This window comes from Nicotiana tabacum, chromosome 8 (assembly GCF_000715075.1).
Source record: "Nicotiana tabacum cultivar K326 chromosome 8, ASM71507v2, whole genome shotgun sequence".
NCBI lineage: Eukaryota > Viridiplantae > Streptophyta > Magnoliopsida > Solanales > Solanaceae > Nicotiana > Nicotiana tabacum.
The window spans coordinates 90113117-90185205 of record NC_134087.1 but is presented as its reverse complement, the minus strand read 5'-3'; the positions used below and the strand labels follow the sequence as shown (position 1 = coordinate 90185205).

At 35.9% G+C, this 72089-nt stretch overlaps 1 protein-coding gene and 3 long non-coding RNA genes across 5 annotated transcripts; 2 read left to right on the top strand and 2 right to left on the bottom strand.

Annotated features, from left to right (window-relative positions):
• Nucleotides 1-12338: 12338 nt before the first annotated feature.
• On the bottom strand, nucleotides 12339-13827 carry LOC107832617 (uncharacterized). 2 transcript variants are annotated; one of them, XR_012694530.1, is made up of 3 exons: nucleotides 13295-13827; nucleotides 13045-13165; nucleotides 12339-12940 (listed from the first exon to the last, which is right to left on the bottom strand). It is a non-coding gene; the product is annotated as an uncharacterized LOC107832617 (long non-coding RNA). The 2 variants fall into 2 exon arrangements; XR_001658612.2 differs by having other exon boundaries at nucleotides 13045-13827.
• A 15325-nt stretch (nucleotides 13828-29152) lies between these two features.
• On the bottom strand, nucleotides 29153-30135 carry LOC107798194 (uncharacterized). Its single transcript, XR_001650846.2, has 2 exons — nucleotides 29845-30135; nucleotides 29153-29427 (listed from the first exon to the last, which is right to left on the bottom strand). It is a non-coding gene; the product is annotated as an uncharacterized LOC107798194 (long non-coding RNA).
• Nucleotides 30136-44117: 13982 nt separating this feature from the next.
• On the top strand, nucleotides 44118-45181 carry LOC142163209 (uncharacterized). Its single transcript, XM_075220470.1, has 3 exons — nucleotides 44118-44469; nucleotides 44557-44675; nucleotides 44765-45181. Exons 1-3 carry the CDS (start codon nucleotides 44118-44120, stop codon nucleotides 45179-45181), a joined length of 888 nt encoding a protein of 295 aa, XP_075076571.1.
• Nucleotides 45182-46197: 1016 nt separating this feature from the next.
• Nucleotides 46198-47974, top strand: LOC107798195 (uncharacterized). Its single transcript, XR_001650847.2, has 4 exons — nucleotides 46198-46280; nucleotides 46372-46441; nucleotides 46580-46690; nucleotides 47507-47974. It is a non-coding gene; the product is annotated as an uncharacterized LOC107798195 (long non-coding RNA).
• Nucleotides 47975-72089: the final 24115 nt, after the last annotated feature.

The following is a 72089-nucleotide window of genomic DNA, read 5'->3' as shown; positions in this document are numbered from 1 at the left end:
CACTATGGAACAGAATTTGGAACTTAGAAGATTACCAACAATTGAAGAGGTAAGGATAGTAGTTTTTGAGCTTATTGGGGAGAGTTCTAGTGGTCCAGATGGATTCATTGGCCTGTTTTATCAAACAAGTTGGGATGTTATTGGTGTTGATATACACAACAGGGTGCTACACTTCTATGAAGGAGCTGCACTGCCTAAATCCATCACTCATACCAATCTAGTGTTGCTGCCTAAGAAACCTAGAGTTGAGACCTTTTTTTACTTAAGACCTATTAGCTTGAGCAGCTTCATTAACAAGGTCTTGTCTAGGGTGTGACATGATAGATTGGAAAATTTTTTTCCTTTTCTAATATCTCATAATCAATCCGGATTTGTGAAGGGTAGGATTATATTTGAGAACATCTTATTGACTCAAGAAATTGTCACTGACATAAGGTTAAGGGGAAAGCCAGCTAATGTGGTGATCATGCTTAATATGGCTAAGGCCTATGATAGGGTTTCATGGAAGTACTTATTGCATGTACTAAGGAAGATGGGATTTTCTGAGCACTTCATCAACATGGTGTGAAACTTGGTGTCAAATAACTGGTACTGATTATTGGTGAATGGGTAGTCCTCGGGGTTCTTTAAGTCTACAAGGGTGTCAAGCAAAGGGATCCTCTATCACCAGTATTGTTCATTCTGTTAGCTGAAGTACTTTCCAGGTCTTTGAATAAGCTATTTGAAGATAGGTCATTTGTAGGATTTGGAATGCCTAAGTGGTCTAATCTTTTGAACCACTTGGCATATGCTGATGATATTATAGCGCATCCTCCATCCTTGAGCAAGATTATGGCAGTGTTAGGTAACTATGAGAAGATATCAGGCCAGATGATCAACAAAGATAAGAGTTCATACTACACGTATTCAAAGGTGCCTAATGGATTGTGTCAGGCGGTTGGAGCTATTACAAGATTTGCAAGAGGTAAATTCCCCTTCACATATCTAGGGTGTCCTATTTTCTACACTAGAAGAAGGAAGGAATATTATGAGGATCTTATCAAGAAAATAAAGGCTAAATTTCATTCATGGAAAGGAAAGCTGTTGTCATTTGGAGGAAAGGCAACACTAATTTCTAGTGTGTTACAAAGTATGCCAGTCCACATGTTATTAGTCCTGCATCCACCAAAAAGATGTCCTGGAGCATCTTAATAATATTTTTGCTACGTTCTTTTGGAGCACAAAGGAAGAAGGGAGAAGCAGACATTAGGCCTCATGGCAAAATCTTTGCCTTCCTAAAGAGGAAGGGGGCCTAGGTTTTAGGTCCTTACATGATGTGTCGAGGGCATTGTCTGCTAAACTATGGTGGACGTTTAGGACCACAAAATCTTTGTGGTCTAATTTCATGTGGATTAAGTATTGCAAGAAGGAGATACCAACAATAGTGCAGTTTAGATGGGGGTCTCATGTTTGGAGACAAATGTTGAATGCTAGGGAAGAAGTAGAACATGAGATCCTGTGGGAATTGAAGAGTGGAACAACTAATATTTGGCATGAAAATTGGACCGGATTGGGTGCACTTTATCACGTATTACCTGAAGATTTTCCAATCAATGAAGATCTTCAGGATGTGGCAGAATTATGGCAAGGTGAAACATGGGATGATCAGCTGCTAGATCAAACCTTCAATGAGGAAATTGCAGAACATGTAAAGCTACATGCGCATTATGAAGACATTGAGGGATATTGGAAAGGCCATACTGGATGCCAACTCCTTTAGGCAAGTTCAGTGTTAGTAGTGCTTGGAAAATATCAAGGCATAGGACTTATCCTAATTAGGAATTCAAGTTAATGTGGATTAAAGGTTTACCATTCAAGATATCCTTCTTCTTGTGGATATTATGGAGGAGGAAAATAGCCACTGATAACATATGGAGGAGGCAAGGGCAAATGGTGATGTCTAGGTGTTGGTGTTGTCAGCAGCCCCAAGAGGAATCTATTGAGCATATATTTGTCACAAGTCCTACTGCCTCTAAAGTATGGAACTTGTTCATGGGGGCTGCTGGAATTACTGTGTCATTGATTCAATTGAAGCAGGTTATAAGGCATTGGTGGTATGCTCAATGTTGTCCAAAGTTAAAGCCATTGTTTCAAGCAGTACCATCTATTATCACTTGGGAACTTTGGAAGAGAAGAAATGCAGTAAACATGGGGGTTCAGTGTCCACAAATAGGATGATTCATGAGATCAATAGGACATTGCATCAACTAGGAAGGGTGAGGTATGCTTGGATGCCTAATATTCCTTTGTTATGGCCAGACATAATTCAATTTTTTGAAGGATATAAACCTATATTGATCACTACAAGAGTAACATGGCAGCTTCGTTTCCATGGTTGGTACAAATGCAATACTGATGGAGCTTCAAAAGGAAATCATGGTCCTAGCTCATTAGGCTTTTGTGTGAAGGATGATGAAGGTGATGTGGTGTATGCAAGGGCAGTAGACCTGGGGTGACAACTAATGAGGTGGCTGAAGCTAAGGCTATTCTTCAAGGTTTGGAATACTGTGTGAAGCATGATCTTTACCCTCTCATATTGGAGACTGACTCATTAGTAATAAAGAAAGTGATAGAAGGGGAATGGGATCTTCCTTGGGTAATTGCAAATGATATGAAGAAAATTATAGAGATGAAGGGAAACTTCAATGTGATCTTTCAACATGTGTTCAGAGAAGGCAACTCAGTGGCGGATTTTATAGCTAACATTGTGTTTTCTTTTGCAGGTACATCTGAGTTTCACTCATTTTCTGAACTACCTAGTGCAGGGAGTAGGTTAATTAATTTAGGGTCTCAAACTCCTAACCTTAGGGTTAGAATAGTAAAGAGAAGAGCCCTAGACTGATGGCTTCACAGGATTGGAATCTGCACATACCTGCGTGTTTCTTTTATGTCTCATTCTGTATGCTATTAAGGTACTTTCCAATGGTATTAGCATGGTCACATGCTCATTATGGGGGTGCTTTGATAGTGTATAGGACCAATGTGATAAGCAGGTATTGGATAGTGCAATTTATTCTACTTCTGATATGTTCAAATGTTAAGGAAAAAGTTGAATCTATTATGTGGAATTTCTGGAGAGTGTTGAATCATTTCTCAGTGGTATTAGCATGTCATCATGCTCAATCTGAGGATGATTTAACAATGTTTAGAATGAGTTCTACATTAACGGTTCGGGAAGATAAGGATATAAGCTTACAAGGTCAAAATATCACCTAGCTCCACATGCCTGGCGTGGCCAGCTTAAAGCCAGCCCTGGCCTGGCTTTTGCCTTGCAAAGCCAGCCCCAGCCTGGCTTTTGCCTTGTAAAGCCTGCCTATAGCCAGCCCTAGCCTGGATTTTGCCTTACAATGCCTTCCTAAAGCCAGCCCCAGCCTGGCTTTTGCCTTAAAAATCCTGCCTAAAGCCAGCCCCAGCCAGGCTTTTGCCTTACAAAGCCTGCCTAAAGCCAGCCCTAGCCTGGCTTTCGCCTTGCAAAGCCTGCCTAAAGCCAGCCTCAAGATAGGTGTATCCAGGCTCTTTTACACGATAATATTGATGATCGACAACATGATTTATACTTGGATAGAGCCAGTACACTGCTTATGGAGATCATATTGTAGCAACTCTAATGATTGGACGACTATGCTAGCTTCAATTCTGTAGTAGAGAAGTTTGGAATTCATTTTAGCCTATGGACTACATACCCTGGCGCCTGGTGAGAGCTTGATAGGTGTTGCTTGGTATTTAGCATTGGCAATTGGATTCACATACACTGACAGGAGAAGGAAGCATTCATTGGACAATGTTATAATAGCTAGTTCATTAGACTTTAGCTTTTCTATCTTTTTAATAACTAGTAGCTTCATGCAACTTTTATTTTGGTTTGGACATCTTGTAAGCTTTGGACCTATTTTGGGATTTTATTTATATATTAGCCACTAGGCAAGTGCTGCCGAGTGGTATAGTTACTATAAAAAAATATTAATCATGGTATGCCAATATATATATATATATATCAAGAATATTGGGTATACTATCTAATATACTCAAACAAAGTATACAATAATTCAACACTAATCATAATATGCTAATGTGTAATATACCATGAATATTAGCTATGCACTTTAACATACTCTGTAAAGTATAGCATGATATTCAACATTAGTCATAGTATACTAGTGTGTATCAGGTATACCATACAGTATACCATAATTTCAACTATTGGTACACCACAAACTACACAATGATTCAATTATAATAATTGTATATGTATTGTGGTATCAGAGCCAGCCCATCCTTTCGGAGGGATGAACAATTTACTAAATATGTCTGAGTCATTTCCATCATTCTCTTTCCTTGCAAAAATAAATATGTCCCTTATTCTATATAAAACCTTCTCCAAAAAATATGATTACCTCTATGAAGTAGATATCCTACCCGACAAACAGAAAATAACCTCTACTGAACTACCCCTCATAAACCCTAACTCGGCTTTTGCCAAAAAATTATTTGCACCATGGACCCAAATTCGTTCCTCAGTCCAACACAGACCAAAAGGAGTTAAAGAATATGTTGCTGCCTCAAAACTTGACTAGCATCTTATTTTTGTCATTCAAGAGGAACAATTTATTACCCTCAAATCTAGATGCTTTTTCTAGACAATTAAGAAATCATGGTTTTACCCATATCCGTTTTGGTGCTATCCGAATCGCTTTAACATATCACGGAAGAAAAGGTCAGCATGTTGTTACTCGACTTTCTCTTCTAGATACAAGATACTATGAGTTCCACAACATTCCAATATGGGTACTGCAGAAGTTATCTTGAATGTTGGGACTGTCTTCATAACTATCTTTCCAAATTTCAACATGTCCCTTCATGACACATACCTAATCGAAGCATTAAAAATCCAAGTCCAAATCAAGGGAGCCCTACAAGCCAAAGATGCTATTCAAGCCACTCTTCATCACCAAATGGCATGACATGTCCAAAATCATGCCATGGATCTATGCCTTCCCGGAGGAGAAAATACTTTACTCTTGAATATTGATGCTACCAAATGAAACTCCATGTGCACCCAAATACCTAAACAAATTCCCAGAGATTAGCTCGTCAAAATCCTTCCCGATTCCTGGATCACAAATTATGAAAAGTTAAGGGAACTAGAGGAATCTTTGCAATCTGGTGAGCCAACTTTTACCAAAAGAAATGACAAAACCGTTTCCATAAGATTTGATCATTCCTATTTCAAAAAACCCGATAAAACCATCTTTTATTGCCAATTGATCCAACCCAAAGATACATACCCTGACCCTGAAAGCGAACCCTTCTGGAATATACAAATTATCATGGAAGAACATGACTGGTGTCAGCACTTCGATAAAGAGGGCAAAAGAGTTTGGTGGTTCAAATGCCCCTTTATGGGACACTGCCCTTGGGATCTTGGTTGCGACTGCCAAGATTGTTTGTTAGATGCAATTGGAGAATATTATGAACACCACCTGTATCAACGAAACCAAACCACAATCCGAGAAAAAAGGGAAAACCACTGAAAAGCAATTCCGAGCCAAATATAAAAATAAAGATCCTTCAGTTGGCTCATTAAGTCGTCCTGGTAAATATGAATTTCCTATCAGTTACAAACCCCACGAATGGCCAAAATTTCTAGAAAAATTCACTCCAAGCTGAGAAGATAGTGAAGTAACACCCCCCCCCCCCAAACCACCATCAGCTCATACCTCAGAATCCAAAAATCCATATGAACCTAAAACTTCACCAACTCAAAAAAACTCCAAAGCCCACATAACCACAAATATTCATGCTAAGCCCTTCAAGCTCCAGATTTTTCTTCACTTCAACCTTTTGAAAAATAGGGTATAAGCCATGCTCCAAAAATCCCCAAGAAAAATATAGTGCTAACTACTGGAGAAAAACCCCCCAACGAGTGATATCGAGGCAACAATGAATTGGCAATCAAAAAATTCCATCTGCTAAAATAAAGTACTGAACAACATTGGCAACACCATCAAAAATGTGGCTCACACACAAAACAAAATGATGAGCAAAGTGGAAACAATTGAGAAAAAGGTGGAGCAAATATCGTCTCACCATGCAGGACTAATCAAAGGCTTGGAATTAAGATTGGCAAATTTACAATATGAAATTTGTCCGCCGGGAACTTCACTTTTTCAATTCTTCCAACCACAATAAAAGGAGACGATTTCCATCAAAGAACAAATCCAACTTTTTGATAAATGGCCACTTTGAGTCACAAAAGACCCCAATCTTCCCTTCAAAACTTGTCTTCTTCCCTATGTCGCCACAAGCATATTCCACATCTAAATTGGACTACACATTTTCTACTTTTCCTACTACCTCACAAAATCCTATTTCTTTCAACCAACCCTTAAAAGAAGAACATGATTTTGATATTTAAAATAAGGTTTGGGAAAGGAAAGATGCTCTTGCGACCCAAAAACAAACCAAGAAAAAGCGAGATCATGGAGAAAGTTCAAAAGGGTCCAACCCCGAAAACCTGATGATTTCTGATCAAAAAGCTCCAGACCTCTATATCTTGCAACCAAGAAACATGTCAGAAGGAGATACCACATGGTCGGAATCTCTAAATTCATCAGATAATCATTCAATGGAAGATAGCTCTCAAAGTATTGAATCCACAACAAACTCTTCCGAAGAAGATAATCCCCCAATATTTGTGAACTAGCCAAGAGACCTAGAAATATCTGAAGTAAATGAGGATCAAGATGACATCATAGATGAACCAATCCTAGAAAGAAGATATGATCCCATGGTGTCAAAACCAGTTGGAACTGGCTTCCACACTTTCACCTTAGATGACGTTAAGGTTTCAAAATGGCCTCAAAGGATCCAAGACTTCTATACTTGGATGGTGACCGAAAATTTGGTGGAACGAGAAAAGTATATCACCCTGTCAGAACTTACTTCATGGTTCTGAGGAATCCTCAGAGATTGGTGGAACTCACTTGGGATTCAAGACAAAAATACTTTTCTTACTTCCCAGGACTTTGCCTTTAACATCAGAATCCTACATGAAGTTTTCTGTGGAGATACTGGCCAAAGAGAAGAAATAATTAGGAGACAACTTTTCGAGATGAAGTGTATGTCATTCGACAGAAATGACATTGACAAGCATTTTCAAAAAATGGCGAAGGTATACTTTGAGATCGGTGGAGACATCAACCTGAAGCAAGCTTTTGCCTCTTCCCTTCCAAAGTTGTTGGCAAGTCGAACCATGACCATCATTGAAGAAAATATTTAGTCAATAACAATCCCACAAGTCAACTACATCAGGCAAGCTATTTTCGTCGCATTGGAAGACATTTGTACAAAGCGCTCTACCCTAAAACAAATTATCCAACACAATACAGTGCTTGACAAAGCATGTCGCAGATCTGATCTAATCACCAGATCAGGATGTTCCTACCACAGATATAGGCGACGCAAAGGATTTAGGAGGTTCAGATGGCCAAGAATTCCATATAGGAGATCGAGGTCAAGGAGACATACAAAATATTTCAAATGAAGGAGGCCAGGAAATTTCACAAAAAGAATAGATGCTTTGTTTGCCACAAGATCGGACATTTCCCAAGAAACTGTCCCCAATTGAGGAAATTTGTCAAAATCCTATAAGAGATTGAATATTACACTGGCATACATCTCGAAAAGGAAGAAGACCTCGAGTCCATATTCTTCATGGACGATAAACCCACTGAAGAAACTTTATTCTTTATTGATACATAAAATATCATGGTGATGACCACTACCAAATTTCAGAACCAGCAGCTAAAGCCCAGGAAGAGATCAACGCTCTCATAGTCATCCCTCAAGTGGACCTCAAGGTTTATTCATCCAAATGGGATAAACCAACTCGAGTCATTGCATTCATTGACACTGGAGATGCTTGTTCACTCATGAATCATGTTGTTCTCCCTGAAGATCAATGGGTGCCACGCTTTAAGGATTTCAACACTGCATCAAATGGAATCTTGACTACCACTGTCATCACAAAGCACCCAGTTACAATTGAGTTCTTTCCAGGATTGAAGTACAAAACCAAGCTAATAAGGTCCGATGTACCAGGAAAAGATCTTATTGTTGGATTCGACATTTTCAGACAACTAAAATATCAACTCCAGATCAGGGCTAACCGGATAACCTTTAAAAAACAGTTCAAATCTTATTATGAAATTTCAAGGCTATTCTAAATCACCAACGATGAAGAAATCAAGGATATTGAACAAGATCTCATTAAGCGTTCATGTGCTAAATCCCATAAGGATTTTGTGAAGAAAGAGAAAAGTCCATTATGGAAGAACAAAGAGTGTTTTATCAAGCTCCCTTTAAAGAAGAATGAAAACATCAATCCAACAAAATCCAGTCTTTCAGGCATGAATCCAGATCATCTTCAACTTGCAAAGAAAGAATGTGAAGAACTATTGGAATTTGATCTAATAGAGTCATCGGATTCACAATGGGCATGCGAAGCATTTTATGTCAACAAAAGAGCTGAGCAAACAAGAGGAAAACTCAGGTTAATTATTAACTACCAACCACTTAACCATTTCCTCCAAGATGATAAATTCTCTATCCCAAATAAACTCACTCTTTGCTCCCACTTAGCCAAGGTCAAATCTTTTTCCAACTTTGATCTTAAATCTGGATTTTGCCAATTGGGAATCCACCCTGAAGAAAGAGCCAAAACGGCAATTTGCATCCCCAATCATCACTTCCAATGAAAAGTCATGCCCTTCGGATTAAAAATTGCACCCTACTTGTTCCAAAAAGGCAAGATAAAAATATTCCAGCCCATCCTCCATACCTCATTAGTTTACATTGATGACATATTGTTATTTAATAATACATTGGAGGAACATATCAACTTGCTTCATCAATTAGAGGCATTGGTAACATAGTACGGGATCATGCTTTTAGCAAAAAAGACGGTTCTTACTCACAAAGAGATTGATTTTCTCGGAATGCATTTTTTCCAAGGTGCATACAGTCCAGGACCATATATATGTCAGGAACTACTCAAATTTCCTGATACCAGCCTCACAACAAAGCAGATCCAACAGTTTTTGGGTGTAGTAAATTATGTAAAAGATTCCATCCCAAATATCTCTACATATATTTCTCTGCTCACAAAGATGCTCAAGAAAAATGCTCTATCATGGGGAAAGAAACAAGATGAAGCAGTCAGGGAAATAAAGGAGATATCTAAAGATGTCAAGTCCCTTTACATCCCTTTATAAGGTAAGAAGATACTGCAAACTGATGCAAGGAATGAATATTGGAGTATTGTTCTATTTGAAGAAAAGATGGCTAGAGGAAAATATGTGGATATGCTAGCGGAAAGTTCAATGATATCGAGCAACATTATCACTCAACTTTCAAGGAAATTCTTGCAGTGAAGAATGGAATCAAAAAATTCAATATTTTCCTGATTCATAACAAATTTCTAATAGAAATGGATATGAAGGCCTTCTCAAAGATGATCTAGATAAATGCAAAAATTATTCCCAATCCTCATATTCTCAGATAGGCCCAATGGTTCTCTCCATACAAGTTCCAAGTCAAGCACCTGTAAGGAAAGGATAACATTCTTGCAGATTTTCTTCAAAAAGATTTTCCCGAGCGAAAATGAAATCAAAACAAAAGTTAATCAGTCATATCTTTATGTTTTCAAATATACCAGGAACAAGTTCATTAAATCCAACGGATCATCCACCTGAGTTGTTCAACCTCATAGATCCTTTTGATCCATCAATTATAATGGAAAGAAGAACTTATTATGAGCTCCAGGTTTTCTGGCAACATGGAGGATCCATTCTCAAGCCATGTAGGTCAATCCAGAATATCCATTCTGCCACATATCCATAGCACAAGCCAAGGATTTTCTACATGAACTATTATGATTTTTCTGGTACTTATGCCATTAGTATTATATTTTTATGGAATTCAAGTGCAACGTCTTCAAGGAATTTGATAACATTAAACATACTCTTAAAATATTTCTATTATGGTTCAAGTCTCGAAGATATTGGATAAAATATTTCAATGATTCCTACAAAGCAAAGTTATTCATGTTCCATAAGCCAGTGAAAATTATTAATGGAAAAGTCCAGGCGCAAGCAGAGGTATCATTCTGGTGGAAATTTCCCGTGTCCACTTTATCCATTGAAGAAGAATATAGTGAAGCACAAAGAATTATCTTCCAGCAAAATAAGCGCATCCCAAGAGAAATATGGCCAAAATACTGGGTGATCTGGAATTATACCAACACTCATCCTCACTAGGAAAGGGTCCGAGAAGCAGCAAAGGAATATCAAACCCCGTACGAAGTCATCCGAGAAAAGATCACTCAAGACATATCCAGATTAAGTTTGCGGATTACATCCCTCAATCCAAAGAAGAAGGAACACAACGAAGAAAGACCGTCAAGTTCCAGGCGTTACTACACAAGATCTTTGAAAAGATGCCTAGAAGACAACCCCAAAGAATCAATGGAAGATAATTATCTAAATACCTGCTAATCCCATAATAATCCCACATTACCTACCAAACAATCCTTAAAAAATCATCTACCCATGCCAAGATAAAATTTCACATCTTTCCATACTTTTCGGCCCCATTTTCACATGCCTCCACATGCTTCGTCACATGCAGCACCCTACTTTTACATGCTTTCACATGCTCCCACATACTTTCACATGCTATACCATATATATTTCACCTCTTTTACATGTTTTCATGAGTTTTTTTAGTTGCTTTGCCTCAGTTCTTTCACATGTAAAAAGGAACCCACTTGTAGATAGGTTTGCCATGTAAGATAGGTTTGTTTTATAATATAAGTTTGTCTTGTAATAACCTCCTAGTCCTATATAAAGGAGGCCACATAGTAGTTGTAAGATCATCTGGTAACCTTTGTAAATCTTCATGATATATTACATATGAGTTCTTTCTAAATTTCCCTCTTGTTCTTTCTTTCGAATGGATGAAAAGGTCGGTCCATGTATACTCTATGAAAGTTAGCTTATTATAGTACGAAATTTTTTTGAGTTATAACACCTAAAGTTGGTTATAGTACAAAATTTTTCTGAGTTGTGTAGCTTGACAAGCTATCCCTTATGGGTTGTTGAAGCTATCCCCTTTGTAGTAAAACTTTTGCGACTATAAGCAAATTTACTGTTTGTGTAGCTTGGCAAGCCGTCCCTTATAGATTGTTGAAGCCAGCCCATTTGTAGGGAAACTTTCATATTTATGATTTAGTTTGCTTTCTTGGAGTCTCTTGCTTTGTTCTTTGTATTGTGGTATACCAAAGAGTATACCAAGAATATTGAGAATATCCTTAGTTGCGCTATAAGGATGGAACTCCTTCCCCCTAAGGCTTTTACTTTTTAACATGTGTAACTTTTGCGAATACCACCTTTTTTAATCAATAATCACATTTTTTAAATGTTTTATCTCTTCTTCTCCACCCCCGATCACGTCCAATTCACGCCCAAATAACGAGTATGAAACGGTCATTGTAATTATAAAATTCAACATAAATCGGAGTCAAATCCACATAGAGTTTAGTTCGATGCTAAGGTAAACACTTAAGAAAAAAACCTTGAAATAACTAGATTTATCTTTTAAACAGCAGTGAGAAGTTATCTAAATTAACTTCTATGAAATTAAACAAACTAGTAAGCAATAAGTGAATGAAATATTTTTGGTGTTTATATCAAATAAGGGAAAATCCTAGGGATGTAACTTTCACCTAGGTGTAACCATAATGGGTAGAGTAAATCCATACTTGTTGGGTAGATTGGAGTGTGTTATGACTCTCAATTCTCAAGTACCCACTCAATACCTCTCGGTCAAAGAGTGATTATGTCCAAATTAGCTTTTTCAAGACCAAATGGGTAGCAATCTAAACAATTAATATGAGTCCATGTGGGATTATCCATATCTCTAGTTCAATCCTTTAATCAAACTAGCCAAAATTTCAACAAGCTCAATTTCTTGTTAGCCAAGTTTTTCTAGACTAGGTTCTGCTTTCTCAAGTAAGATCTAAGTCAAATAGACATGAATCAATGTTTGCAACCATTAATTTTAGATATACATTATAAACAAGGCTAAATAACAAACATCCAATCAATAACAAGTATTAATATTAAATACCCATAAGTTTTACACACTAGGGTTGGGTGACAACCCTAGATAAAACCTAGCTATTCGTACTCAAAGTCATGAATAATTGAAAAGAAGAAGTAATTGAAGATATAAAACTAAAATTAAAAGGTAAAAGTAATGGATCTTCTCTTATTATAGTCACCGATTTCCCAAAATAGCTAACTCTAACTGCTACCATCTGCTATAGTTTAAAAATTACCCTAAAAAGTATGTCATCTATTTATAGTGCTCTGAAATTTGCTGACAAAAATACCCTTCGGGAGTTTCTGCGGCCGCACAATTTGGCTGCGGACCGCACTTTCTTCTGTTGCTCTTACAGTAGGATGGATTCTGCGTCCACATAATAACTTCTACGGCCGCACTTTAGCTTCTGTGGCCACACAATTTGACTGTGAATGCACTTTAAGGAGGCTTTGAATTTGGTCCTTTGCAACGTCTATGATCTTTCCAAGCTTGTCAGTGCAAACAGCTTCTGCGCACGCACAATTTAGTATGTGGACCGCGCTGTTGCTAAACTCTTCTGAAGCTTCAAGGGTAAATTTGTGGCCGCACTTGTATTTCTGCGGGCTGTATCTTCATCTATGACTGCAGAATAAGTTTGCATACCGCACAATCCTTTGCACTGCTCCTCTTTGACTAGTTGAGCTGGAACATCTCCTTCTTGAGTTATATTTCTTCATTGAGCTCACATCCTCTAGTATGCCTGCAATTCACATAATTTTATTAAATTCAAAAACCAAAATTACTATTTTCGGACTAAAAACTAAAGTAAAAAGGTGCTAATAAGTGGTTAAAATCCACACTTACCCCCTCCCCTCACTAAACCGTCCAAGAACCAAACCACAACTATGGCCACCAATTTCATCCATCAAAATCACAAAGCTCCAGTAATTGAGATTATTTTAATGCCTTTTTATTCCTACAATGACTAAATTTTAAAATCATAAAGTAATCCTATATAACTTTTATAAGGCAGTGAAAGAGTTAATCGAAAAAATGATCAAAAAAGGTATTTAGATATTGCCGAAAAAATATTTTCGGCGACTGCAAACCTTACCCATTCTTCACCTTTATCGTTCACTCTCTTCTAACTTTTAAAGTAAGAACCATCCGTGCATTACTATCTTCAAACCAGCAGAAAAAATTCTCTAACAACCCATTTATCTCTTATCTCCTCTCATCTCTTTTGTTCCTTCCTCAAAATATAACTCATGTTAAATTAGCCATACCCTCTTCTCTTTATTTAATTTCCCAATAAGGATTGGTGAAGAGGTGATGTATACTGACATGAATAAATTGGAGGAGGAAAAAAGCAGAGGCGAGAGACGAGAAAGATAGGAAACGATAGAGAGAATTATACAAAAGGGATGGGGAGGGGAAAATTAAGGGATGAGATTTTCTAGATGAGCTTTGAATTGGGGGAAAGATTCGGATGAGAAGTGGAGCAATGGAAAGAGGGAGGCCTTGGGGTTCCATTTTCGTCTGATGCTTTCATAGATTATGGTGCAACGGGTGAAATTGATATTTTAGGAGCAGATCGGGTCATTATTTTGTTCCATTGTGATAGTTCTGCCCTTTGCCCTAAAAATAACTTTGAATCAAAGCCAAACCATGAAATAACAACTTTGAATTGAACCCAACAAAAGTACAATATCTAGAAATAATTTGTCTAGAAAAATACTCTAATGAAATAAAACAATAAAAGAAGAAGAACAATATTGCAGAGAAAGAAAGAGTAATTCTTATTGAATTTTGGGATGATTTACAATGGGGTAAGACCCCTCTATTTATGCGGGAAAAATGACTTAGCCACAAAGTAAAACTCTCTCAAAGATAGACATTCACTCTAATTACAATTTCATTCATAACACTTCCCTTGAATGTCTACTCAATAAGTAATGTGCCTCGTTAAAACCTTAACTAAAATAAAATCCAATGGGCAAAAAATTCTAGAAAAGGAAAAAGAGTACACATATCTAATAATACATCTTTTGGTTGCCTCGTTAAAAACCTTGCAAGGAAAATCCAGTAGGACAAAACCTTGTAAGGGAAAAAGAATACAACGCATATTAAACTCCCCTTGATGAGAGCATCATTTTACATCCTTGAGCCTTCGCATCCCAATCTTGTGTACTAGCTTCTTGAAGGTTGACGACGGTAGAGATTTTGTGAACAAATCAACCATATTATCACTTGAACGAATCTGTTGCACATTGATATCACCACTCTTTTGAAGATCATGTGTGAAAAATAACTTTGGTGAAATATGTTTTGTCATATCTCCTTTTATGAATCCTCCCTTCAATTGGGCTATGCATGTTGCATTATCTTCATACAAAATCGTGGGTAGTTTGTCACACTTCAAACCACATTTGTCTCGAATAAGATGTATTATAGACCTCAACCACACACATTTTCTACTTACTTTATGAATAGCAATTATCTCAGCATGATTAGATGAAGTAGCTATAATTGATTGCTTAGTTGATCGCCAAGATATGGCAGTGCCACCACAGGTAAACACATAGCCTGTTTGAGATCGAGCCTTGTATGGTTCAGATAAATACCCAGCATCAGCATAACCAACAAGATCAGGACTGCAATTATTTCCATAAAATAAGCTCATATCGGTAGTTCCTTTTAGATATAGTAATATGTGTTTGATTCCATTCCAATGTCCCATTGTAAGTGCAGAGCTATATCTTGCTAAGACATTAACTAAAAAAGCTATGTTAGTCCTTGTAGTGTTAGCAAGATACATTAGTGCACCAATTGCACTAAGATATGGTACTTTAGGACCAAGTAGCTCTTCATTCTCTTCTTGAGGTTGGAATGGATCCTTATTCACATAAGTGATCGAACAACCATCGGAGTACTTAATGGATATGCTCTATCCATATAAAACCATTTTAGTACCTTTTCTATGTAGGTAGAATGATGAACAAAATTTTCGTTTGCCAAATGTTCAATTTGCAAACCAAGACATAATTTTGTCTTTCCGAGATCTTTCATCTTGAATTCCTTCTTTAAATAATCAATTACCTTTTGGAGTTCTATAGGAGTTCCAATAAGGTTTATGTCATCAACATACACGGCAAGTACAATAAATTCCAATGTTGTTTTCTTTATAAAAACACATAGACAAGGAATCATTTATATAGCCTTCCTTTAATAAATACTCACTAAGACGATTATACCACATACGTCCTGATTGCTTTAGACCATACAAAGATCTTTGCAATTTAATTGAAAACATTTCCTAGGACTTTGAATTATGTGCGTTGGGCATTTTAAATCCCTCGGGAATTTTCATGTATATCTCATTATCAAGTGAGCCATAAATGTAGGCAGTAACCACATCCATTAAATGCATGTCAAGCTTTTCATGGATAGCAAAACTAATGAGATAATGGAATGTTATAGCATCCAAAACGGGTGAATATGTCTCTTCATAATCAACACCAGACCTTTGTGAAAATCCTTATGCAACAAGGCGTGCCTTATATCTTCGTACCTCATTTTTCTCATTCCTCTTGCGTACAAAGACCCATTTATAGCCAACAGGCTTAACACCATTAGGTGTTTCGACTACAGGCCCAAACACTTCACATTTTGCAAGTGAATTGAACTCTAATTGGATTGTTTCTTGCCATTTTGGACAATCACGTCTTTTTCGACATTCTCCAACAAATTAAGGTTCAAGATCCTCATTATCTTGCATAATGCTAGATGCAACATTATATGCAAAGACGTAATCTACTACTATATCAAATCGATTCAAATTTGTCTCAATATCGATTGGATTTATTGATAATTCCTTATTTTCTTGAGTCTCAGGCTCAGTGGTTTCCTCATGAATCTCAAAATTTATTAAATCGTAAATTTCTTCACGAGATTCTTTCGTAGTGTCATTTTGATCATTTGTTTTCCTTTTTCTAGGATTTCGAACTTTAGAACCCAATGGTTTGCCACGTTTTAGGCGTGCTTTTGACTTATTAGCTATGACATTAGAAGATTGTTGTAACGACCCGACCGGTCATTTTGAACTTTTGCACTTCGTTCATCAGTTCTCGGGCATGACTAGCCTCATGTGGTGTATTATGACTTATGTAAATCATCGGTTTTGTTTTTCAGGGTAATCGAAAAGAATTTGGAAGAACAGTTCTCAGTTTGAAGTTTAAAATTTGAAAGGTTTGCCCAAGTTTTGACTTGTTAGTATATGATCTCGGATTGAAATTTTTATGATTTAGTTAGCTCCATTAGGTAATTTAGGGACTTAGGAGCGTGATCAGAACATGTTTTGGAAGTCCGTGGAAGGTTTAGGCTTGAATTGGCAAAATTGGAATTTTAGCGTTTTCTGATTGATAGGTGAGATTTTGATATAGGGGTCGGAATGGAATTCCAGAAGTTGGAGTAGGTCTGTTGTGTCACTTTTGACATGTGTGCAAAATTTCCGGTCATTCGCACAAGGTTTGATAGACTTTTTGATCGAAAGCGGAATTTAGAAGTTTTTGGAATTCTTAGGCTTGAATCCGGTGTGAGTTTGGTGTTTTGATGTTGTCTTGAGCATTTTGAAGGTTGGAACAAGTTTGAATGATATTATGGGATATGTTGGCATGTTTGGTTGAGGTCCCGAGGGCCTCAAGTGAGTTTCGGGTGGTTGAACGGATCATTTCATGTTGGAAAAAGTTGCAGAAAAATTAATGTTGGTATTGCATGCTTTTGACCTTTGCATTCGCGATGGATGTCTCGCGTTCGCGAAAGGTAAGGATGTGAGGCCGTGGAGTTGGCCTTCGCATTCGCGAAGGTGGTCCCGCATTCGCGAAGGGCTGAGGTTTGTGGTCATCGTGTTCTCGAGGGTTTTGTCGTATTCGCGTAGAGGAAGTGGAATAGCTGGGACACCAAGCCATTTGTTCTATGCGTTCGCGTAGTAGAGGTCGTGTTCGCGAAGAGGTGAGTCAGATGTGCATTGCGTTCGCGAGAGGGTCCTCGTGTTCGCATAGAAGGAATTTTGGTTAGTGAAGCTTTGTGCTTCGTGAATGTTAGGGAGCTACTGCGTTCGCGATGAAGAAAATATCTGGGCAGACAAATTATATTTGGAAATCGAGGGTTTAAGTCCAATATCACAAAAACCATTGGAGAGCTCAGGAGAAGGTTAAATTGGAGAAGATTTTCAGTGGAGCAATTGGGGTAAGTATTCTTCACTAATATTTGATTTAATTCCATGATTTAGTCTTGAATTTCATCATTTAATTTGAAGAATTAGAGTGGAAATTGGGGAAAATGGAAGAAAAGTTTTAGAATTCTTTTGGGGATTTGAATGGGCATTTGATGTCGGATTTTGATGTATTTGATAGGTGCGAACTCGTGAGAGTGTAAGAATTCTATTGATGTAATTTCTAATGGATTCTGAGATGTGGGCTCGGGGGCCGAGTTTGGCCAATTTCGGGATTTTTTTGTGAAAATCGAATATTTTCGAGCGGGCTTTGTTCCCTTGGCATATTTTGATGGTGTGAACCTATTTTGGCTAGATTTGGAGCATTCAGAGGCCGAGTCGAGCGGCAAAGGCATCGAGAGTTAGAATTTGGACCGGATTGAGGTAAGTAATGATTGTAAATGTTTGTCCTGAGGGTATGAAACCCCGGATTTCACATTGTTGTGCTACTTTGAGGTGACGCACACGCTAGATGACAAGCGTGGGGTCGTGCACCATTGGGGATTGTGACTTAGTCCATCCCGTATGATTGTTAAATCGCGTATTTGATTGAAAATTATTTGATATCATTATGTTTTGGAAAGTATTATCATGTTTTGGGTTGAATGTCATATTTGGGCCTTGTGCCAACTGTTTTGGACCCTTAGGGGATTTTTACTACTATTCCTCACTGTTTTGACTTCATATTTGTACTCAGTCATGATGTTTTCTACTATTTTCATAACTCAACCATATTTACTCCGTTTTGATATTTTAAATGATATTTTGGGGCTGAGCATCATGTTTCACTGTTGCTCGAGTGGCATGAGAGATTTCTAACTGAGTGAGGCCGAGGGCCTGTGTTGTGAGGATATTATGGGATCGGGTTGTGTGCCGTAGCAGTGTGGTACTGATTTATGATTACGAGGCTGAGGGCCTGATTTGTTATGACATGAAGTGGCTTGATATGAGGCCGAGAGCCTATTTGATTATGCCACGAGATGGCTTATTATTGTGTTGGGCCGTAAGGGGCCCCTCCCAAAGTTTATACACCCCAGTGAGCACGGGTACCCTGAGTGAGTGATATATTGATTATGCCACGAGATGGCTTGTTATTGTGCTTGGGCCGTAAGGGGCCCCTCCCGGAGTCTGTACACCCCCAGTGAGCGAGGGTACCCAGTGTGATTGATGTGATGTAGCCCGAGGGGCTGTTGTTGATTCATATTGTTTCCCGAGGGGCTATTGTTGATTCATATTGTTTCCCGAAGGGCGGTTCTTGATTCAGGTTATGCCCGAGGGCTGATGATGAGTTATTGTGAGGTAGCCGAGGGGTTGTTCTGTTGATATTATGTCGAGGGGCGGTTTATGATACATGTTTTGCCCGAGGGGCTGTTTACATTTTCTATCATTTATACTCACTATTTTATCACCCGTTTGAAACCATTGAAAGTTGTTTTAAAAGATTTTTACTGAAACTGAGCTTATTTACGAAGTAAATAATTTGTGTACTGTTTTGGAAAAGATCTACATGTGTTGTAGTGTTATGACGTGGTTTATGTGTTTTCTTACTGCTCAGCTTTCATTTACTTTTATTACTTAATGAGTTGGCGTACTCACATTACTCTCTGCACCGGTAGTGGGTGTTGATTGCTCAGTGGCAGAGTCATCAGAGTTAGCAAGGTAGCTGCCCCACGTTCACAGCACTGCTTTTCTCCCTCTTGTCATCCTTAGACTATATTTAGTACGTTTTTTGACTCTTTGTTGTATTCATACCTTAGTAGATGCTCGTGACTTATGACACCCTGATGTCAGGCTTGTGTATTTATTCCGCACTATTCATTTAGACTTACATTATGAGATATCTAATTAATTAAAGGCTTAAAAATGATTGTTATTGATTAAATCGTTAATTTGGGAGTTGTGTCGGCTGGCCTAGTTTCACGATAGATGCCATCACGACCAGGTCAGTTTTAGGGTCATGACAAGTTGGTATCAGACCCTAGATTACATAGGTCTCACGAGTCATGATCAGGTTTAGTAGAGTCTCACGGATCGATACGAAGACGTCTGTACTTATCCTCGGGAGGCTGCAGAACCTTTAGGAAAAACTTCACATTCTTCAATTCTTATTGTGCGTCCTTGATTCAGCTTGAAATGTAACTCTTTGAATTCCTTCCACATGTTCGCATGCGCACATGAGCGCTCATTATCAGTTGTGCATTGTTGGCTTATGATTCCCTGATCGAGGGGCAAGGTGTAATCTTTGTGTGTTGATGTTGGTCCAGTTTGGAGGACTTGAGGCCGGGTTTTGCCTATAGCTTGAGCATTGAGGCATTGATTGTGTGAGCACGTGCTTTTGGATTTGTATGTCCGATAGTGTCCCTATTAGTAGGAGTGATGACTGGATAGCTACGTGATAGTATGATGTGACTGCGAGATGTGTGCATATGACTTAAACGAGACAAGAAGGGTCTGCTTGAGGATAGAAAAAACTATTTGGGTGTGTGAAGAATCTTTTCATGTTTTCTAGTTGGGGAGTGAAGTAAATTTCATGTTGCAATATGAGTACAGACTCGGAAAGATTAAGTTATTGCGTAATGCTTATGACGGTGGAAGGGTATGAAGAGCTATTAGTTTGAGGCAAAGCAGGTAGGTTATCTCCTTCGGAGTGTTCTAAAGTTCGTATGAGCCTTACCTTGTTTGTTGGAAGATCTCTTTTACCAGTGAAATATATGTATGCAATTTGAATTTGGGGTCGCTTAAGAGAGTGGGCTTGACTGTTACGAGGGTGAATGCGATATTTGCAGAAGATTTGAAGTACTAGATGGTCTGTGTTGCATGAGCTTTATGAAGGATTGAGTTTAATCTCACTATGGTATTATGGCAGTAATGGATTTTATGCATTATGAGTTATTGTGTGTTTTGACCTATGGTTTTGAGCCAAGTGGGGGAGTCTTCTATTGATTAGTTGATTACACGGTTATGTGCTATGTTGATTCAAGTTTGAGTCATATTGGTGAATCAGTTACGGCTTACGGAGGTTGAGACCGAGGATGGCTCGAGTAAAGGAAATTTCAATAAAGGTTATGTTATGTTTTATGGGTGTATGAGAATCATGGAATGACTTGAGTTGTTATTTGTGACGACCCATCCGGTCGTCTTAAGAATTAACGCCCTGATCCCCTATTAACTGCTCTCCTCATGTTTATTTTCTGCAATTTTGATTTGTCGGGATGTTCGGTTTTACGTTTCGAAAAGTTTTGGGACACTTAGTCCCTAAATGAGAGCTTAAGTGTTGGAAATTCGACCGTAGTCAGAACAGTGTGAAAACGTCCTTGGAATGGAATTCCGATGGTTCTGTTAACTCCGTTGGGTGATTTCGGGCTTAGAGGCGTGTTCGGATTGTGTTTTGGAGGTCCATAGCTAATTTAGGATTGAAATGCCGAAAGGTCGAATTTTGAAGTTTTCGGTTCGATAGTGAGAGTTTGATCTGAGGGTCAAAATGGAATTCCAGAAGTTGGAGTAGCTCCGTAGTGTTGAATGTGACGTGTGTGCAAAATTTCAGGTCATTCGGACGAGGTTTCATAGACTTTTTGATCGAAAGCGTATTTCTAGAGTTTTGTAGTTCTTAGGCTTGAATCCGTGGTTGATTCGTCGTTTCAATGTTGTTTTAGGTGTTTTAAGGATTAGTATAAGTTTGGACAGTGATATTAGACTTTTTTGTGACTTTGGTTGAGGTATAGGGGGCCTCGAGATGATTTCAAATGGTTGTCGGAAGAATTGGAAGTGGTTTGAAGCAGTTGAAGTTGCTGATATTTGTCATAACCGTACATGTGATTGGGTCCCGCAGGTGCGAAGCCACAGAAGTGGTGGAGCATCGCAAAAGCGGAATTGGGGAGGTCCAGCAGGAGCCGCAGGTGCGAGAAGGGTATCGCACCTACGAGACCGCAGGTGCAGAAGGTCTATCGTAGAAGCGGAAAAGGGAATAAATGAGAAGTCGTAGATGCGACCTTGGCTCCGCAAAAGCAATACCGTAGGTGCGGTCCCAGGGCCGCAGATGCGGTTTAACTGGGCAGAACATATATAAACGTGCCTTCGCGAATTTGAGTTATTTTCACTTCTTTTCAAATGGGAAGAAACCTTAGGGAGCATTTTCAAGGGAGATTTTCAGAGGAGTTCATCGGGGTAATATCTTTTGTCCCTAAACTTGTTATTTGGGTGATTTTTATCATTATAAACATGAAAATTTAAGGAAAATCAGTGGTAATTTGGGGGTTAGGGCTTGACTAATTAGAGACCTTTAAGTGATGATTTGAGGGACCATTTGGGGTACGATTTTGGTACTTTTGGTATGACTGAACTCGTGAGAGTGTGAGGATTCTGGAAATATAAATTTTACCTAATTCCAAGATGTGGGCCCGAGGGGCGTTTTGGTCATTTTACCTAATTTCGCGTATTAGCTTATAATTTAATTATAGAATCAGCTACTTGAAGTGTTATTTACATTATGCAATTGAATTGAATAGATTTGGGCCATTTGGAGTCGAGTACTCGTGGCAAGAACGTGGTTTCAAGTTGATTTTGAGTCGGTTCAAGGTAAGTGGCTTGCCTAACCTTGTGTGGGGGACCTTCCCCTTAGGATTTGGTATTACTGTTAATTGAAATGCCTTGTACGTGAGGTGACGAGTTCTTACTTGTGCTAATTGTTGAAAATCCGGCTTTCATTAAGTAATTACTAGCATGTTTCTTTTCCTGTTTATATTACCTGCACTTAAAGCCTGTTGTTAGCTTAGGAAAGCATGTCTAAGTGTTTTAATTGCCTTATTTGCTCAAACTGATTTACCTAAATTCTGTGCAGCATGTTATACTAGAATTACTTATTTGCCTTAATATGAAATTGACATTTTCTGAATGTTTTCCTAATGCTGATGTGTAATTACATTTGGGACTACGGATGTGGGATTCCGGTAGATCCCCCCCCATTGTTATATGGAACTACGGGACTGCACCCAGTAGATTGCCCCAGTACTGGGTATTTACATTTGGGACTACAGAATAGGATTTCGGTAGATCCCCGCGCACTATGAGTTGGACTACGGGACGGGATCCCGGGAGATCCATTGGATATGTATATTTGGGACTACATGACGGTATCCTGAGAGATCCCTGATTGTTATTTTTGGTGTTGAGCCGTATTTCTTTCTATGTTTACCTTGCCTCTGTAATAGTTGTTGTTGCCCTTTATATCTTGTGTTACTTTTGTTGCTATATTTATTTATACTATTATGTTCTACACTATTGAACTTTATATTTTATTTAACCTTGGTAGGGCCCTGACCTTCCTCGTCACTACCCGATCGAGGTTAGGCTTGGCACTTATTGAGTACCGCTATGGTGTACTCATACCCTTTCTACGCATGTTTTTAATGTGCAGATCCAGGTACTTCGACTCAGCCCTACTACCCTTGAGGCGAGGCGATTCTCTAGAGACTTCGAGGTATATCTGCCGCATCCGCAGACCGAGGAGTCCCTTTCTACTCTCCCTTATAATATCAGCCCTTATGTATTTACCTTTGTTTAGATATTCTGGAGTTAGACACTTGTAGTTATTCAATAGCCTTGTGGTTTCATGAGATTCCGGGTTTTAGGAAAAGTATTAGTTTTGAAAGTTGATATTGTGTATGCCGAGTGGCACTATTAAACACTGTTTTATTCACTATTTCGGTTTTTATTTGTTTTCTTCCGCAAATTCATTTATTTTTTGCATTTTTAGGCTTACGTAGTCGTAGAGACTAGGTGCCACCATGATGGTTCACGGAGGACGAGCCGGGGTTGTGACAAGTTGGTATCAGAGCTCTAGATTCATAGGAGTTGCCACACCCCTTTTTAACCAAACTCTACTTAATCCTCTTAAAATAATAAAAAGATTAGTAAAGCTCAAAAGGGTTTTTAATTAAAAAGTGACAAAATATTGTGTGTCCAAAAGGATTAACTCAGAGTCGCCACCTGACATTGATTTCTTTTTTTTTTGGCAATCCGCTAGGCAAGCGCCTAGGGCTAATTTTTTATTAACAAGAGAAAAGAAAAATACAACAATTAGGAAGAGTACAAATAAGGGGGACAATAGCACCGGTATTGTTACCCATATGCCTTGGCTATATAATCACTCCTCTGCGCCTCACATTGCCTTATGATGGCAGTCTCATGTAGAGGATTCATGGGGTAGCTGCTGGCAAAGTCTCACGAGGGCATATAATCTCATAGCCTTGAGGATATTTTCCAAAGGCATAGGACCAAGGCAACACTAACCGGGCTAAACCTTACCTTACTATTCCTATTGAGGCTTTAAGTAGCCTCACCTACTAGCATGCATGTAAAAAATAAGAGCTGGAAATTACCAAATATTCAATGATCATCACAGAGTTTATAACATACTCTGTGATGATATTACAAATGAGAATACTAATATAATGGTAGAACAAAATGATGAAGGAATTAAAATGTTGTCCCTTCTTGTCCGAACTTGTAATTTCTTCAATTTGTAACTCTTTTTCATCACAATCCCAATTCTTCAAGATGTATTCAAAATTCATGATTTCGTTTTTGAACGATTGGAGTTTGTAGATGTGGTTGGGGCGGCCTTCTTTTGTTTGGCAACTCTCATTGGGAGTCGCCTAACATTTAAAAAATCACTAACCTTGTCGTCCCAACTATTTTTCCTTGTATGAGATTTCCTATTTTTTCCGTTATGCATAGGTGACAAATCACCTTTTCTTGCTGCCTCTGCCCTGCATTGATTTAGAATATCATCTTCTTCACCTTCTTCATATGTATCTCTGCCCACAAGCACCTGATTTTGCAAGTCTTGAACATGTTCTTGAATTACCACACTGTTTCCATCCTGTTTATTAACCAACGCTGCCTTGTTTTTGTGTTGTAATATGCTTTGCATTTTGTTCCTGCTATTATTCACTCGACCAGTGCTTAAAGTAGTACGATTTAATGAGCTAGCAGGCTTTGAGCTTACCATTGCATCCAATAGCTTTCTTTCTGCTGGTGTAATAGTAGGAGTTGTTGTCACAATTTGTTGTTGCCCAGAAATTGTTGTTACGGTTGATGTGCGATCAGCAGTAGGTTTAATAACAGGATCATTTTGATTAAGCTGCTACTCCATTGCATCGAAGATTGGATTATCTGTTACAATATGCTGCTGCCTAGATTTTATTGTAGCAGCTGTTTGATCAGTTTCAGCTGGGACTAATTGCTTTGTATGTGTTGTTGCAGTTCGCTTCAAGCATCCATTTGGAGAATTTCTGGGCAAAAATATTGGAGCTTGATGTTCAATTTGCTCCTATGACTTGCTGTTGGTCCCTCATCATATTTTGCCATTGCTAGACAGTCAAGATCTTCACCTGCACTCTCTTGATCGACCTCCTGATCAGCTTCTTCAGATGAAAACCCTGCATGACCATCACCCCAATCCTCGTATTCGTCATCCTCTTCACGTTGTTTTAACCAAAGTTTAGATTTGATCACTTTTGCTTGGATAAATTCATCATTGTTTCCAGTTGACAGAAAACGCTGCCCAGCTTCACCTTCAAAGTCGTTGTAGGTTTCAACTAATTGTGATGGAACATCTAATACAGAGGTATTTAATGTGACCAAAGGTTGTTTAACCATTGTGGAGTTTTTCATCATTTCATTCTGAGCATTCTTGATGATTTGTTCTACTTGAGGATTAGAAAAATGCAATGTAGGTGCATTTGAACTGTGAGCTTGGATGTCCACAATTTCATTCCTCAAGTTGTTGTTGGAGTCATTTCGTCGAAATCCCAAATTTTCAACTAAATCGTGACTGCCTTGCCCTCCTCGTTCATTACTGGGCGTTGGAACTAAATGTTTGGACATTCCACTATCAAGTAAGCCTTTTGCATCTACTTCAGGGTCCCCAGCAGCAGCAAGAACCTCGAAATTATTTGAGCTGGAACCAACAGTGAAATCATTTTGACGAACAGTGCTATTATGTTGCGTTGGTGAGACCTGCTTCTTTGTGGGTGATTTTTTATGTGTTACCAAGCTCCAATCCCCTTCCTTTTTGTTCATGTCATCTTCCTTATCAACCCCTATCAACTTCCCATATTTGTTTTCTATCATTAAACTCTTAATCCCAACGTTTTCATTCCCAGAAATCTGGGCAGAAACTGTTTTGTCAGCGATTTGCTCTGCAATTTTCTGCTGCTCAGTTGCAAGTGTATGTGCAACAGCTTGTTGCCCATTCCTATGACCTTTTTGATGCACCTCACCTGTTGGTTTTTCAATTAAATCATCAACTGTAGCACCAGATTTTGGATCCCCAGCAGTAAGTCGATCAGCAGTTGCAGTCAATGCAACAGTAGCATCCAAAGCTGAAAATACAGTATCTGATTCCATTCCAGATTTGTCACGTCCTACTATCACATTAGTTGCATGGTTCTTGGCATTGGTTGCTCGAGCATCAGGACGTTTAGCATTAGCTGCAGCTTGCAAAGCACCAGTACCAACCTTGTCCTTGCCAAATTGTGCAGATACCTCACCTCGATCAACAGCATCCTTTGGGCCTGATACTTGCGGAACATTAGACTGTTTCTGCTGTGTATTAACCTGTCCAGTAATTGAAGGGGACTTAGAAGCAGTCCTAAATTGACCAACACCTTCAGCACATTCTACTGCTGCTTTGTCCACTGGTTTAACAGGTGCAACAGCAGTTCCCTGAGCCAGAGTCCCCTGCTCAAATCCCTGCTCTCTTTCAGCTTGAGCATTTGGAAATTTAGCCTCTACATTGACAGTCTGCTTTTCATGATCAGTAGCATCTTGCAATGCCCCTGTTACAGTTTCCATTATGTTAGCTTGACCATTAACAACCTTTGATCCTGTTCGATTATCATCAGAAATTCCTTCAGCAGATCTCTGTTGGCCAGCATTAGCCTTATTTAATTCTCCATTAGCTGTTTCAGTCACATTACAGTTGCCAACTTCTTTTGCAATATCGTCCACTGACTGGCCAGATCTTTTAGCATTAAGGAAGTCCCTAGCATCTCCTTTTAATTTATCAACACTGGACATGTCATCGACCAAATTTTCGGCGGCGGCGATCTTATTCTTTAAAAGCAGTCGACACATCTCCTCTATGCGGCCTTGCCGTTTACAATAGATACAATAACCCGAGAGGTTATCATATATTACTTCTTGAAATACCTCGACAATCTTTCCAGATGCATTATCAAAATGCTGCAAACGTATACGCGTTGGCAGTTTGTCTAAAAGATCGAGAATAACCTTAACTCTAGCAGTGCTAGGTCGAGATTTCACCTGTGTTGCTTTGTCGATAGCAATTGGTTTACCCACTGCATTAGCTATTGACAACAGTGATTGTCGAGCAAATAATTCTGGAGACAAGTTTGGTAATGAAATCTAAACTGCAGCCTTTGATGTTTCTTCCTTAGGATTGTATCCAACTGTCCAAGGGAAGACCCTATACTGATGTTGTTCGCCACTGTGCGAAAAAGAATTTACTGCTCGGGCTCGTGCGTTGACAAAATCCTCTGGTTGATCCAATCTTAACAGTAGTTGACGTGGGGCAAGATGACCAATCAAGCAATGGCCTTTTATGCTTAGTATTTTTGGCAGTAAGCTTCTAAGAACCTGCAAATCTGGCGCTCTTGGAGATAACTTCAACACAACTGCTTGATGCAGTCCTTCTTCAACAACAAAAGTTTGTCTTTCCTCCATTGTGAATTGAATTGTAGGTTCCCCATGAACAATTTGAACAGGTTTTAAGACCAGTTTTGTGGAGATTGAAGAAGAATTATTTGTAAGTAATTGAGAGGCGTAAGTTTGTTGAATCTTGTTGTTGGGGATATGCTCACTACGATTTGGATTGGGCTCTCACACAACTGGAAGCTGGGGAGAGACGATGGAAGCCATGGCTGCTCAAAACACAAATCCTGCGATCTACAGTAAACTTCACATTAATTCATGAAGATTTTCAAGGCTCCATTGGCGTGAAGAAGCAGATGAATTTAATAAAATTTCTGCGCGCTACAGTAATCGCTACAGTAATCGCGAAATGAAAATTAAGATTTGGAAAAACTGGCTATTGATTTGAGGATGAAACCAACTGGGGATTGTTTGCAAAGAGAAGGGGGTTCTTTTGAGACCAATTTGGTGAATTTCCACTGCCGAAATATGGATTTATGGTCGGTGAACTGTTGTGTCGCTACTGTTTATCGCAGCTAGAGAGAGAAAGAAGAGAACATTCTAGTTTTCCTTGACATTGATTTCGGTGTGCCAGGTCACCGTTTTTTTTTAAAAAAAATAATTTTTCCTTTAAAACACTTTGAATTTCAAACCTAAATACACACTAGAGATTTGGGTAAGGGAGTTCATTTGACTCAGGGAGAAGGTGTTAGGCACTCCCCAAGTCCCGTAACTAGTACGGTTACGCACTCGATCAAGTTGGCTTTTAAGATATTCAAATTGAGGCAAAAACAAACATAGAAAAATAAACACACAAAAGGGCTTGAGGTCGTCCCCCTCCTAATAAAAGAAAAATAAATAAAAATAAAATACTACGAGTTCTAAAATCGATCTCCAAGTACAAATACTTCGGGGCATACCCCAGAACAAAACATATACAAGTCCTTCGGGGTATTCCCCTAATAAATTTAACTAAGGGAACGACCTCTTGCCCCGAAAGAAGCTAAAACAAGAACATCCTAAAAGTTTGCCTACCCAAATGTTGTCGGCCTAAGCATGCTCCTAGCGAATAATATAATAAAATGAAGCAAATGGAATAACTAGATAAAAGAAAATTCTAAATCATGCTCAGGTTTTGTTTTTAGCTCTTCACTTGATTCGGCCGAACTCGATACCTAAAGCATAAAATAAATTAATTGCTAATGGGTTGGTCGCACCCCCAAGTCCCACGACCCATCATGATAAGCATAAATCAAGTGAAACAAACAACTAATAAGATTATAAACAATTGTTCATGGACAAATAAATTGCCGATACATCATGGTCGCAGTTAACCTTAAGGCAACTCTTAACATGTTGGCATCATAATAACACTCAACCGCATCTAAAAGGATTAAATACTCACAACTTAACATACGAACAATTGTAGAAGACCCAAATACACAAACTAATTTTCAAGCAAACTTCAGAAGCTTCAAATATAGCACGTTTTCCCTTTCTTTTCCTTTGTTAAAATAACAAACCTGACACATAATCTCAAACACTCCATAGGAATCTAACTAAAAGAAACTAAGTAGTCGATTTTTTTATAATAAAGAAAGTGAATAAAATCCTATAGTAAGGTTACTGAATTCCAGAAGTAGCACCATGATATTGAAAATAATTATAACTATCCAACCCTTTTTATATCACTTTAGTCCTCTGAAGCCTTATTTATTAGAAAATTAGTCATGGATTAAACCAAAAGGAATTCCAGGAAAATAACTCAATCTCAAAAATACCAAAAGATGTGACTAAAAGTAGGATTATGAGCCTCAGTTTACCTATTTATTCTGAGGAATAGGCTATTCTAGTGTCAAAAGAAGGAACTACGATAACAGTCATAAGCATCTTGTTCAAAAAAAAATTAAAAAAAAAAATAACTTCCAAAGACAACTTTCTGCACATTTCATGTTTGGGAATAGAATCACTAAGGAAAGCAAATACTAGAACCATAAATTAGGATAGGTTTTAATAAGGATCGACAATACAAATGCAAAGTTAATATCCCTAAATGGCCTTTACAATTCTTGATTCACCATAAAACAGTGCAGATAGAATGACCAAAGAGATGAACCTGAAAATTTCAAGTTTCTTCTTAGCCGCGAAGGATTAAGAGAGTCAGCTACAATACTTTGAGTCACAAAATCGAACGGGAAACAGCAACCAAAAGGCAAGAACGAGAACCACGAACTCGACCCCGTCGAACCTCGAATCGGCAACTGAAGACAGCAAACTCCCAAACGTCAAGTAAATGCCGTGAATTGAAACAGAAATCGAAAATGAAAGAAGAAAAAAAATGAAGAAACAAAGGTTTTTTTTTATTTTTCTGGTATTGAAACAGAATTCCGAGCAAGAAAGAAAACTGGATTTTTCTTCTTTTTTTATCTTTTTCTGGAATCAACAATAAGAAAAATGACGAGAGTAAAAAAATATCAAACTCCAAATACAAACTCCAATTTTTTTCTCCCCCTTTTCTGTCCCCTATATATAGGGATCCTAGAAGCTTCTTCTTGCTTCTTCTCCAAGAAATTCAAAAATTATCTCTCAAAATAACTTCCAAGAATACTGAAAAATCCCGAAAATCTTCATAAAACAAAAATCGAAAAAATGGAAGGCGTGGATCGGTTTTCACTCACATCCAACTGCTCCCATTTATCCGATATTTGTTCAAACAAACTAAAGCGCGTGAGGGAGAAGGCAGATTCGATTTGGGTGAAATCATTAGCGAATATCCTGAGTTTGTTATCATTGCTACGTGGAAGAAGGAGAAGAGAGGAGGGGGACCATGGGGTGACTAGTGGGTGAACTCGCCGGGTTTGGGCGAGTTCCGGCGAGTTTGGAGGCGGGCAGCGATGGGGGTTGCGGCTGGTCTTGAGATTAGGTTTAGGATTAGGATTTTTTTGGGAAATATTGGGTTTATATTTGGGGGTGTGGGGATTAATCATGGTCGTTGGATCAAAAGGGATGAATGACTGAGATTAAAAATTAAAAACGGGGCGGGTCGGTGGGTTTCGTGGGTCAGAAGATTGGGTTGGTTGGGTTGAAAGGGTTATGGGATTGGGCTGCCCAGATTTGGGCCTCTTTAACATCCGAATTGGGCCTATAATTTGGGACTTTAATCCTTTTAAATCTACCAATTAAGAAAACTTGAACATTTTCTTTACAAAAGGATTTAAAATTAATTATGATTAATTAAAGTAAAATATATCATACTATGAAACTATATTTTATATATTATATTTTTTATATAAATTATTATATTCAAAATAAAAGTGAAAATCATGGTAAAAATAAAAATATATGGCCATAAAAATAATAATAACCTAAACTAAATAGAATAAAATAAACATGAAACTATTTTTATATTTTTCAATTTTCTTGTGCTTTAAAAGTAGAATTAAATTTAATAATAAAGTAAAATCCTATAGAAATAAGTTCAAATAAATATCCTAAAAATACTAGGACTATTAGAGGTGATTCTAATGCGTGGGTCAAAAATTACATGTCTACAGCTGCCCCTCTTTGCGGGAAACACAAAGTATTTTCAGACAAAGAACAACAAGACATGTTTTTTGACCCGACCCTTATTTAGAGAGACAAAAACTAGAGAAAAGAGAATGTGACCGAGCCCTGATATCTGAGCTACCTACATATCCTTTGCTATAAAGGAATCAGGACACGTGTAGTTCGGAGTGAGAAGAGCGATGGAGTACCGAGGTGGAGAGTCGAGTGAAGTGTCGTCGAGGTTCCGGTCTGCGGTTTCTGCCATTATATCAAAAATAAAAGGGAAAAATTACAGCAAAAGTAAAAGAAAAATAAAAGATCCTATCTACTTCTTGTCTTGAATCTTCCGTGAATCTCTACTTGATCTTCAATATGCAACTGAAAAATGGACCCTGTTCTTCAGGCGGGCTCCTGATGCTTCTTGAATTTGCGAATTGAAGCAACTCTGAAATGAATTCCCTCGTTCTCCAGGTGGGCGCCTGCCAATAGCTTGACTTTGGTATAAAATGAGTTCCCTCATTCTCCAGGTGGGTGCCTGATTTCCAAAACTTGAATTGTATTCCCTCGTTATCCAAGTGGGCGCCTGATTACCAACAATTTGAATTGTATTCCCTCGTTATCCAGGTGGGTGTCTGATTTCCAAAATTTGAACTGTATTCCCTCGTTATCCAGGTGGACGCCTGATTGCTAAAACTTGAAACTGTATTCCCTCGTTATCCAAGTGGGCGCCTGATTACCAAAACTTGAAACTGTATTTCCTCGTTATCCAGGTGGGCGCCTGATTGCTAAAACTTGAAATTGTATTCCCTCGTTATCCAGGTGGGCGCCTGATTACCAAAACTTGAACTGTATTCCCTCGTTATCCAGGTGGGTGCCTGATTGCTAAAACTTGAAACTGTATTCTCTCGTTATCCAGGTGGGCGCCTGATTGCTAAAACTTGAAACTGTATTCCCTCGTTATCCAGGTGGGTGCCTGATTGCTACAAAATATTCAAAACAAAAGAAATTTTTCTGGCCCAGTTTGGGATCTGGGCATATTTGTGAGTGTTAATCGGATCATGTTATCTACATATCTCTAAGAATTTAAAAGCTAAATCCCATTATCCAGGAGGGCCCTGAAAACTTCGAATTAAATCTCATCTTAAGAGTGATAACTTTAAAGCTAAATTATATTTTCTAAAGGGAGAACTTACGCTAAAACTTAAAACTAAATCACATTATCCAGGAGAGTCCTGAAAACTTTAAATTAAATCTTATTATCCAGGAGGGTCCTGAAAGCTTTAAAACTAAATTCCATTATCCAGGAGGGTCCTGAAAATTTAAAAACTAAATTCCATTATCCAGGAGGGTCCTGAAAATTTTAAATTAAATCCCATTATCCAGGAGAGTCCTGAGAACTTTTAAAATTAAATCTCATTATCTAGGAGGGTCCTGAAAGCTTTTAAATTAAATCCCATTATCTAGGAGGGTCCTGAGAACTGAGAATGAACTTACCTGAGCCATGCTCTCATCTTGGAGGATTCTGAACAGAATTTCTTGCTCTCTGAACCATGCTTTTCCATGGGAGGTCCCTGTGGAATAAAAAAAAATCTTGCCCCTGTTTCAGAAAAATCTTGTTAGTTTGAAAACGTGGTGGTTAGTTTGTGGCATCATTGCTGAGCGTCTGCTTCCGCCACTGCCATGCTTCATTCTGAAGGGTCCTTCACTGCAACCAGCATAAAAGGAACTGTATAAAAGAAACAAGAACAAAATAAAACACTATTAAGAATAACGAAAAACGGGAAATTGCATTTCATTGAAAAATAAAAGGATAGAATGGTTTGAACATCAAAACAAGTAAAAACTAAAAATCTGGATTACAACCCTGGAATAACCCAGATAATAGAAAGGAAAACAAAGCAAACTACCAAAACTCCTTCCTAGTGTGGAGAGGAGTAGCTTCCCAATTGCTAAGCTTCACGTTTGGGCCAACGAGCTGCACATCTGCTTTACTAGAGCCTTCACCAACTTCTACCATATTGACCTCTTCGAACAGACTTTGGAACCTCTTGATCAGCTCTTCATCAACGTCGACCACAGGTTTGGGATTGAGGAAGTTGGAGGTTTTTTGGCCCCTGGCTTGACAAAAGACTTAGAGATGTGTGGGACGGGATTGGGGACCGACCATACCTTCTGTTTCAAATATTTAATCCTTTTCACGTCCTTCTATGTGGGCATGAATCCCAAACCAAACATACCTGGATTCCCACTAGGACGTAATGGATGCACAATACCCTGCAGAGATGAGCCCAAACCCTTGCCCGGCACAAAACCATTCTTCAACATTTCATTCGTAACCATGACGGACGTGGAGGATAGCTTAGGACCCGGAATGCATTTTCCTTCTGGAATTTTCTCAACAGACATTGTCTCGAAAGTCTGATAGACCCAAGGTCCCTTATCATCTTCAGCTTCGATGAACGGAACAATTGTATCATTACAAGCTGACAAGTCCTCATTACCGTGCACAACTATTTCCTGCCTGTCCCATTCAAACTTCACCATTTGGTGCAGAGAAGACGGGACTGCCTTAGCAGTATGTATCCAGGGCCTGCCCAACAACAGATTGTAGGAGACAACCACATCTAACACTTGGAATTCCATGGTAAACTCAACAGGCCCTATCGACAATTCGAGCATTATATCTCCAACAGAATCTTTACCTCCCCCATCAAAGCCTCGAACACATACACTGTTCAAGTGGATTCTTTCGGTGCCAATCTTCAGTTTTTGCAGAGTAGACAGGGGACAAATATTCGCACTAGAGCCATTATCAACCAAAACCCTTAAGACAACAGAATTTCCATACTTCACCGTGAGATAAAGAGCTCAGTTGTGTTATGTACCCTCCATAGGAAGTTCATCATCCGAGAAAGTGATCCTATTTGCTTTGAAGATCTTGCCAGCTATCTTTTACAAGTGGTTCACTGTGATCTTATCAGGAACATATGCCTCATTCAAAATCTTCATCAAGACCTTGCGATGTTCATCTGAATGTATCAACAAAGACAAAAGAAAAATCTGAGCTGGTGTTTTCCTTAATTGCTCCACAATGGAATAATCCTGCACTTTTATATTTTTTAGGAACTCCACAGCCTCTTCCTCGGTGACCGATTTCTTTACTGGCATTTGGCTATCCTTGAATGGCTTGGCTTTCCTCAATTCTTCTGGGTGAAACATCTCCCAGAACGAGTCAATCCTCTAGTTTCATTAACTTCTTCCTCTATTTCTTTTCCTTTGTATGTCACTATCACTTGTTTATAATTCCATGGAACAGCCTTGGCATCCACCACTAGCAGCTGGGTCACTGGTTTAATGATGATAGGGGTAATAGGAGCCCCCTTCACAACTATGACAGGCTTACTTGGATCTCTGGTACTACCACTTTTGAACTTTCCGGACTTGCCCCGTTATCTTTCGACAGCCCTTTCACGACCAACACTGGTGGTTTAGAATTGAGTGAGCTCGTCTTTTCTGTCACCCCTTCAACTATCAAGGGCGTTGCTTTGGTAGAGTCTGGATCTTTAACCAAATTGCTTTCACTGGCCTGAATCATCATAACAGACTTAGAAGACTTCTTGGGCTCCCCATCCTTGTGAACTATTTCAATCATATGTGTCTCTTCATGGGCTGGCAAAGGGTTTTGGTTGATGTTTGGTGCGTCTGGGCTTTGGACTACAATTTGGTTTGTATCAATGAGCTCCTGGATTGCCCATTTCAAATGCCAACACTTCTCTATGTCATGCCCTGGAGCATCAGAACAATTTGCACATCTTAGGGAATAATCGAGGTTCTTTGGAGGGGGATTTGGTATCTTTGACTCAATCGACCTTAAGACGTCCAACTGCCTTAACCTTTGAAACAGACTAGCATAGGATTCTTCAAGCGGGGTAAAAGTTTGTTTCCGCTGTTGCCTCTCTCTCCTATACTCTGGCCTTGATCGAAAATTTGAACCAATAGGGTTTTGATAGGCTTGTAGGGGTGGATAGGTATTTTGTGGAGCTGGGTAGATATTCTGCGGAGCTGGAGCACGCCATTGCGGGTAAGAAGGGGGTTGATCATATGATTGTGCATGGTGAACAAGGTATTGGGATGGCCTGGCTGAGTATTGGGGGTTTTGCGGGGAAAAGTAATGTTGAGGTGCATTATATGGAGCTTGGGCGTAGGTTTGAGGTCGGGGTCGAGGATGGGTGTATTGATGAGGTGAACCCCTCTGGCCATGCCATGATCCGGAGACAACCATAGCGATATCTTCCTTCTTCTTCTTGCCTAGCAAATTTCCGGTACCACTCTGGATTGCTTGGGTAGTTGCTTTTATAGCAGAATAGCTCATGATCTTACTCGACTTGAGCCCCTCTTCCACCATTTCTCCCATTTTCACCACATCATTGAAAGACTTACCAATGGATGAGATCAAGTGGCCATAGTAAGTGGGCTCCAGGGCTTGAAGAAAGTATTTAACCATCTCGTCTTCTTCCATCGGAGGATTGACTCGTGCAGCTTGCTCCCTCCATCGGAACCCATATTCTCTAAAGCTTTCGCTAGGTTTCTTTTCCACCTTGGTCAGAGATAGGCGGTCTGGAACAATGTCTATATTGTACTGAAAGTGTCGGGTGAAGGCCTGAGCCATATCATCCCAAGTGTACCACCTGCTAGCGTCCTGGCGGGTGTACCATTCTAAAGTTGTCCCACTAAGACTTTGGCTGAAGTATGCCATTAGTAATTCGTCTTTTCCCCCGGCGCCTCTCATTTTACCTCAATAACCTCTCAGATGAGCTACAGGATCCCCATATCCGTCATACAAGTCAAACTTGGGCATCTTGAACCTGGCAGGTAGTTGGATATCGGGGAACAAACACAAATCCTTATAGGCCACACTCACTTGGTTTCCCAACCCTTGCATATTTCTCAATGATTGCTCCAGACTCTGTACCTTCCTAAACATCTCTTCTTGCTTTGCGTTCTTGGGTGGTTTGTCAGTTTCAACATGAGGCTCAAATTGGGGAGTGTAAGAGTAAGGATCTGGGATTTTGAAGGTGGGCTCTGGTGCATAGTAGTGGGCATCTGTAACGGGGAATGAGGGCTCACTAGAGGATCGGTGGAGGGTAGCTTTTGGAGGGGGTACAAAAATAGGAGCATATGTCAGAACAGGGTACGAGGTTGTTTTGGCTGGTGGAGCATAAAAGTTTGGGCCGGAGTGCCGGGGTAGTTGTGGTAAAGGGTAAAGCCCGGTGCGTGTTGTGGGGAAAGATCAATGGTATTGGGTATCTGGGATTGAGAAAGTGGTGGAATGGAAGCAGGGTTTTATGTGTAGTTGGTAGGGAACGAGGGTGGAGGGTGTCCCTTAATCCAGGCTTGATACATTTCCGCCATCTGATGCTTCAACCTCCGGACCTCCTCTTGCAGTTCCGATTCTGACTCAACAATCTCTCTTGGCGGGTCTACAACTCCAGTGTCTGCTTCCTTGCTAGCCATGACTGTTTGACGCTTTGATCGGGTGTTGTATGGATGACTTGCCAGGATGCCAACAAACTAACCACCTTCCTGAAATTGAATAAAAATAACAGAGGACAACAACATAAAACCACCATGTTCGCGTTAGGGCATTTATCAAATAATAATATCACATTACGTGCAATGCACCTAGCAACAATTAACGGTTTTAAAATGGTTTTGAGGGTCGCAGGGTCATATGGCATCATCCCAATTTTCTCATTTCGATCCTTCCTTCTCTTTCTTTTCCAACACCTCTTATCACTCTTTTCTCTTTTCTTTCTTCTCTCTTTTTTTTGAACAAAACATGATTTGATCGAACCCGATGTAGGTTGACTACATATCATGTCCCTCATGAATCAGACCAAGCGTAGTTCTAGAAAAGTGATGGAAAATAAACTAAAAACAAAATCTTTTTGTTATTTTTCATTTAAAAACTTTTCGATATTAAAATACAATAGGAAGTGCGATAATGAAAGACCTGACAGACTCAACTACACTACGACAGACTTTGACACTACCTAAAGGACTCAGTACTTCTAGACAAGACACAAAAGTAAAAGACAACATAAGACAATCTCAAAACACCTAAATAGAATGACTCCTCAAGCTGCTCCTGAATTTGACGGTCCTGGCTGGGATGACCCTGGGCTGTCCGTCATGCTCAAACTCTATAACATGCCTCATAAAGAAATACTAATGCTGGGAATAAAGGCCCTGGCGTGTGCCCCCTCACCCTGAAGGCCAACCCTAAACAAATACTGGCCATGCTGCTCCACGTTTGCTGCCAATCCCGCTAACAGAGACTTTATCAACTCAAGCTTATCCCAGGGATCTTGGTCCGATGCCTCCTCAAATTCATTTGTCTGAACTGCCCGACCCCTAAGTTGTGCTAGCAATGGGGTGCTGACCCATGGTGAGATGGACTGTAACCAAATCAGGTACTCCTGAGTACACTCGAACCTGCCAACGTCCTTTACTAATGTATTTTTCTTCATCCTCTTTGCATTGTTCTAGTATTGCACGTACTTGATTTCGTTAGCCGCCTTTTTGCTAAAATTCATGATGTGCCTCTGAAGATTCAAAGTTGGAGGCTCCTCCTGTCTTCTGCCCAACTGTCGCATTACCCTAATGGGAGTGTACGGCCTGACACACTTGAGTCCTATCAGCATCAGGAAAGGATGCATGAGGCATCCTACCAAGATATCATCTAAAGGTAGCCAAAGGTAAGCCCACAAAACATTCCCTTTGTCCTCAAACCAAGGAACTCAATCCACACTGTGACCCCTACTGGGTATGTAAACTTAGGATATTTCATCCTATGCTCGATGCATACCACCCGATCCCTCAAGGCACGGTCGATGGGACAAAGTAAGGAAACGGTGTGCAAATGCTCCATCATCCACAATTGTAGCAAAAGGTTACTTCCCTCAAAATACCTAACACCTCCCCTAACCTCACGCAGGGCTCGGTACAACTCGGCTAAGATCATCAGCACAACGGTAACGGTTTTGCATTGCTTCTCATGAAATAGTGCCATTACCACTGACTACAGACGGGTGCTAATGTGCCTCTCATCTAATGGAAAAACCAATAATCCCAACAAGGCAAGGCTGAAAACTTTGAGGCAACGTCTTTTCCACTTTTCCTTGGTTGTGCAAAACTCATCCCAAAAGACGTCAAAACTATCCTGTGGTCCAAATATAGCAAACAAATAGTCCAAGAATATCCAGGACTGCTCGAGGCATTTTAAATGCTTGTTATCTTTCAGGCCCAGATCGCTGAGGAATCTTATCCTAGAGTGGTCTCGGGAAAGTATCATGTCCTTGCCTATATAGCTTAAACGAGTGAGACCAGACATTTCCGCCAAGGTAGGAGTCATCTCACACTCTCCAAATTTGAAAGTCAAATTTTGCGGATCCCAATAAGTCAGCATCACCTCCACTAAGTCTGGGCGAGGTGTGATATCAACAAGGGAAGTGAGGATGCCCAATTTCTGCATTAACTCATGTTGCTCTAACAATGAAAACATTTTCCATCACTTGATCAACTTCCTAGGAATCTTTACTACCATCAGCACTTTGGATCGAATCAGCTGGTCCATACCTGAATGAAGCGAACATGGTTAGCGACTCGTGACACTACGTGACACCACAACATTTCTTAGTGGACAAATGCAAGACACGATTTGGCTATATTTTGCAAAATGGCCTAAGTGGCTGAGAGTGACTATTAGTGCAAACTTGACAAAGTTGACCCCTAATGCATGAGAAATACTCCATTTAAAGCTTACATGACTCTAATATCCCGACAATCATGGTCTTAAAAAATCACTTTGCGGAAAAGGCCCATTTTGCAAAAATGGTCGATATGGCCAAATGTGGCTAGGGACGCAAACACGACATGGATGGACCTTAAAGTGATATGACACCGAGTTGTAAACTCAAGATCCTAAGACATGGGTAATTGAACCACTTTTGCGAAAATAACCCTATTTTGCAAGAATGGTCAATGTGGCCAAAAGTGGCTAGACATGCAGATTCGACAGGAATGAACCTTAGAATTGAGAGGACACTTTATTGTAGACTCAGGGCTCTAAGACAGTAGATAACAAACTACTTTGAAAATACTCCTATTTTTGCAAAAATGGCCGATGTGGCCAAATATAGCTATACATGCAAGATTTGGCTACGACCCCGAAAGCCAAGAACCTAGGACCTACTAGGAAGATCGGACCCTATGTGGGTTGCCTATGTATCCCACACCGGAAGACGAGAATTAGGTTTGCGTAGTTCGGGAAGATTGGACATGGAAGGAAGCCTTTAAAAAAATGCAACTAATTTGGAAAAACCATTTTTTTGTATTTTTGATGAAAATTGTAAAATATTTTTTGGATTTTTCTTTTTCTCCCTTTTTGAATTTTTGGGAAAATGATGGAAAATGTAAAATCTTTTTGGATTTTCTTTTTTCTCATTTTTTTGAATTTTTGGAAAATGATGGAAAATGTAAAATCTTTTTGGATTTTCTATTTTCAAATTTTATTTTATTTTGAATTTTTGGAAAATAATGGAAAAGTGTAAAATCTTTTTTGGATTTTTCATTTTTATTTTGATTTTTTGGAAAACTATGAAAAAAAAATGTGAGTGGGCCCTACTTTCTTCATTTTCACCTTTATTTCCCAAACATCGATCCGCCAAATGACTTTTTTACCCTAACATATGCAACATTTAGCACATAGGATGATTAAATGACATTCTGGGTCACGAGCCCATTTTGACAAAATTTGGACAAGCTTCCTACAAAGGGACACGGTACCTGGGACCGAGCCCTACTAGGTCTAAATGACATGATGCAAATAAAAATGACCTAAAGGCTGACCTAAGTTTGGGGTTCACTAACAAGGTAATTCGGGGGAGCGTATGGTCGATGGTGGCTACTCAAGCTTTCCACCCACTCCATGTGTCCGACGGCCCCCCTTCTAAATCAAGGGTGACTCAACAAAGAGTTCGTGCACGCGACGCGTGCTCCATGACTTGTTGCAGAAAGAATTGACCGGGTAATGCATATGATGACTGTTATAAAGCAGTAAACACATAAAGCAAAAACTGTAAACACATAAACAACTAGCAAATAACAAAATATAAAAACATAATAAAAATTAAGTAAAGCTAATGAAAAAGCATAAAAACCTAAACCAAATATTTTGAAACCCAACAAAATCAAGTACTAGCTCGAACCCACAAGTGTTCCCAGCGGAGTCGTCAGAGATGTCACACCCCTTTTTAACCAAACTCTACTTAATCCTCTTAAAATAATAAAAAGATTAGTAAAGCTCAAAAGGGTTTTTAATTAAAAAGTAACAAAATATTGTGTGTCCAAAAGGATTAACTCAGAGTCACCACCTGACATTGATTTCGGTGTGCCAGGTCACCGTTTTTTTTTAAAAAAATAATTTTTCCTTTAAAACACTTTGGACTCCAAAACTAAGTCCGCACCAGAGATTCGGGTAAGGGAGTTCATTTTACTCGGGGAGAAGGTGTTAGCCACTCCCCAAGTCCCGTAACTAGTACGATTGCGTACTCGATCAAGTTAGCTTTTAAGATATTCAAATTGAGGCAAAAACAAACACAGAAAAATAAACACACAAAAGGGCTTGAGGTCGTCCCCCTCCTAATAAAAGAAAAATAAATAAAAATAAAATACTAATATCGATCTCCAAGTACAAATACTTCGGGGCATACCCCGGAACAAAACATATATAAGTCCTTCGGGGTATTCCTGATAAATTTAACTAAGAGAACGACCTCTTGCCCCGAAAAAAGCTAAAACAAGAACATCCTAAAAGTTTGCCTCCCCAAATGTTGTCGGCCTAAGCATGCTCCTTGCGAATAATATAATAAAATGAAGTAAATGGAATAACTAGATAAAAGAAAATTCTAAATCATGCTCAGGTTTTGTTTTTAGCTTTTCACTTGATTCGGCCGAGCCCGATACCTAAAGCATAAAATAAATTAATTGCTAATGGGTTGGTCGCACCCCAAGTCCCACGACCCTTCATGATAAGCATAAATCGAGCCAAACAAACAACTAATAAGCTTCTAAACAATTGTTCATGGACAAATAAATTGTCGATACATCATGGTCGCAGTTAAGCTTAAGGCAACTCTCAACACATTGGCATCATAATAACACTCAATCGCATCTAAAAGAATTAAATACTCACGACTTAACATACAAACAACTGTAGAAGACCCAAATACACAAACTAATTTTCAAGCAAACTTCAGAAGCTTCAAACATAGCACGTTTCCCCTTTCTTTTCCTTTGTTAAAATAATAAACTTGATACATAATCTCAAACACTCCATAGGAATCTAACTAAAAGAAACTAAGTAGTCGATTTTTTTATAATAAAGAAAGTGAATAAAATCCTATAGTAAGGTTACTGAATTCTAGAAGTAGCACCATGATATTGAAAATAAATTATAACTGGCCAACCCTTTTTATATCACTTTAGTCCTCTGAAGCCTTATTTATTAGAAAATTAGTCATGGATTAAACCAAAAGGAATTCCAGGAAAACAACTCAATCTCAAAAATACCAAAAGATGTGACTAAAAGTAGGATTATGAGCCTCATTTTACCTATTTATTCTGAGGAATAGGCTATTCTAGTGTCAAAAGAAGGAACTACGATAACAGTCATAAGCATCTTGTTCAAAAAAAAAAACTCCAAAGACAACTTTCTGCACATTTCATGTTTGGGAACAGAATCACTAAGGAAAGCAAATACCAGAACCATAAATTAGGATATGTTTTAATAAGAATCGGCAACACAAATGCAAAGTTAATATCCCTAAATGGCCTTTTCAATGCTTGATTCACCATAAAACAGTGCAGATAGAATGAGCAAAGAGATGAACCCGAAAATTTCAAGTTTCTTCTTAGCCGCGAAGGATTAAGAGAGTCAGCTACAATACTTTGAGTCACAAAATCGAACGGGAAACAGTAACCAAAAGGCAAGAACTCGAACCACGAACTCGACCCCGGCGAACGTCGAATCGGCAACTGAAGACAGCAAACTCCCAAACCTCAAGTAAACGCCATGAGCTTGAAACCGAAATCAAAAATGAAAGAAGAAAAAAAAATGAAGAAACGAAGGTTTTTTTTTTATTTTTCTGGTATTGAAACAGAATTCCGAGCAAGAAAGAAAACTGGATTTTTCTTTTTTTTATCTTTTTCTGGAATCAACCATAAGAAAAATGAAGAGAGTAAAAAAATATCAAACTCCAAAGCCAAACCGCAAATTTTTTCTCCCCCTTTTCTGTCCAAAAATCCCCTATATATATAGGGATCCTAGAAGCTTCTTCTTGCTTCTTCTCCAAGAAATTCGAAACTTATCTCTCAAAATAACTTCCAAGAACACTGAAAAATCCCGAAAATCTTCATAAAACAAAAATCGGAAAAATGGAAGGCGTGGATCGGCTTTCACTCACATCTAACCGCTCCCATTTATCCGAGATTTGTTCAAACAAACTAAAGCGCGTGAGGGAGAAGGCGGATTCGATTTGGGTGAAATCATTAGCGAATATCCTGAATTTGTTATCATTGCTACGTGGAAGAAGGAGAAGAAAGGAGGGGGGACCATGGGGTGACCAGTGGGTGAACTCACCGGGTTTGGGCGAGTTCTGGCGAGTTTGGAGGCGGGCAGCGATGGGGGTTGCGGCTGGTCTTGAGATTAGGTTTAGGATTAGGGTTTTTTTGGGAAATATTGGGTTTATATTTGGGGATGTGGGGATTAATCATGGTCGTTGGATCAAAAGGGATGAATGGCTGAGATTAAAAATTAAAAACGGGGCGGGTCGGTGGGTTTCGTGGGTCAGGAGATTGGGTTGGTTGGGTTGAAAGGGTTATGGGATTGGGTTGCCCAGATTTGGGCCCCTTTAACATCCGAATTGGGCCTATAATTTGGGACTTTAACTCTTTTAAATCTACCAATTAAGAAAACTTAAACATTTTCTTTACAAACGGATTTAAAATTAATTATGATTAATAAAAGTAAAATATATCATACTATGAAACTATATTTTATATATTATTTTTTATATAAATTATTATATTCAAAATAAAAGTGAAAATCATGGTAAAAATAAAAATATATGGCCATAAAAATATTAATAACCTAAACTAAATAGAATAAAATAAAACATGAAACTATTTTTACATTTTTCAATTTTCTTGTGCTTTAAAAATAGAATTAAATTTAATAATTAAGTAAAATCCTATAGAAATAAGTTCAAATAAATATCCTAAAAATACTAGGACTATTATAGGTGATTCTAATGTGTGGGTCAAAAATTACATGTCTACTGGAGTTATAAATCACAAGCCGGTTTATTAGAGTCTCGTTAATCGGTACGGAGATGTCTGTACTTATCTACGAGAGGCTATGTAACTGTTAGGAAAATTCCACTTCATTTGATTTCCCTGTCGTGCGAGATCTTGACATCACAATTCTAAACTTATGTCTTCTATTCTCTCATAGATGGTGAGGACATGCGCTACACGAGATGATCAGGCACCCGCGCCCCCTACTGCAGTCTTCAGAGGCCAGGGTCGGGGTAAAGGCCGAGGACGCGCACGTGGTGCAGCCAGAGAACCTACGCGAGCTGCCACCAAGGTGCCGCCAACAGTTCCAACCGAAGTCCAGGCACCTGATACGCCTACTGCTACTATTACTCCAACACTTCAGGAGACTCTAGCACAGTTCATGAGCATGTACACCACTTTGGCTCAGGCATGGTTGCTTCCCCTTGGTGTAGCTATATCTTAGTCCGGGGGAGGAGCACAGACTCCCGCCGCCCGCACTCCTGAGCAGCGAGTGCATGTTGAGCAGTTCCCTAAGATTATTCCTGTACAGCCTGCAGTCCGAGATTAGCCCGAGGACAGGGCAGCGGCTTCCGAGGATGAGCAGATGAGGCTTAAGAGGTTCAAGAAGTACAAGCCTCATGTATTCAGTGGTCTAGCATCGGATGATGCTCTAGGATTTCTAGATGAGAGTTACTGTATTCTCCGTACCATGGGTATATCGGGATCGAGTGGGGTCTCCTTCACTACTTTCCAGCTTCGAGGAACTGCCTATGAGTGGTGGCACACCTATGGGTTAGACAGTTCAAATGAAGCTGCTTCATTGACTTGGACTAAGTTTTCAGATCTGTTCCTGACATAATAATTCCTAAAAATAACACCTAGTTAAAGAAAAGACCTAATTTTGGGAATTCTTTTGGAGTAATTCGTATGAGGCAAAAATCACGTGCTCCCAGGTGGTCCTTTAGTTAAAGTGCTTCGTTTGGTGGATGGGGAGCTAAGGCCACCAATGGGCTACTTGTACGAAGCAATTGATAGGACAAAGGAGGCTATTCAAGCCTCTTTTAGTGATCAAAAAAAATACAAAAGAGTCTTTGAGATCATAGATAAAAGGTGGGATAGTAAGCTTCATAGCCCTTTGCATGCTGGACTTGTTTTGAACCCGGAACTGTTTTATGACAATGAAGAGAGGATTCTAGGAGATGAACCTTTGTGGAATGGATACTATGAATGCATTGAGAAGTTGATACCTGAAGAATCCGTGCAAGATAAAATCACAGAGCAATTTAGTATTTATAGGAATGCCGAAAACCTTTTTGGAAAAAACATGGCCATTAGACAAAGAAAGACAAAGTCACCAGGTGAGCGAGTGCTTATATGTTGTTTTATAGTTAATAAGTTATTTCTTTATTAATATTATGTTTTGAAAATTTGTTCTACTTCTACAGTTGAATGGTGGAAGCAATTTGGTCATTCCACTCCAGATTTACAAAAGTTTGCCATCAAGGATCTAAGTCTAACATGTAGCTCATCCGGGTGTGAAAAGAATTGGAGCGTGTTTGAGCATGTAAGAACTAATAAGAAAGATTTAGTATATTGAGATAATTAAATTATATCTCAATTTTACTAATCTTACTAATTACTTATTACTTGCAGATTCATACCAAAAAGAAGAACAAACTAACCTTGAAGCGTCTCAATGATCTAGTCTTCATTAAGTACAATAGAACATTGAGGCGTCGTTACAACGCTCGCAATGTAATTGATCCAATTAGTTTGGACAACATCGATGATGCTAATGAATGGCTAACTGGAGTCTCGGAAGATCATGCAGATGAAGAAGTATTTAAGGATACTTCTGATATCATTTGGGGTGATGTTGCGGAGGCGCGTGGAATGGGGGAGAGGATTTATGGTTTGAGGGGGAGTACCTCAACTTCAAGTTCACAGAGGAAGGGAAAACAGGCAACTACTTTGTCCCTAATTGATGAAGAAGATGAAGTTGAAGAATATGACGAGCAATATAATAATGATAGTGGAATACAAGAATTTGACAATCTTGTAGAAGAATAGGATGCTCATTTGGTGCTTTAATTGGTGCTACTCTTGACAATCTTGTAGAAGAATATGATGCTCATTTTGTGCTTTAATTGATGCTACTCTTTAGTTTTTTAATTCAAGTATTGAACATTTGCTTACAATTACATGTGTTGTCTATGCCGTATTTATTTTAATTTTTTTTTTTAAAATTCCGCTTCACTTCAAAAAAGCGTGCGCTTCGCTTCTCGCTTCTCGCTTTTCGTGAAATGGGGGTTGTCACTTTTCCTCGCTTCACGCTATTTTTAACACTGCCAGACAGTGTTTGTATTTTACAAACTCGTTTTTTAATAAAATAGGGCTTGGGTTAATTTTAAACACAGAAGCGTACGCTTCTCTCGCTTCATCGCTTCTTGCTTTTTACAGAGAAGCGGTCGCTTTTTCGTACCAATGTCGCTTCAAAGAGCAGAAGCGCTGCCCTTCCCGCCTCGCTTCGCTTCTCGCTTAAAGTGATGAAGCGAGTGCTTTTTTAATCACTGCTCAAATCCAATAAAATATGCATCAATTAATATGGGTATCATGGTAAATTATGCCCTTCATTTATTATTTCTTAAGGGGTGTGAAAAGTCAAAACGTGCCAAGTAAAAGTGAACGGAAGGAGTATTTTGGACTGCGAATAGGGAGATTGTTTGTAGGTGGTGGGAGGTTGATTGGGACTTTATTGTCTTTGGCATTCTACAATAAATTGGTTTACCAACCATTCAAAGAACGTGCATATCATTTTTCGTTCAGAACACTTTTTTGGCTGGATTAAAGAATATATTGGGGAATCATGGTAGCCTCAAACCTGTTGGTTGGCTACCTGATAATCCACCTTGTTGTTGGGGGTTTGATTCCCCACCTTGTAACCTCCTTCCCCTCCGCTTATGTATGATAAAACAATTTTTTCTTTAAAAAGAATACATCAACTTGCAAAATTGAAGTACTAGGAATATTTTCTGCTTCAAAATTATACATGCTTAGTCTTAAAGATTCCGGGGGGGGGAGGGGGGGGGAAGGGTGCAGCTTAGGCATGGTATTATCGTGAATATTTTAAAACTTCAGAAGGACTATGAAGAAGTTGAAAATTTAGTGGGTAGGTTATGATACTTCATTAGCATGGAGATGCATATTTCAAAATTTGGATTTTTATCTGATGGTGGTTAACAACTCTGATTTGTACATAGGTGGAAAGGTGTGAACCGCTGGTGCAAACCCTTGGATTGGGTTAAAATTGAAAAGAAGCGTCAAGATAAGGTAAGATTCAGTAGGACATTAACATTTTTGCTTTTGGCTTGGGCTAACTGCTAAGACTTAAGAGCATGGTAAGAGTCTAGTATTATGACCTCCATCTTTTCAAATATAAACTTGTTGAGTGCTAAAAATCATATCCAGGAAAGAATGCTGGATGAGCACAAGAAGTTGGTTGAAGGAATATTAAAGTGCGACAAGAAGAGGCGAAAGAGGATTGAAGCAGCAGGAATTGACTATGAGTGCCCAGAAATTGTAAGAACATATAAGCTTCTTCCTATATTCTCAGTCTTACTTTCTGATGCTGCAATTACAGCCAGCTTGTTACTACTTGGAGTACGGAAACCCTTTTTATGTTTTGGTTAATCTAGTAGTTAACTAGATTTTGCACATATGATATTTTCTTTATAGCAACTTTTCCATGCTCGGCTAGTATCATACTGTTGAGCAGGCATTTGTTTTGTTGCGGCAAGAATGCTAATCACTTGGCTAAACACTCGAAAGAACTGGAATTAGGAAAGTGACCAATGCTTTCCACGAGGATAATGCAAGAGTTTTATAGGTTAGCTGAAACCATTGCACAGTCCATTAGGAAGTTAAATGCAAAGGGGTTATGGTATTTGCAAAGGAGCCACCAAAATTTACGAATTTAGAGAATCAGCAATCTATCACATATGTATGAGGTTTTCTGTATATTTTTTATTGTGCATGACTATTTGTTCTTTATGCTACATATTAAAAAGTACTCACTTTAATTGATTATTTGGTTGTTTTCACACATATTAAGGAGTCCACTTTACTATCTTTTTAATTTGTTTGTTGAAAATATAACAGATATTCCGAGACTCTTTACTCCAAGGACAACTTTGGAAAAAAGAAGTTAATTCCTTCTTGATATCTACATAAATCGAATATTGCATACCACAAAAAGAAGGCCCAAAAAATCAATTAAAGTAGATCGGAGAGAGTATAATCTGTTATGTTATGATGCACCCTCCAAAGAGTTAGACTTGATTAGATTAATCTTAGAAAAACATAAGTTAGAATTAATTTTGGCAATATCATTTGCAGGTGGGTTCAATTCAGGCTGCACCGAAGAAGATCAGATTCGATGCAGAATAGATCTATCCAGCAGAACTAAGGCAGCAAGTAGAGCAGTATATGCGTGGCAGTTTGCATCACGATTCACGGTCATGTAAGCTGTAAGGTCACGTGCCGTTGAGCCATGCTGGCTGATGGAAAGCCATCAATCCAAGTGTCTATTGGTTATAGCTTCTTTGTAACCACAGCTCAAACTATGAAGAATTCTGGAAATCCTAAGGGTGATAAGATGAATTTTTCTAGCTATCTAGTACCTTAATGCAAAGTGTTTAGGCTATGATGTGCCAGATTTGCAAGTTCTTTTGGTTATTTTGTTCTTTTCCCTGCTGAATGTACAGTTAATGATTTCCATAATTATCTAAAGACTATGAATCTACAGGTTTAATTAGTTCCCGTTGAACATCTTGGGGAAAAAATAGTTTTTGGGACCTCAATTTTTTGTGTGCTTGCAAACTGGTTGGTCTCTGGATGAGCGAACCAGCCCTGTTTGAAATGAATGAAAATCTACCCGTTAAGCAATTTGGGCTTATTGACAAATGGTACTGTATAGTTTGTAATTTTTATTGATGTAACATTACAATGGGAATCTTCATGAAAATATAATATGTTATTTTGCCAATGTTCAAGCTGGGTAGTTTAGCCTTCTGTTAAATTATAGGAGTATAGAATATTTTACTTAAAACTCTCACCAAAAAGGTGGCTTAAAACAAAAGGATAATTAGTAACAATACCGTAATTTATTGGTCGTTCTTTGAATACTTCGCAGACATTTATTAGTTTTTTTTATGAATAAGTTTCAGTTAAAGCAAAAAAACAACAGATTGGGAAAACGACCCAAACAGACAAAAAAAAAACAAAGAAACATACAGTCATTAACGTTCTCTTTTCTCTTTTTCCAAAATTAAGGTTATCTGTGTGGGTGCAATTAAAGTAGCAGCCAGCAGCAGGGACCATATTTAGGACTCAATTAATGAATGCTTTAAAGAACCCTGTCTCTATGTCAAGGATAAAGAGTAATAATAATGGAAGATCACAAAGATGATTTGATTCCCTAAAGTGCCATCACTAACATGGCCTTAGGCTTTGTGTTACTTAGCTGTTTTGATAAATAAATCAACCTCTTCGCAGCCCATAAACGTTTGGTAATATTTGGTTGAATTAAAAAAAAAACATTTAAGTTGAATTTGAGAAACAATATTTACAAGTTGAATTGTTTTGACATGAGTTTCCCTTAAAGAAAATTGGATCCTGCAAGTGAAAGTTGATTGTTTCACTTAGAAATGTTTCTCAAACGAGTTTTTCAATATTTTGCTAGTATTTCAAACACTGAAAATTTAATATTTGCAAATATAGATACCAAACTTCAACTTGTAAATAATAAATCTCCCTATTCTCAGCACTATTCAAAATGATGTATTAATTATCATTCATAATGAGAACTTTTTCACGCAATCAAAATTTTTCACATGTTTTTGTGGTTTCGATATACTGTTTTATTATTTTGTTCGTGTGAATATTTCATCATTAGTTTATGTTATAACTGCTAGCTCAAATAGTTAAAACACCTATTCTATTAGAATCACGATATAATATATAATGAATAATCACATCTTGACCCTCTATTTTTTTGTCAACATGCCAATAAAATATCCATACTTTCAAAAGTAATTTTCATGCTTCAATTGTATTCAACGTGCCAATAAGCATAGTTAAAATTTTATATCACATATGCTTCAATTGTATTCAATCTTACCTTCTTTTTTCCTTCTTTTAACTGTTATTGATATTTATTATTTATTAGTTTAGGTTACATATATTAAAACAATAAACATAACTTTTTTGAAAATGTTGATCTATATATCTATCTATATATAAAAACAAAGACATACATGTAATCATAATAGTCATGTATCACCAAAAATAAAACGATAATAGTCCTGCATATAAGTTAGTATACCAAAGAAAAAAATGCAAACAAAATAATAACACAAATAATTTTTAGTTTGTGTAGTGCTCTTGAGAATGAACAATGCCAAAATAAGAGTTCTTGTACATTCATAATATATTTGGTCAATCCTTAAACAGATGATTTGGTAAACTCCTTTATATATTTTGGTTCTCCATCCTACTTGTTTATTTTTTAACTATTATTTCGTATTTCTGAAATACTTGTATACATCGTATTTATGAAAATCTCAGATTCCTGTTCAGTTACATTTGTGACAAAAGACAAATGTAATGTTAACTATAAATAATAAAATAATAATAATAATAAGTTTAATCAATTATGAATATATACCTTGATAACCTAGTAAAACTTCTTTTTGTATTTCAAGTTCTCTATCACACTTGTTCATTTTGTATTTGTGAAATACTTCTATACTTCATATGGATCTTCAGCTTCCTTAGTTACATCTACAACAAAAAAAATGTAATGTTAATTGTAGCGCACAACAAAATAATAATAGTAAAACCAAAAAATTGTGGGAAAAAAAAGTGACGACTTTAAATTAAAATTAATATAAGTAAAATAAGATTAAAGGAATCCTTCTAAATTTTTATTTATTAGTGTAACTTATGAGTAAGTACCATATGCTAGATTAAGAAAACATTATTGAACTATATATATATATATGTTAAGTATACCTTCTTGCTTCACGATCTCAAACCTTAGCATCGTATTCATTGCTTGGAGAACACTTTGGTAAGTTATACTGATCACAACTCATGAGGACGAGGTTTTTTTTCGAAGAGCTGAAAAGTGAAATTCAAAAGAAGAAAGATATAAAATTTTATTTCTTGTTGATAGTGAAATTTGTAGGAGACCAACAACTTATTCTAATAGATAGAACAAACGATACACCAAAACAAAATAACGGAGTTGTCTCAAACCATCCCTTCACAGTGGCATGCCATATAAGCTCATTGCAAACTACATGGCTTGACAAACAAATATTACTTGTGCTATTTGCTAGTACAAAACTATAAAACATAGAATTTATTAGCATAGAATTTATTAGTCTAACCAAAAAAGCTTTGAAGAGATCGTAATTTTATTAACATAAATAATTTAGAGTAGAAAAAAAAAGAAGAAAAAAAATTGAGAGATTAACTTAAAGGTCCGTATAGTATTGCAGGGTTAGAATCTGAATGTACGTAGGCTTATGTTGAGTGAATCTTAATCACCATATTATTTTACCATATATGTCGTTTGATTGTCAATCAATTATTCACTTCCATGTTAAGAAATAATTCTTTTAAAAGATTATCTCATTGTATTTGAATTACCCTATAATTACGGTATTGCTAATGTATAAAGGCCTACTAAATGCTAATTACAAATAAGTATGATTAACTTTAAATTCAAAATATGAACTTTATTTTTAGTTAATAATTTAATATATCAATATAATAAAAGTCACGAATATTGTTGGCATATAATATTTATCCCTTATATGGTAATATTTAAATTGTAAATATCATAATTTCTCATAAGGAATAATATTATATGAATATTCTTTGTCTATAATATTAGTCCTTTATGACTACGTAATTACACACACTTTTAGTTTATGTATAAATTTTGCATGATAATTATGTTCCCATTCGAATTCAAATTAAATGGGATATTTGGTTAAGAAACGGTCAAAAAAGATATTATTGTGTTTGAATTGCCCTATAATTAAGGCATTGTTAAAATTTAAAAGCCTGTTAGCAGCTAAATATGGATAAATACAATTAGCTTTTCAATTACCCTGTAATTATGGTATTGGTAAGGTTCATTTTTTGTTAAGAAATCAATATATCAATTAAAGAATTTGATAAAAATTATCAATATTATTTATCATAAATATCGATAATCATTCCCTTTGAATGTGGGATTTTGTTTATTTCTCCAATCAAATCCACCACCCAAATAGTGAGTACGTATTAACTTTAAATAATGGTAATTAATATCTTTTTAAAACTAATACATATTAACTTTACATAATGTTAAGCCAAGTGACGTTTTTAAATATTTTTTGTATTTTATGTAAAGAAATGTGTTACTTGAATTATTTTTTCAATTTTCAAAGTCATCAATCCTTAATATCTTAAATAAATTTATTTACTTTATTTATATTTATTTACGTTATCAATATTAAAAATTACTAACTATGTCATGTGGTGATTTGTCTCGTTTAAACATATTAAATTATATTATTTTAATAAAATTCTCAGTATTAGTTTTTTTTTTTTTGTCTAAAGCTTAAATAAGTCTTATTCTTTTAAATTTTACACAATTTTTTTGTTCTTTGCTTATAATTATTAAATTATTTATTATTTAATATTATTATACTTTCATGTGAGTTTTTCAACTTACTAATTGACTCAATATTTTGCTTATTATCCTTTTAATAATTATCGATAAATATTATTTTTTTATTCTTGAAATTTAATATATTTTATGCTTTTATCCTCTTACTCGAAACTATTTTATTATTTAAATCTATAAATAATATTTGAATATTATTCAATTATTTAATTTATTTTATTTTAAATTAATTTAACATATTCTCACGTTATATCTATTTTTTTTCTTTATACAGTCTCTTCCCTACTAAGAAATGTTTAATTAATATTTTACCTATAATCAAAATAATATCATATTTGACTTTAAGTTGTAACTTTTATTAGAATAAAATATTAATATATAAGTTCCTTGATTATTATATTCCAAATCTATTAAGTTGTTTTATATTTATTTTTTGTATTACATGCAATAAAAAATCTCTTTTAGTTTCAAGATACAAAATTTGACTTTTAATTTTAGTTAATAAAATTACTTATATTAGATATTTATTTTATAATTTTTAAATTTTAATTCTTATCTAATAAGACTTTAATTTTTGGTGGTCATATCCATAGTTTGAGCATTCTCATCATAAATTTAAGAACTTTCTAATATTAAGCAAAATAGTCTTTTCCTTTCATTTCTAATATTTAATTTTAATTATTATTTTTACTTTTGCTATTATGTTATCAAATATATGGTATTATCACAGTTTCATATGGCTTTTAATTAATTTGCCACTTTATTTAGTATTATTATCCATTACTATCCTTTAATATAATATAGATAAATTTAGAAATATTTTAATCTTAAAATAAATATCTATTTTATTTTAAAAATATTGCTTGAATTCTTAAGTTTTTTAAATTTATCAATAGTATTTTTAAGTATTTTATTTCAGTTAATTTTATTTTCTAAATTAATTCTTAGCATAAATATTCTCACGCTATTTTTAATATTTTTAAGTTCTTATTTTATCTGTTAGACATAAGTAGTGTGGTATTATCCACAATATCGTCTTTCTTATTATAATAGATAAATAACAACTTTCTCATCTCAAATTTAAATAAGTTTTATTATTTTTCTTTATGATGAAAGTTTTGATTAATTTCTCTCTATTTATTCCTTATTTTTGCTATTCTAGTATTCAATACATAATATTATTACATTGTTATTTGGCTTTCATTAGCTTGTTTAATTTAATATTTATTTCTACCACACTCATTTTATTATTAATTATAAAAGTTAATTTCTTATTTGTTTGAACACATTATATCTAATGATAATATTTTCACTATCATTTTATTTCTCCATGTACTATTTCTAAAAATAATAAAATTATGAAATGAAAGAAAGCAGATAAAGTGGTTAGTTAATAATTATATTTGGAAAGCTATCAAAATTTATTTAGTATAAGAATGTGAGTCAATTTTAATTGATTTCTACCATAAATTAAATTTGATTAAATCTAAGTTGTTTTAATCCTTATTAATTTTGTCTAAAATTCTATTTAGATTATGTCTTAAAAATACTAAGTAGAAATATTTCTATTTAGATTATTTCTCCATGTACTATTTCTAAGTGACATTTTCTGAATATGCCACTTGGCTTAATGTCATGCCTCACTACATTCCTTTTAATATAATATAATATAATACTATATATATATTTAAGTGTTTTCTTATCTTATAAATAATTTTCTGAAAACGAAATTTTAATATATATATATAATATTTAAGTTGTTTTTTCTTATCTTATAAATAACTTTATACTTTATGTAAGATCTTATTTTACTGCTTGAATTTTTTAATTTAGAAGTCAATAAATCTTTAATATCTTAAGTAAGTTTTATTTTTTATTTTAACTTACTTCAAAGTATAAATCGTCATAGGTTATCTCAATTTATGTCTTTCTATATTTTTTATTTTTTCTGTTTTAGTTTTTTAATTAATTTTTTACTTCCATATTTCTAGCTAATTTAGAAGAAAATTTATGAGTGGATCAATATATATATATATATAAAGAGAGAGAGAGAGAGAGAGATTAGATTTGTCTAAGATATATTTAGATTATGTATAAGATTCATTAAACTACTTTCTTTAATTATGTTTCCATTTATAATTTTTAATAATTAATGTTGTCCTACAATTGCTAAGTGGCTTCATTTTAGCTTGCCACTTGGCTTAACCACAATACATACTACTCTCGTTTTAATATAATACTAGTATTACTACCCGCGCGATGCGCAGATAATTAAAAAGAATGATCTACACCGTAAAGTTTAATATGTTAGTGTTAATACCATCTTTACAACCAAATATTAAAAATATTTAGTAAAACTTTCATTCCATCTCCTAGTAAATGTTCTATAAAAAATAATGATACTATACAATTTATTTGATATGAATGTTCCACGAAAAATAATGATGCTATACAATTTGCTTGATATGAAGCATGTGCTTAAGGGAACATTTTTGTAGCAACTGCTCATGATATATTGCAGTGCATTTTCCAAAAGTTGTCCTCTGTATTGAGGCAATGATGAAGGAACATGAATTATGTCAAACATTAGCTTATTCATAATCAAAATGTATGCGGCAATGCATATGCAAAAACTGATTTCCTGCTAAGGCTCTCTCTTTATTATTGTCTGGCATTTGTGGTAATTGAAACTTTTTACTCTTTCTACCATTTCACAGGCTTTGTCTATTAGCCTAACACTGCCTAAAGCCAAAGTTGAGGCAGAAAAGGGACAGGTCAACTGCGGAGAGCTGATAAATTCAGCTATTCAAACCATAGATGAAGCCGGTGGAAGGGTTGATTATGCTGAGATGAGAACTTAAACAATAATAATATATTTCATATGGATATAAACAATAGAATACCAACTGGGAACTCAATCTGTTCCCAATATCAAAAAATGATAAAACCTCTGTAATTTTCAGTTTCAATTTATGCTTGCCGGTCTTAATTTTCAGATTGTTTGGTCCAACCACAAAGTTTTTCATAACGTACAATCTCATTTCATGTATTTTTGTTTTGAAAATACGCATAACAGCTCTTCCAATAGTTGCATGAATTGGATCTCCCTAAAATAAAAAATGTGGAAAGAAATTTAAGTTAGTAAGGCGCATAAGTTGAAGAAAATACGTCACAACTCGAAAAAAATAACATGTAAAAGAGTATGCACCTTTTCATCTTGAATAATTAATTCAATTGAATTAGAATTTTCTGGTTTTTCGCGGTCTGGAATATGCCATAATATAACAACACGAACCTTCAAATTCCAACTCATTTTGGACATTGATATTTCGTTGATATTGTTATAGTTTGGAGCCATACTTTCAAAAGTTTATGTGGAAGCTAAACCCTAAGCAATGTAGAGAAGCCAACCCTAAAGAACAGTTGCTTAAATAAAGATTTCTAAGGAAAGACTAACATAGTAAATCAATTTTTATGTATATAAAATCCTATTCAGAAAAGGCATGTGTAAATCAATTTGTATGTGTGAGTTCTGAAGAAATGATACGAATCTTTCATTTTTTAACTTTTGGCATTTTCTAATTTTCAACGTTTTTTTTGTGGTTAATTAAAATTTGTTAACCACCAAACCTTAATTTTTCTTTTCTTTTTCCTTTTTCCTCTTGTTCGTTTTTAATACTATTTCCTTTAATATAATATAAATGTAAGATACAAAATATTTATTTAATTATTTCATTCTTAAAAAAGAATACCTACCATAACTGAATTATACACAAAATTTAATTTAAGATACCTATAATAATATATATTGTTCGCAAATAAGGTCAGATACAAAGTTTGTACTAAATATAGAATTATTATTTCAACTTAAAATTAATGTGTAAGATACAAAACGAAATTTTAATTGATTCTTTCTCAAAAAAGAATACCTACCATAATTGAATTATATACAATATTTAATAAAGATACCAAAACTCATAAATAAAAAATGTTTATTTAATTATTTCTTTCTTAGAAAAGAATACCTACCATAACTGAACTATACACAAAATTTAAATAAAGATACCTATAATAATATATATGATACTTATATTAACGTATATTGTTAGCAAATAAGGTCAGATACAAAGCTTGTACTAAATATAAAATTATTATTTCAACTTATAGTTAATGTGTAAGATACAAAAAATAAATTTTAATTGATTCTTTCTCCAAAAAGGATATCTACCATAACTGAATTATACAAAAATTTAACTAAAGATACCTATAGCTATAATATATTTGTTTGCTTAATGAAAATTGCATCTCTCTTTGTGTACGTCCAATATATTCTCAAAAAGAGAACATTTTTAGTTTAAAAAATAATAAATTATACACAAAATTTAATTAAAAATATTTAGAGTAATGTATATGATACCTATATTAATGTATATTGTTCGCAAATAAGGTCAGATACAAAGCTTGTACTAAATATAGAATTATTATTTCAACTTAAAATTAATGTGTAAGATACAAAACGAAATTTTAATTGATTCTTTCACAAAAAAAGATACCAACCATAACTGAATTATACACAATTTAAGTAAAGATACCTATAGCTATAATATATTTGTTTGCTTAATGAAAATTGCATCCCTCTTTGTGTATGTCCAACATATTCTCAAAAAGAGAATATTTTTAGTTTAAAAAATAATAAATTATACACAAAATTTAATTAAAAATACTTATAGTAATGTATATGATACCTATATTAATGTATATTGTTCGCAAATAAGGTCAGATACAAAGCTTGTACTAAATATAGACTTATTATTTCAACTTAAAATTAATGTGTAAGATACAAAACGAAATTTTAGTTGATTCTTTCTCAAAAAAGGATACCTACCATAATTGAATTACACACAAATTTAAGTAAAGATACTTATAGCTCTAATATATTTGTTTGCTTAATAAAAGTTGCATCTCTCTTTGTGTACGTCCAACATACTCTCAAAAAGAGAACATTTTTAGTTTAAATGTTCAAATAATTGTCTAAAAATCTATTTAGATTATGTCTTAAAAATACTAAGTAGAAATATTTCTATTTAGATTATTTCTCCATATACTATTTCTAAGTGGTATTTTGAATATGCCACTTGGCTTAATGTCATGCCTCACTACATTCCTTTTAATATTAATGTCATGCATCACTACATTCATTTTAATATATATATAATATTTAAGTTTTTTCTTATCTTATAAATAACTTTATACTTTATGTAAGATCTTATTTTACTGCTTGAATTTTTTTAATTTTTGAAGTCAATAAATCTTTAATATCTTAAGTAAGTTTTATTTTATATTTTAACTTACTTCAAAGTATAAATAGTCATAGGTTATCTCAATTTACGTCTTTCTATATTTTTTATTTTTTTCTATTTTAGTTTTTTAATTAATTTTTTACCTCCATATTTCTAGCTAATTTAGAAGAAAATCTATGAGTGGATCAATATATATATGTATGTATGTATAAAGAGAGAGAGAAGAGAGAGAGAGAGAGAGAGAGAGAGAGAGAGAGAGAGAGAGAGAGATTAGATTTGTCTAAGATATATTTAGATTATGTATAAGATTCATTAAACTACTTCCTTTAATTATGTTTCCATTTATAATTTCTAATAATTAATGTTGTCCTACAATTGCCAAGTAGCTTCATTTTAGCTTGCCACTTGGCTTAACCACAATGCATACTACTCTCCTTTTAATATAATACTAGTATTAGTACCCCACGCGATGCGCGGACAAATCATTTCAAATTGCGATGTATGTTGTTTGAATCATGTACAAATAACCTTAAAATATATATCTCTCATATAAAAATTATATAACATGAGAATTTAATTATGAAGCAGGATATGAAATCATTGATCAAATCTCGTAGTAGACAACCAATCTTTTTAACATATATTTGTAGCAACCTAACCCCTTGATTTTAGTACTTGCATTTCATTCCATTGTCGATATTAAAGAATACTAAACATGTCATATTGTGATCTATTTTGTTCGAGCACATTAGATCATATTATTTTAACAAAATTCTTACAATCACTTTATTTTTATCAGGAAGTCAAATATGTCTTATTCATCACATCATTTTTACGTAAATTCTTTTTTTTTGTTCTTTTTCTTATAGTTATTATATTATTTAATATTTCATATTATCATACTATCATATAATGTTTTGTTAGCTTATGATTAAATTACTGTCTTGCTTATTATCCTTTTAATAGTATGTGATAAAAATAAATATTTTATTCTCAAAATTTGATATATTTTTATGCTTTTATCCTCTTATTCATAATATTTTCATCATTTAAATTTGTCAGTAATATTTTTAAATATAATTTAATTAATTTATTTTATCTACATTAAAATTAATTTAAAGTATAAGTATCCTCACACTACCTATATTTTCTTTTTAATATACATTCTCTTCCCTACTATAAATGTTAATTAGTTTTATATTAATATTTTACCTATAACCAAAATAATGTCATGTTTTGTTTTAAATTGTAACTTTTAATTAGTCTAAAATATTAATACATAAGTTATTTGATTATCATATTCCAAATGTATTGAGTTCTCTTATAATTAATTTTGTATTAGATGCAGTTAAATTTTCTTTCTTTTTAGCTATAAGATAAAATTTAATTTTAATTTTCATTATTAATATTACCAATATTAGAAATTTATTTTTTATTTTTAAAAATTTATTTAATCATAGAAAAAAACTTTCTTAACTTTATGAACACATTATTTCTAAATATTGTAATAATATTTTTACTATCATTTTAATTCTTTACGTAATATATTTTTTTTAAAAATTCGTCTCAAACTCAAATAATTCTTATCATTTTATTTTCTAAACTGGACCACATTTTCAAAAAATTATGCTATGCATTAAAACTCAAACTAACTGCACTCGATTTAGATATTAATCATAAATCTAAATATTAATACATAAGCTATTTGATTATCATGTTCCAAATGTATTGAGTTCTCTTATAATTAATTTTGTATTAGATGCAGTTAAATTTTTGTTCTTTTTTTATCTATAAGATAAAATTTAATTTTTAATTTTCATTACTAAGGTTACCAATATTAGAAATTTATTTTGTATTTTTAATAATTTATTTATTCATAGAAAAAAATCTTAATCTTTTGATCACATTATTTCTAAATATTGTAATAATATTTTTACTATCATTTTAATCCTTTACGTAATATTTTTTTAAAAGAATCTCATCTCAAACTCAAATAATTCTTATCATTTTATTTTCTAAACTTGACCACATTTTCAAATAATTATGCTATGAATTCAAACTCAAACTAACTGCACTCGATTCAGTTATTAATCACAGAAAAATATTTTCTTAATTGTTTGAACATATTATATCTAAATATTGTAGTAATATTTTCACTGTCATTTTACTTCTTTACATAATTTTTTTTCTTTTTTAGTTTTATGATACAAAATTAATTTTTATAAAATTACCTATATTAGAAATTTATTTTATAATTTAAAATTTTATTATTGTTTTATTTTTCATAAATAAGACTTCAATTTCGTGGTATTATTCATAATTTGAGCATTTACAGCATAGTTTTAAGAACTTTCTAATATCAAATTCAAATAGTCTTTTCTTTTCATTTCTGATAGTAAATTTCTAATAAGTTAACATAATTTTCCTATTTTTCAATCGAATATATAGTCTTATTACGTTTTATGTCGTTTTTATTAACTCATAACTTTATTTAATATCATTCTCAACTACTTTTCTTTAATAATATAAGATAAATATATAATTTATTAATTATAAAATAAATATTTATTTTGTTTTAAAAATATTGCTCGAAAATTTTAAATTATTTAAAATTTAAATAATATTTTTAAGTATTGTATATTTACTTTATTTTATTTTCTAAACTTATGATTTATAAATATCCTTATATTATCTCTAATTTATTTTTATTGTTCAATATTTTTAGTTTTTTATTTTACTATTAGACTTGAGTTATGTGGACTTATATTATGACTTTTCTTATCATAATATAAAAAACTTTCTCATCTCAAATTTAAATAAGTTTTACACTTTTTCCTATGATGAAAAATCTTAGTTTTTTTTTCTATTTATTCTTTATTATTGATTTTATATTATTCAATACCTAATATTATTACATTGTCATGTGAATTTTTATTAGCCTGTTTGAATTTAATATCTATTTTTACCACACTCATTCTAATATAATATAGATAAAAATTAAAATACTCTCTCATCTTAAATTTAAATAATTTTTATCATTCTATTTTCTTAATTGGACCATATTTTAAAAAAATTATGGTATGCTTTTAAACTTAAACTAACTAAACTCAATTCAAATATTAATCATAGGAAAATATTTTCTTAATTGTTTGAACACATTATATCTAAATATTGTAGTAATATTTACGTATAAAATATTCGTTTGCATGATTTATCAATATTAATATGAATTTATTTTTCTTGTTATTAAAATATTTTTTGCTGATTATTTAATTTTTCTCTTACCTTATAATTAATTTGTATACTTTATGTAAGATCTTATTTTGTTGCTTGAATTTATTTAGTTTTTAAACTCAATAAATCTTTAATATCTTAAGTAATTTTTAGTTTTATTTTATATTTTAACTTACTCCAAAGTATAAATAGTCATAGGTTATCTCAATTCACGTCTTTATATATATATTTTTCTATTATAGTTTTTAATTAATTTTTTACCTCCATATTTCTAGCTAACATAGAAGAAAATCTATGAGTGGATCAATATATAGATATAAATATAGATATAGATATAGATATTGATACAAATATACATATAAATTTAAATATAGATATATATATTAGATTTATCTAGATCTATTGAGATTATGTATAAGATTCATTAAACTACCTCCATTAATTATGTTTCTATATATAATTTCTAATTATTAATGTTGTCCTAAAATTGTCAAGTGACTTCATTTTAGCTTGCCACTTGGTTTAACCACAATGCATACTACTCTCCTTTTAATATAGTAAGATAGCTAGATTACAAACATTAATTGATAATTTGATATATATATATATATTAATATGCCATCACTAGTTAAACTACATTAAAGTAATTACTGTAGTAATTAAGCAATGGGGAGACCTCGCCTCCAAATTTAAGGCTCGAACCATAGTGAGCATATTACTAATCACTCAGAGGCGGAGCCAGAATTTCGAGCTTATGGGTTCGGGATTTTAATCGTTAAAAGTTACTGGGTTCTAAATTAATCATTTATACATATTTAAAAGATTTAGTAAGACAAACACAGGATTCGAATCAAAATTACTGGGTTCGGTCGAACCCGATCTCAACACTCTACCTCCGCCACTGTAATCACTTGATTTATTTTCCTTAATTTATGAAATAGTTAATTTTTAATTATGACTTAAGCCAATAATTATTACAACGTCAGAACTCAGAAGCAACAAAGAAGAGCAAAAAATGTACTCATAAAGTCTTGACTTACTTTTGCTTTTGGCGTTTCTGATGATATTTCTTCAACCAGAAGAAGTATTTGAAGAAAAGAACAAGTGTCTTGAGAAATCAGCTTATTTTGAGAATTGCTTTTGAAAAAAGTGCTTTTGAAAAAAGTACTTTTGGAGAGAATCAGTTTGTGTTTGGCTAATCAGTCTGGAGAGCACTTTTGAGAAATAATTTATGTTTGGCCAAGCTTTTTAGAAAGTGCTTTTAAATGTCAAATTAGGAATAAGGACATGAATAGATTTACTTAATAATTAATATTATAAGTAAATAAATAATATCAAAAATTTTGTTATTGCATGCAATAATTAAAAAAAAGTCATTTTATTTAAGTAAAATATGAAAATAAATTAAAAAATACTTAATTCTTTTAATATAAGTTAAATATATTAAAATTCCTTCAACAAATATAAAAGCATTCACCCCTAAAGAGTAAAGATACTATATATTAGAAAGTTTCCCAAAAATAAGAAGAAATATTTATAAATTAATATCCTAAGTATTAGGTTTAAGGGTTATTTTGGTATATACTATATTTTGTTAAGGGTATTTTAGGTAAGAAGAAAAACCAAAACTGCTTCTGCTTCTCCTTTTGGAAAGAAACTACTTTTTTCTGCTTCTTTGAAACTGTTTCTGCTTCTTCTCAAAAGCACTTTTTTTCCCCAAATAAGCTTGGTCAAACACCTCAAATTAGAAGAAAAAAAAGTGCTTTTGAGAAAAAACACTTTTTTTTTGTTTGAGAAAACTTGGCCAAACTGGCTATAGGTTTATATGCGTTTGATGTTTGCTCTCACTTGGCTTTATAAAAAGAACTTTAATCTGTTTCTTCATTTGTCCATTCAATTAAAGGAAAAAATCGATAAAACTTTACTCGCATCCAAATTATATCAACTTTTTATAGTTAAGTAATTCAGTGAGAAGAAAATATAATTAATTAATTGTAATTAAGTGAATTTTTTTTTATATATATTTATAAATGCAAGTTGTTTTATGTTTTTATTAATTTTTAATACATAATTCCTTTTGCGAAGCTTTAAGGAACTTCACTCTAGATGGAAAAGTGTGCATCAGAACAAAAGAGAGAAAAAGAAAAAGTGGACATAAAGTCAAAGTCAACAAACAGAAAAATTTTCACAAAACAATGAAATGTCCATTCCAAAGTTTAAAGTGCGACAGCGACCTAGAACTGTTTGCTTTAAAGAATCTGTTTATTTTGAAATGTGCTTTTTTTGTAAAGTATTTTTCGAAAAAGCAATTATAAAGAGGAGCAGTTTATATTTGGCTAATCAATCTCAAATACTTTTGGGCACTAATTTGGTTTAGTTAATTTTTTAAAAAAGTGCTTTTAAGTATCAAATGATGAATAAGGACATGAAGAGATTTACTTAATAGTTAATATTAGGCAAAATACCATAAAATCCCCCTAAACTTGACACAGATTATTAGTTACAGCCTTAAACTATTTGTGGTCATAATTACCCCCTCAACTTGGCCGTTTGAGAGCCATCACCCCCTAGACGTTGATGTGGCAAAGAGTGTGGTGCACCCGCCTACCACATGATTTTTTCTTGTATATGTGATATTTTTTTTTTGAAAAATTAAATTTATTTTTATCTTTTTATGTGTGTTACTTCTTTTGATAATTTTTTTCGAATATAATTTATGATAAAACTTGGATAGAACTACATTATTTAGGCTAAATTTTTTTATTTGGCTAAAATAATAAAGTTTTAGTTAATCTTTTTTTTGAATTTGACCTGAAAATAAAAATTTATACAATTGAAATAAATAGTCAAGGAATCTAAAAAGTTATAAGAAATACATAGTTTGAAAATTATTTTGGCTATAACTTTTTATATAGCTCTAAATTGTGGTGCTCTAAAAATATATTTTTTACAGATTTACCTGAAAAGGTAAAAATACATAGTTGAAATAAATAGTCATTGCATCAAAAGAAGAAATAAAAAGAGTGTACAATTTTTATTTCTTGTTTTGATGCAATGACTATTTATTCAACTGTGTATATATATATATATATATATATATATATATATATATATATATATATATATATATATATATATATATATATATATATATATATATATATATATATATATATATATATATATATATATATATATATATATATATATATATATATATATATATATATATATATATATATATATATATATATATATATATATATATATATATATATATATATATATATATATATATATATATATATATATATATATATATATATATATTGTATAAATTTTTATTTTAAGGTCAAATTCAAAAAAAGATTAACAAAAACTTTATTATTTTTAGCCAAATAAAAAAATTTAGCCTAAATAATATTGTTCTATCCATATTTTATCATAAATTGTATTCTAAAAAGAATTATCTAGAGAAGTAACATACTTAAAAAGGTAAAAATATATTTTATTTTTGAAAAAAAAATGCCATATATACAGGAAAAATCCACGTGGCAAGCGAGTGCACCCACATTCTTTGCCACATCAGGGTCTAGGAGGGTAATGGCTCTCAAAAGGCCAAGTTGAGGGAGGTAATTAAGATCACGAATAGTTTAAGGCTGTAACTAATAATCCGTGTCAAATTTAGTGGGGTTTTAAGGTATTTTGCCTAATATTATAAGTGTCACGACCCGAATTTTCCACCCTCGGGAGTTGTGATGGCGCTTGCTCATGGAAGCTAGGCAAACCAACTATTAAGGTTCTACATATTTAACATTCAACCGAAACAAATATAAGCCAAAAACTAAAGTTAAACAGATTATAAATGCGGAAGAGTTATAACATGATCAAATAATCCATTATACCCACCAATCTGGTGTCACAACTTCACGAACATCTACGAGTTACTACAAATATTATTCTGATAAGAAAGTACAACTATTCTCAGAAAAGGAAAGAGACATCAGAAAGCTAAAACAGGGAAGGGGGACTTCAAGCTCTGCGGACGCCAGCAGATCTACCTTGGTCTCCCTGGACTAAAGGCAGCTACCTCAGCTACTCAACAGGTCTGGTACCGAAATCTGCACAAAAGAGTGCAGAGTGTAGTATCAGTACAACCGACCCCATGTACTGAGTAAGTGTCGAGCTTAACCCCGATGAAGTAGTGACGAGGCTAAGACACGACAATTATATATATTTGTGCAGTTAAATCATATACAGACAGAATCATAATAACAAAAATCAATAGAATAAAGTGGGGAGGGGACATGCTGCAGGGAATAACAGGTTCTAATCATAAGCCAATAAAGAAACATCAATAAAGAAGCATAGTGAACATCATATTTACACCAACAAGAATAATGAAATGGTAACACGTGCATGACATTAACCTTCGTGCTTTTACTCTCGTCCTCACCATATGAAATAACAGAAACGGCACGACATCACCCTTCGTGCATTACCTCACATAATCATGGCACGACGTCACCCTTCGTGCATTATTCCTCACAATATCGGCACGACATCATCCTTCGTGTATTAACACTCATAATATCGGCACGACATTACCCTTCGTGCTTTACACTCTCTCACAATATCATGCACGGTATCACCCTTCATGCTTTATACTCTTTCTCACCCAAACAATAGAAAACAATATGTCCTGGCAAGGGAATCAATAATATCAACAATAACATCCCGGCAAGGGAATCAATAATATCAACAATAACATCCCGGCAAGGGAATCAACAATATCAATAAAATATCCCGGCAAGGGATTCATCTATAACCAATCTCTTTTCAACAATTTCTTTACAAAATAAAACTTCAATTTGAGTCAATAGTCAACAATAGTCAATTACCAAGAAACTTTCATAAGCTTTGTGCAACATTAATAACATCAATTTTAGCATGATCGATACATAATAGAGTCACCACAATCATAATATAAGACTCACGGGCGTGCTTGAAACCAACGTATAGATACTCGTCACCACACCTATACGTCGTACTCGATACAGACACATAACAAATAGACCACAACTCATATTCCCTCAAGTTAAGATTAGGCCAAACACTTACCTTGAATCTACTGACAAGATTAAGCCTTAACTACCGCTTTACCTCTCGGTTTCACTTCCAATTCGCTTGAATCTAGCCACAATTTACTTAATAACATTAATAAATGCTAATTAAACCAATTTTAATGCATGAAAATAGATTTCCCATTGTTTTCCCCAAAAGCCAAAAATCGACCCTAGGCTCGCGTGGTCAAAACCCGAAGTTAAAACCAAAATCCAATCACCCATTCACTCACGAACTCAAATATGTAATTAGTTTTGAAATCGGACCTCAAATTGAAGTCCAAAACCCCAAAATTTGAAAATCTTAACTTCTACCCAAAAACACCCAATTTCCCATGAAAAACCCTTGATTTAGAAATGAAATCATGTAAAAAGATGTTATAGATTGAAAGAAAATAAGTTAGAAATCGTTTACCTATGTTTTGGGGAAGAACTCTCTTCAAGAAAATCGTCTATGGGAGTTTAGGGTTTGAAAAATTGTAAAAATGGAGAAGAATCACGTCAAAAATCCCACTTATCAGGTGCAGATGTCGCAATTGCGACCAGGGGTTCGCAATTGCGAACCCTTTAGAATTCTGCTATCTTTGCATTTGCGAAGCGGGACGTCGCATTTGCGATAGGGGGACTTCGCAATTCCCAGCCCAGTGTTCGCATAAGGGCATGTCCAGGCTTGGTTCGTAGTTGTGACACTGTGGTCGCATATCCCAAGCCTGGCCACTTCGCAATTGCGAAGCCTGATCTCACAATTGCGAAGCCTGATCTCGCAATTGCAAGATCAGATGCCTGAGCAAAAATACCAGATGCCAGCTGCAATATTTCTAAGTCCAATTTACCCCGTAGCCTATCCAAATCTCACCCGAGCCCTCATAGCTCCAAACCAAACTTGCACGCAAGTCTAAAAATATCATACGGACTTGCTTGTATAATCAAATTATCAAAATAACATCAACAACTACAAATTTAACCTCAAATTCATAAAATTACCTAAGAACATTGAAATTTCCATTTTCTTAACTATAGGTCCAATTTATACCAAACCAATTCCGATTATTACCAAATTTCACAGATTCAACTTGATTATTATTTTAAACTTGTATCGGGATCCGGAATCAAGATACAGGCCTGATACTATCAAGAAAATGCATCATTTCACTTCTAAAAGCCTTTATATTTTTCAGCAAACAAATTTTCTTTAAAAAAATTCTTTTCTCGGGCTTGGGACCTCGGAATTCGATTCCGGGCATACGCTCAAATCCTATATTTTACTACGGACCCTACGGGACCGTCCGATTACGGGTCCGGGTCTGTTTACCAAGAATGTTGACCAAAGTCAATGTTAACCAATTTTGAAGACCAAATTCATTATTTTTCTAAAATTTCACATAAAAGCTTTCCGGAAATGCGCCCGGGCTGCACACACAAATCGAGGTGAGACAAAAAGAGGCTTTCAAGGCCTTGGAACACAGTTTTGACTTCTAAAACAAGAGATGACCTTTAGGGTAATCACATTTTCCACCTCTAAAACAACTGTTCGTCATCGAACGGACATAGAAAAGTAACTAAGTCGGTGAAAAGAAGAGGATAACGGCTCCGCATATCAGACTCGGACTCCCAGGTCGCTGCCTCAATGGGCTGACCTCTCCACTGCACACGAACTGAAGGGAAATCCTTCGGCCTCAACTAACGAACCTACGGGGCTAAAATAGCTACCGGCTCCTCCTCATAGGTCAAGTCCTTGTCTAACTGGACAGTGCTGAAGTCTAACACGTGGGATGGATCGCCGTGATACTTCCGAAGCATGGACACATGAAACACTAGGTGCACAGCTGATAAACTCAGCAGCAACGCAAGTCTGTAAGCCACCTCTCCCACTCGATCAAGAATCTCAAAAGGACCAATGAATCTAGGACTTAGCTTGCCCTTCTTACTAAATCTCATCACGCCCTTCATGGGCGACACTCGAAGCAACACTCGCTATCCGATCGTGAATACCACATCACGAACCTTGCAGTCGGTATAACACTTTTGCCTGGACTGAGCTGTACGAAGCCTATCCTGAATGATCTTAACCTTATCCAAGGCTTCCTATACTAGATCTGTACCTAACAATTGAGCCTCTCCCGGCTCAAACCATACGACTGGCGGCCGACACCGCCTACCATATAATGCCTCATAGGGAACTGTTATTGTAGGCAAACTCTGCTAATGGCAAGAACTAATCCCACGGACCTCCAAAGTCAATGACACATGCTAGGAGCATATCTGCCAAAATCTAAATAGTCGCGTCCGTCTGAGGATGAAATGTTGTGCTAAACTCGACCCAAGTACCCAACTCACGCTGAACTGCCCTCTAGAAATCCGAGGTAAATTGCGTACCTTGGTCAAAAATAATAGACACGGGCATGCCATGAAGATGAACAATCTCCCAGATATTAATCTCTACCAACCGCTCAAAAGAATAGGAAACGACCACAGGAATGAAATGCGCTGGCTTAGTCAACCTATCTACAATAACCCATACTGCATTGAACTTCCTCTGAGTTCGTGGGAGTCTAACAACGAAGTTCATAGTGATACGCTCCCACTTCCACTTGGGAATCTCAATCTTCTGGAACAAACCACCAGGTCTCTAATGCTTGTACTTTACCTGCTGACAATTCAAACATCGAGCTACACATGTCACAATATCCTTCTTCATCCTCCTCCACCAATAATGTTGCCGCAAGTCCTGATACATCTTAGCGGCTCTAGGATGAATAAAGTACCGGGAACTATGGGCCTCGTCTAGAATCAACTCATGAAGTCCATCCACATTAGGCACACAAATACGACCCTGGATCCTCAAAACTCCATCATCTCTGACTATAACCTGCTTGGCACCTCCGTGCCGCACTGTATCTCTAAGGACAAGCAAATGAGGATCATCATACTGCCGATCTTGGATGCGCTCAAATAATGAAGAACAAGCGATTGTGCAAGCTAGCACACGGCTGGGCTCAGAAACGTCCAACCTCACGAACTAATTGGCTAAAGCCTGAACATCCAAAGCAAGCAGTCTCTCACCGACCGTAACATACGCAAGACTGCCCATACTGGCTGACTTCCTACTCAAAGCATCGACCACTATATTGGCCTTTCCCGGATGATACAAGATGGTGATATCATAGTCTTTCAATAGCTCCAACCACCTCCTCTGCCTTAAATTTATCTCCTTCTGCTTGGACAAGTATTGCAAACTCTTGTAGTCCGTGAACACCTCACATGACACGCCATATAAATAATGCCTCCAAATCTTCAGCGCGTGAACAATGGCTGCTAGTTCCAAATCATGAACTGGATAATTCTTCTCGTGGATCTTCAACTGTCGCGAAACATATGCCATAACCTTGACATTCTACATCAACATTGCACCAAGTCTAATACGAGATGCATCACAATACACTGTATATGGCCCTAAACTTGTAGGCAATACCAACACCTGCGACGTAGTCAAAATTGTCTTGAGCTTCTGAAAGCTCGCCTCACACTCATCCGACCACCTGAACTGGGCACCCCTCTGAGTCAACCTGGTCATCAAGGATGCTATAGATGAAAACCCTTCACAAACTGACGGTAATAGCCCGCCAAACCTAAGAAACTCTGTATCTCTGTAGCTGATATGGGTCTAGGCCAATCCTTGATTGCCAAAATCTTCTTAGGGTCCACCTGAATACCCTCTGCTGATACAATATGACCCAAGAATGCAACTGAACTCAACCAAAACTCACAATTCGAAAACTTAGCATATAATTGATTGTCCCTCAGAGTCTGGAGAACGACTCGAAGATGCTGCTCATGCTCCTCCCGACTGCGGGAATAGATCAAAATATCATCAATGAAGACAATCACAAATGAATCAAAATAAGGCTTGAACACTCGGTTCATCAAATCCATGAAAGTTGCTAGGGCATTTGTCAACCCAATTGACATCACGAAGAACTTATAATGTCCGTACGGAGTGCGAAAAGCTGTCTTAGGGACATTGGATACCCTAATCCTCAACTGATGGTAGCCAGATCTCAAATCAATCTTCGAAAACACTTTGGCACCCTAAATATTATCAAACAAATCATCAATCCTCGGCAACAGATACTTATTCTTGATTGTGACCTTGTTTAACTGCCTATAATCTATACACATCCTCATTGATCTATCCTTATTCTTAACAAACAACATCGGCGCACCCCAAGGCGAGACACTAGGTCTAATAAATCCTTTATCAAGCAGGTCTTGCAACTTTTCTTTCAATTCTTTCAACTCTAGCGGGGCCACACGATAGGGAGGGATAGAAATGGGCTGAGTGCCTGGAGCCAAATCAATTCAAAAGTCAATATCCCTATTGGGTGGCATCCCCGGCAGGTCTGAAGGAAATACCTCTAGAAACTCATGAACAACGGGCACAAAATCCATAGAAGGATCCTCAGCACTAAAATCACGAACATATGCCAAATAAGCCAAGCACCCTTTTTCAACCATACGCCGAGCCTTTATATAAGAAACAACCCTACTGATAGACTAACTGGGAGTCCCTCTCCATTCCAATCAAGGAAAACTCGGCAAGGCTAAGGTCACAGTCTTGGCATGATAGTCCAATACAACATGATAAGGGGATAACTAGTCCATCCCTAAAATGACATCGAAGTCTACCATATCGAGAAGTAGGAGGTCTATACGGGTCTCCAGACCCCCAATAATAACCACACACGAGCGATAGACTCGATATACAGCAATAGAATCACCCACCAGTGTAGAAACATATACAGGTGCACTCAAAGAATCACGAGCCACAACCAGATAAAGGGCAAAATAAGATGACACATAGGAATATGTAGACCCTGGATCAAATAGAACTGAAGCATCTCTACTACAAACGGAAACCGTACATGTGATAACTACATCGGAGGCCTCAGCCTTAGGTCTGGATAGAATAGCATAACATCGGGGTTGGGACTCACCACTCTAAACTACATCCTGAGGACGGCCTCCTACTGGCTGGCCTCCATCTCTAGCTGCCTGACCACCACCTCTAACGGCCTGACCTCCACCTCTAACACCTAGACCCCTACCTCTAGTTGGCTGAGCGGGCAGTGGAACACTCGATGCTTGAACCATGGCACGAGAACCCTGATGTTGAGAATTGCTTGGTGCTCGAGGGCAAAATCTAGCAATATGCCTCGTATCACCACAAGTGTAACAAGCCCTCAACTGCTGAGATTGCTGACCCTGACGGCCTGAGTAACCACCTTGAAAACTCTGGAGCGCGGTGCTCTAATAGGAGCTGGTGGTGAACTATAGGGAAACTGATTAGAATACTGTATATGAGAACCATGGCCACCTAGAGTACCGTGAGAAGCCTGAAAGGCTGAATGAAACGGCCTGGGAGAATGGGGAGGACTTAAATTTTTAATACACTTTAAAACTTATATAAATTTTTAAGACAAAAGTGTTAAGAATTGAGTAGAAGGGACACTTTAAAACCCCCAAAGTTTTCTTATTTACAAAAATATCCCCTTTCTCCTTCACCCCGATGGATGTTTGAAACATCTCCCGTGATGTTTGAAACATCCCCAGGACATTTGGAACATCTTTCGGGAGATGTTTCAACTATCCTGGGAGATGTTTGAAACGTCCTCGGGATGTTTCAAACATCCCGGGAGATATTTGAAACATTCCGGGGATGTTTCAAACATTCTTGAGATATTTCAAACATCACGGGAAATGTTGGAGATGTTCAAAATTATCCATAACTTTTGTTATTTTTAATTTGACCCCCGAACTCCTTGTGTCCTATATTCTTCCACAAGACTTGAGAAGTCTTTTTTACCTCGTTTTTTCCGGAGAATGGCCCCTACCAAATGAATACCTACCTCCAGATGAGGCACCACTGAACCTGCCCGAATGATGAGGCCTCTTGTTAGACCCCCGACCACTCCCTTGTGATAGAACCATCTCAACTCTCCTGGCCATATTGGCCGTATCCTGAAAAGAAATCTCGCTCCCTGTCTTCTTAGCCATCTGCAGTCGAATAGGCTAAGCGAGTCCCTCAATGAACCTCCTCACTCTTTCTCTCTCGGTGGGAAGTATAATAAGAGCATGACGGGCCAAGGCAATAAATCTGGTCTCGTACTGATTGACGGTCATAGAACCCTGCTGAAGGCGCTCAAACTGCCTCCAATAGATCTCTCTCTGAGTGATAGGCAGAAACTTCTCCAGAAATAGCTGAGAGAACTGATTCCAAGTCAAAGTCGGTAACCCAGCTGGTCTAGCCACAAAAAAATCTCTCTACCAAGTCTTGGCGAAACCTGACAGACGAAAAGTAGCGAAGTCGACCCCATTGGTCTCCACTATCCCCATGTTCTGAAGAACCTCGTGACAGAGATGTGTCACACCTCCTTTTTTCCTACACCCGAAGGTAGGGGTGTAAGTGGAGTTTTTCCAATTAAAGGACAATCGAAACGGGATTATTTATTTATTAAAAATCAGAGTTGCCACTTGGGATAATTTATGGTGTCCCAAGTCACCGGTTCAAATCCCGAATCGAG

What these genes read in the sequence shown, in the direction of transcription:
- LOC142163209 (XM_075220470.1), top strand. Translation starts at nt 44,118, where the DNA reads ATGGGCTACTTGTACGAAGCAATTGATAGGACAAAGGAGGCTATTCAA. An exon ending in AAGAAAGACAAAGTCACCAG is followed by an intron (nt 44,470 to 44,556) that starts GTGAGCGAGTGC and finishes CTACTTCTACAG; the next exon opens with TTGAATGGTGGAAGCAATTT. An exon ending in ATTGGAGCGTGTTTGAGCAT is followed by an intron (nt 44,676 to 44,764) that starts GTAAGAACTAAT and finishes TATTACTTGCAG; the next exon opens with ATTCATACCAAAAAGAAGAA.